General features: G+C 40.2%; 1 protein-coding gene, 1 long non-coding RNA gene and 1 other non-coding gene across 3 annotated transcripts; 1 reads left to right on the forward strand and 2 right to left on the reverse strand.

The window, feature by feature from the left end:
• The first annotated feature begins 8,861 nt into the window (after positions 1 to 8,861).
• LOC125173735 (uncharacterized) lies at positions 8,862 to 24,919 on the forward strand. The gene is made up of 4 exons (XR_007155134.1): positions 8,862 to 9,038; positions 11,369 to 11,618; positions 22,188 to 22,324; positions 24,477 to 24,919. It is a non-coding gene; the product is annotated as an uncharacterized LOC125173735 (long non-coding RNA).
• A 14,513-nt stretch (positions 24,920 to 39,432) lies between these two features.
• On the reverse strand, positions 39,433 to 39,534 carry LOC125174207 (U6 spliceosomal RNA). The gene has a single exon (XR_007155331.1). It is a non-coding gene; the product is annotated as a U6 spliceosomal RNA (small nuclear RNA).
• Positions 39,535 to 42,218: 2,684 nt separating this feature from the next.
• LOC125171915 (protein PET117 homolog, mitochondrial-like) lies at positions 42,219 to 42,464 on the reverse strand. The gene has a single exon (XM_047869163.1). It carries the CDS (start codon positions 42,462 to 42,464, stop codon positions 42,219 to 42,221), a length of 246 nt encoding a protein of 81 aa, XP_047725119.1.
• Between the last annotated feature and the right edge of the window lie 29,625 nt (positions 42,465 to 72,089).

Here is a 72,089-nt window from a genome sequence, read left to right on the forward strand (position 1 = left end):
CAATAAATTATAAATATATGAACCCAGAACAACTTTCTGTCATTAGTTAATTAGTATACACTGATCTTATTAGTATATGTAGACTCTGTAAAAATATTCCACACTCAGAGAAGATCTTCATATTTAAACTTATTGGGAATCATTGATATAAGATGCCTTTATTTTGAATTCACTTGTGATCTGTTAGTATTATGGTTACTCGCAGCTAGTTCTTGTAAGTGTTGCCCAAGTTTCTCTGCTCTCAGAACATGGATGCAGGCCATACATTGTCTATAAATCAATCAGTAAACGTGTATCATTATTTAAATATGAGGTGCTAAGGTGAGTCCAGTCTCATCACTGCCTCCAAGAAGCTTCAAGTCTGAGGTACCTGGGTGGCTCAGTCAGTTAAGCTTCAGCTCAGGTCATGATCTCATTTGATAAGCGATTTGAGATCATTAATGCAATTTATGAACCTACAGAAGAGGAATGTGAATGGGATCGGGCCCCGCGTGGGGGCCTGAGTTGGGCTTTATGCTGACAGCACGGGGCCTGCTTGGGATTCTCCCTCCCTCTCTCTCTCTCTGTCCCTGCACATCTCTCTCTCTCTCTCTCTCTCTCTCTCTCTCTCTCTCTCAAATACACTTTAAAAAAAAACCAAAAGCTTAAAATCCCGGGGGAGGACAAGGCATATACACATGATAAGCAGACCAATAATACCGCGCCAAAATAACTTTGAAGGGAATGTTTCCAGCCACGTTTCTTGATGAATTTAAAACTCATTTCTTTTGCATATTTAAGAATGCCAAAATGGTAAAAGTCTGATCCTAAGGGACAATACATGAGAGAGGGAGATGTTTATGACTAAGTCCTTTCTTCCACTGGTAAAACAATTCAAAGCTTATTCAAAGCTTATTTTGAGAAGCCCTCAATTCCTGAGCATGCAAGGCTGTTTTCTGCCACATAACATGTCCTTTACTCTCCTCTAGTGGACACCTCTCTGCCTCTTTTTCTCCTACTTCTATTTCAAGGTCTTCTCCGGCATCACGCATTTTTGCAAAACAGTGTTATTGGCCCTGGCCTGTTCTACCTTGTCCTCTCTCTCTGGAGACTGAACTTTAGGGACTGCACCAACCAAGCTTTCTGATCTCCTGGCTTCCAGCTGGTTTCAGGAGGTGGGAGCCTCTATAGGAGATGAGAGGTGGGTGCAAAGACAGGATCAGAATATTTCCTCCCCTGGTTCCCTCTCAGTTGGGTCCCTGCAGGTTGACTGAATCCTTTAACCAAAAGCTACAATGGCCTTCTCTAAGTTCTGGTAGTGCTCCCTCCTCTTGTCCCTTTTAGACTGACGGTGTTAATGGGTCCCCACTATTGGTAGCCTCACCAACCTTGTTGGTTTTCCATAACCCTTCCACACTGTTGTAAATTATTCCTTCATTAACCTCTCTGACTGAAATGCTCCTTCTTGAATCCTGTCTTGCCAGTTCTGCGCTGATCAACTGCTGCCTTTGTTTCTTTCTTATACTTGTGGCCTGTTCTGCTCAATCACTGCACCAGTCACACTTCACTGCCCACATTTGTTTCCAAGTTCATCTCCCCGGTGGTCTGGAAACTTCTGGAGAGTAGACTGTGCCTGTTCCCCAATGGTAGGGCCCATAGCAGGTGCTTACAGGCTGAATGAACAGCTGAGAATACTGCCCTCAACCTAAGTCAGTGTAACAGACATTCCTACTAGAGTCGTTAGAATGTCACAGTATTTTGCTCATCATGTGACCTCTAGTCAAGGGTTTGATGACTCATGTTTGCCAGGTTTAGAAAGTCAATTCTTGGGGTGCCTACGTGGCTCAGTTGGTTAAACATTTGACTTCGGCTCAGGTCGTGATCTCATGGTTTGAGAGTTTGAGCCACGAATTGGATTCTCTGCTGTAGTGTGGAACCTGCTTTGGATCCTCTGTCCCTCCCCCAACTACATTCTCTCTCTCTCTCTCTCTCTCCCAAAAATAAATAAACATTAAGAAAAAAGAAAGTCAATTTGTTATCTCACTTAGATTCTGGTTAATTGGTTCAGATTTGCCAACTGGAGAGATATGACATTTTATACTAAACCAATTCCATACTAGTAGTTGATGATAAAAACTCTAATTGCCAAAAGGAGAGCAGTTAATTTTCCCTCCGTTTTCTTATGAAAAATTTCAAACACAAAATCTTTGAAAAAACAGAACATCCGTATACTCACCACCTAAATTTAATAATTATTAACTTTTTTCATATTTGTATGTTTAATCATCTTTGCTGAATCATTTGAAAATAAGTTACAAACGTCACTCACACTTCACCCCTACATACTTCTGCATGCGTCTTCGAAAACTGTGCCTAATCTCCTAACCACACTACCAGTACCATACTAGCAATAACACCCTGATAGCATCTAATATGCATCGTGCAGTGTGCTTGCCAGCCGTACTCAGGGGGCAAGGGAAACTTCGGCTCTGGGAGCTGCTCTGGTTTAATCTCAGTCTTATCTGGCTTGCAGCATTTTTATAAATGTCGATATCTGTCAGCTTCTGCTGCAGCCATTGAGATCAACAAATTGAACTGTGCGCATATCTGAAAGTGGAGCAGTAAAGAGAGTTCTTTCTGGGTTTCTCTCGAAGCTTATTCTCAGGGATGAGGTCAGGACTGCCAGAGACAGCAGGAGGTAGGTTCTCAGCAAGAAGACGCTTTAGATGTCTCTTCTTTCATTTCATTTTTTTTCCCTAACTCTAAGCCAGGGATATCTTTCTTTCTTTGGGCTAGAATTTACTTCTATCTTTTTCTAAAAGAAAGGGGAAAGAAGCATCTAGTTGTGAAAGATGACCCTCACGTGGAACTTGTAAAATAATCCAAGCAACTCTAGGACCTTTGCTGGGAGGCTGACCCTCACTCGTTGACATCTGCATCCTTCATGGTCGTGCTGAAATATGTGCTTTATTTGTTGCAGCAGTCAAAAAGTTTTAGGTCCCTCATTCTTAATTTACAAAAAGAAGCAAGTGAAACCCCTGAACTAACAAAATTCAGTTGTTTTGATTTTTTTCCTTTACCTGTTGATCAGCTATTTAAAAAAAGAAGAAAAAGAAAAGAAAGAAAGGAGAAAAAGTTCTTTGTCTTTTGGTTGAAATAACAATATGGCAACAGAATGAGGTTTGAGGTATGAGGGTTGCTTGCTGAATATTGAATTAGTACAAAGGGTAGTGGATGAGCTTGAAGAACCTCCATTATGTTGGAGGCAAATGATGAGCTGATCACACCAGGAGGGTAGGTAAGTTTCCCACAGGTCGTTTCCTTTTCCCTTCTCCCTTTGCTGTCAAGGGCAGCAGCAGGAGAGAAAAGCCAGGGTATTTCTCCCCCTCTTTCTGCTTCCTGTGGGGCCTCCAGCTTTGGGTCTATCTGACAAAGACCCCGCCTCCTGGAAGGCCGTTCCCTCCATGGTACAGCGATGCCTGTTCCCTTTAAACAGTCCTGTTAACAAAATCTCCTCCTAATTTCCCTCCAACTTTCTGCCACTAATAACCTCCTCACCCTCTGTTTGTCTTCCACACTATGTAGCTATTTCTTATTTTATACATCTGTGTAAAGATACAGAGTAATTTCTGTTTCCTTCGCTGGACATTGACCAAAAGAGCAGACTCTTGAACAACATGGGTTTGAATGGCATGGGCGCACTGACGTATGGATCTTTTTGGATAAATACAGTACTGTGAGTGTATTTTCTCTGCCCTATGATTTTCTTTTCTTTTTCTTATTCTTTTGATTTTTAAAATTTTTTAGTGTGTATCTGAGAGAGAGAGAGGGAGAGAGACAGAGCGCAAGTAGGGAAGGGGCAGAGAGAGAGGGAGACCCGGAATCTGGAGCAGGCTCCAGGCTCCGAGCTGTCAGCACAGAGCCTGACGCAGGGCTTGAACCCACAAACTGCGAGATCATGAATGAGCCGAAGTCAGACACGCAACTGACTGAGCCACTCAGGTGCCTCTGATTTTCTTAATAACATTTTTTTCTCTAGCTTCCTTTATTGTAAGAATAAGTAAATAATACATGTAACATATAAAATGTGTGTCAATCAACTAATTATATTATTGGCAAGTCTTCCTTTCAACAGTGGGCTGTTAGTAGTTACGTTTTTGAGGAGTCAAGAGTTATACACAGATTGTTGACTTCACGGGGCTGGCACCCCTAATCCCCACATTGTTCAAGGGTCAGCTGTATATCTTCCCAGTATAGCCCCTTAAGAGCTGAAGTAAAAATGGTCAGGACAAATTCAAAATAAATACGATTTTTTTTCTCCAAGTTATTAAGTGCCCACCGTGTGTTAAGGAAGTGGGGCTAGGCACAGGGGAAACAAACACACGAACAACCAAATTCCTATATTAAGGAGCTCACAGTTTAGTGGAGGAAATAGACCACTAGATGATTTTAATAAATGATAACGAATGCTATAAGGACACAGAAAGTATCCACAATGTCTCCCAATTTGCTTCATTGTTTACTGGCTAACTTTGGTGGTGGGGCACAGGGAATGAACAGCAGTAAGAGTCATGAGAACCAGGCCCTAGGCTGGCTCTGTTCCCACTGATTGTGGGACACAGGTGGGTCATCACACCTCTCCAGGCCTCCGTCCCTCATTTGTAAGAGGTAATACGGGAGGTTTCTTTCTAATCGCAAACGTTCTTACCACGACCTTTCCAATCCCTCCTTTAACAATTGTGAGAGGCCACCGGAACTTACTTTAAGTTCTTTCCAAAGGGCATGACTGAGGCATGACTCACCCCCATTTAACCTAGGAGCCGCGTTTCTGCAATCTACTGCACGACACAGGACCACACACACACACACACACACTGTCACTGCTGTGTCATTGTAAGTCTTAGACACTCCAGGGGCCTGGGGCCTGTTGGGGGAATGCATGGTTAGCGACCAATACAACCCAACAGAGCAGACATCATCATCTGACAGTCGGCTCAGACGCTGGAGACAAGTAAGGGACCCTCCAGTTTGGGGTCTCTGCACACCCTGGAGGGATGCATCTAACTTGGACAAGGATGTGTCCCTCTGGCTGAGTTCTTTACTGACCCCTCCGTGATGCATTCCATTACCATTGAGTGATGGCTGCATTTCAATGGGAACAAAGCAGCTCCTTTCTGGGGGAGCCATAGAGGGAACTGATGATTTAAATATATTTTTTAGGGGCGCCTGGGTGGCTCAGTCATATGAGTGTCCGGCTTTGGCTCAGGTCATGATCTCATAGCTTGTGAGATTGAGCCCCCACGTCAGGCTCTGTGCTGATACCTCAGATCCTAGAGCCTGCTTCAGATTCTGTGTCTCTGTCTCTCTCTGCCCTTCCCCACTCGCACTCTGTGTCTCTCTCTCTCTTTCTCAAAAATAGATAAACATTAAACAAATAAAAAATATTTTTAAAAGTGCATTCTCATTATATGCTTTTTTTCATTACTGCACCATATGAATAGAAATCTTAATCAGTGAAATCTATTATGCTTGAATATTTAATTCCTGTCCATGTAAAATTTAAATAATCTCTTTCAAATAATTTGCTTATAGCCATTAGAATTTCTTTTTTTATTTAAAAAAAATTTAATGTTTATTTTTGAAAGAGAGAGAGAGAGAAAGAGCTGGGGAGGGGTAGAGAGAGAGGAAGACACAGAATCTGAAGCACGTTCCAGGCTCCGAGCTGTCAACACAGAGCCTGATGTGGGGCTCGAACTCACAAACCATGAGATTGTGACCTGAGCCGAAGTCAGACCCTTAACCTACTGAGCCACCCAGGGACCCTGCCATTAGACTTTCTGAAGGACCTCACAAAACAGCTCTTGCAGAAGCATGAGGACTCCTTTTGACGATAGCAAACTGGCCATAGGACAACATTTCTAGCCCTGTCCCAGCACAATGTTATTATAGGGATTCACAGCAAAGTAACAAAAGGAAAGAAAGTCTAGACTGGACAAAAATGCAGCAATCTGATGTATTCTCAGATGGGCTCTATAAGAAAGCAAATTTGCCATATTATTCTCAAGAGAGTTATGATTTAAAATGTACTACTTAAAACAGGCTTGCAAATACATGGAGAAAATTCTGCTTGGCCTCTATTAAGTGTTCAACAAAGTCAAGTTAAAATTCTAGTGGCAAATTGAATTTTAGAAATGATGGGTTTCAGCCCTGTGGATTGTAACAAGTCCAGCCCATTTGCAGGGTCTTCTGTTATAAAAGACAATGATATATACTTTAATTTTTTTTTTTAACGTTTATTTATTTTTGAGACAGAGAGAGACAGAGCATGAACGGGGGAGGGTCAGAGAGAGGGAGACACAGAATCTGAAACAGGCTCCAGGCTCTGAGCTGTCAACACAGAGCCCGAGGCGGGGCTCGAACTCACGGACCGCAAGATCGTGACCTGAGCCGAAGTCGGCCGCTCAACCGACGGAGCCACCCAGGTGCCCCGGAAGAGAATGATATATACTTTAAACGGCAGCCCAGAATCTCTTCCTTTCGGTGCAGAAAGCGGGTTTCACTTCACAGGAAGCTTTTGCTATTCTTTTTCCCCAGATCTCCTTAGGCGTGTGCTCAGATGGAAGGGCCTCCCTGTCCTCGCTCACCCCCTTTCCCACGGCCCTAGAATCTGTGTGTCCTTTACTTCCTGGCAGCAACCGGCTGCTGGGTTTCCTGAGAGCCTTTTGTGAAGGCAGGAAACACGGCCGAGAAGCCTTGGAGACGGAGGGCAGCTTTCCCAGGGCACAGCCTCTGCTCCACCCCACCTGGCCCTAGGCCAAGGGCACTGGGGCAGCCACGTGACCAAACCCGTCCTCCAGACAGAAGCATCTGCCTGCCCCCACCTGCCTACACCAGAACCCGGCGCTGGAGCCAGCTCTGTCCCCTGAAAACGAGCTGAGCAGTCAGGAAGGGCTAGCTGGATACAGAGCTTCTGTGGCATCCGCAAATAGACACTTGTGACATCTCAGGTACAAAATAGGCCAGGACTGCATGCTTCACACTGGCTTGTTTAAACTGGTGTTCTCAACCACGGGAGTTTTTCAAAACATCTTCAGCTTTTAATTGCTCTGTTGTATTCCTAGCCATGGTCTCAAATGAAATAACAAAGCGTAAATGTATCTGTTAAATATCAGTTTGGCTGGATATAACAAATCCTCTAATAATAATGACTTACGCATAATAAAAGTTTAATTTTTGCTCAAATAAAAAGAAGTTGACGTTAAGTCAGGCTTTTTTGTAGCTCATCTTTCTGCCTAGAATGTGCGACTAGACCAGTTTTCAAGCTTTTTATTTTCAGGACCCCTTTATGCCCTTATAAATTATTACTTAAAATTTTTTTTGATGTTTATTTATTTTTGTGAGAGAGAGAGAGCACGAGTGGACAGGGGCAGAAAGAGAGGGAAACACAGAATCTGAAGCATGCTCCAGGCTCTGAGCTGTCAGCACAGAGCCTGACGTGGCGCTCAAACCCACAAACCACAAGATCGTGACCTGACCCAAAGTCAGACATTTAACTGACTGAGCCACCCAGGCACCCTTATACCCTTAAAAATTATTAAGGCCCCCAAGGAACTTTTCCTTATGTGGGTTAGTTTATTAGAAATTAAAACTGAGGGGTGCCTGGTGGCTCATTTGGTTGAACATCCGACTCTTGGTTTCAGCTCAGGCTGTGATCTCATGGTTGTGACTTTGAGCCCACATCAGGCTCTGTGCTGACCACAAGGAGCCTGCTTGGGTTTCTCCCTCTCTCCCTCCCTCTCTGCCTCTCCCCTGCTCACTCTCTGTCTCTCTCTCAAAATAAAATAAATACAATTGAAAAAATTAAAAAACAATAAATTAAAACAGAATTATTGTGCACACTTATTTAATCCATTTTAAATGACAATAAACCCATTGCATGTAAACACTAATAACACAGATTTATGAAAAATAATTATATTTTCTAAAACAAATTTGGTGAGAAGAGTAATGTGTTTACATATTTATAAATCCCTATCTGAAAGAGGTTAGAGTGGAAGACAGCCAAAGCATAAGAGACTCTTAGAAACTGAGAACAAACTGAGGGCTGATGGGGGGTGGGAGGGAGGGGGGGGTGGGTGATGGGTATTGAGGAGGGCACCTTTTGGGATGAGCACTGGGTGTTGTATGGAAACCAATTTGACAATAAACTTCATATATTGAAAATAAAAATAAAAATAAAAAAATAAAATAAAATAACTTTATAAAAACACACACACACACACACACACAAAATCCCTATCTGACTCCCTTGAAGCAAATATCTGCTACTGTATGGAATCTATTGCAATGTATTGTTTTGGTTGAAGTTTCCGGAGAACATTCTAGGTTTTACATAAATATGTGATTGGCAAAGGAAACTGAAACTTGGGAATTTCTTGAATAAGGGTTTGGGGGATGCTGTGTGTCCTCATTCCACATTTTAAGAACTGCTGCCTTAAACCTCATAGCCTAAAAATAACTGCTGAAGTTCCAGCCATCATATCCACATTCAAGATATCATGATAGAGAAAAGGTTGAAGGAAGGATTAGTACTCTCCCTTTAAGAGGAATCCCTGGAAGGCTCACAGCATTCCTGCCCATAGCTCTTTGGCCAAAACTTTCACATAGCAACATTAAGTTCAAGAGAAAATGTTTTAGTAGGGCAACAATGTGCTTAGCTAAAAATGTCTAAAAAAAGGGGGAGAAAGGATACTGAGAAGCAATTAGTAGTCTCTGCCACAGGAAGCACGAGTTAAAAGCATTCCAATGACCCAAACACTTCATCTGCTGTTTCCATGGCTGCAGATCATCAAAACACCACAGATCCCTTAGGAGAAATTGTTTACTCTGCTAACTGATTGGTCTACGGTGTTCGAGTGCATTTTAAAGCGTCTACAGAGGAGCAGGGTGTGGGGGTCTCCTGCTGAGAAAAGCGAGCAAGCTTTGGGTTCTCTCAGAAGTACTGACAAGGACCATGTTGTGAGATGGTAATGACAACCTCAACCAGAGAGAGCATCGTGGTGAGATTTTATGGTAGCCGTACAGATAGTCCTCTGTTTGGGGAAGACTTCACGTAGCACTCGAAGAATAGCTGTCCAGGACAGAGTCTGTTGGGGGAAGAAAATCAAGTGTTTTGTCTCTAGCAAAGAATGACAACATAGGAGTGTGTGAGTTAATGAGGAAGAGTTAAGACACTAGGCTAAAATACTTTCCCTGAATGCTTACTTTGTGCCTGTCCGGATTCTAAGCAATTTACACGTATAATTGACTTAATGTAATCTTCATAGCAACTCTGGTAAGAAGGTGCCATTATTATCCTTGTTTTTTGGTAAGGAAATTGAGGCACAGAGAAGCTGAGCCACTTGCCTAAGATCCCACCACCGACGAAAGTGGATTTGGCTCCATATTCTATGTCCTGAAACCACTGAACAATACTCCACATACATACTGAGGAACTTGGTGCTGTGGCTGGTATTTAAGGAAGTTCATTCGATGGAATATAAATTCATCAGAATACAATTTAGTGATAGGCTACGTACTACCTGGAATGGGATGCTGTCATCTATTTTAAAAATATATTTCAAGGGGCGCCTGGGTGGCTCAGTCGGTTGAGCGTCCGACTTTGGTTCAGGTCATGATCTCGCAGTCCGTGAGTTCAAGCCCCACGTCGGGCTCTGTGCTGACAGCTCGGAGCCTGGAGCCTGCTTTGGATCCTGTGTCTCCCTCTCTCTCTCTGACCCTCCCCCGTTCATGCTCTGTCTCTCTCTGTCTCAAAAATAAATTAAAAAAAATAAAAAAAATAAATAAAATATATGTCAATACTCCCTGTGTTTAAAAGGAAATAGTAGGGATTGCTAACACACGTCCTTCAAATTTGTCAGAGTGGTATTTCTATAGAAGGACTATTAGTTCATCAAGGTAAGTCTCATGTACTCTCAACACTTTCATTCAATAATCCAAACCAAACACTGCATACCTGTGACTGCAGATGTCCCTTCCATCATTAACCCAACGGCAGGCATCTACAACTGGAGCCCCAGCTCCTAATAGGAAGTGGCACCTAAACAGGAAATAATCAGCCTTGTGGGACGTATGTTAATAACCCATACCTTTTCAGCAGAGAGTGCAAATTGGTAGCCCGCAGGTGAAATCTTGCTTATGACATGCTTTCTTTGGTTCATAGAGTGTAATTTAAAAGGTGTGCTATAGATTTTTTTTAGCCAAAATCCAAAACCAAGATTTCATGTAAGAATCCAGATGAGAGCCTCTGCTTCTTTTAGATAGGCCGTATTCTTTCCAGTTCAGCTTAGCCCCCTTCACTCCTGTCCTCCTATGTTTAACCTCTTCATGCATTTATGTTACCTGTCTGTCCCTGCGGGCATTTGAGTTCATAACTCTGTTTTTACAGATATTAAACTCCAAATCATGTTAAGTCCCATATTCCATTGTAGCAGAACCTGTTCTGAAATTACTTTACCTTCAATTTTCAGTTGAACTGATTATTTAGTCACAGCTTATGTACATGGTGGGTTCTGCAATCATCGGAGACATAGAAGTTATGTTCTAAATTGCCTGCTGGTAGGTAAATGATGAGCTGAAAATGCCAGGACAGGAAAAAAAATCACAAAATATCGGGATAAATGTCGGGGTTTAGTAATGCAGACCCTGGTGATATATAGGCAGAGGTTTACTAAAGTGGCTGGAATTCCTGTTCTGTCTCGATGATCATTTCTGTTACTTCTGTGAATGTCACAGATGCCGTTCACCAAATATTTCTGGCTCTCTTACTTTGGGCACATGGTAGGATTGCACTGCCTGCCCACTTGACATTGGGTGGGATCATGTGACTAGTTCTGTAGAATGAGTTGTGAGTGGAGGTGATATGTGTTGCTCTGGGCCAGATCATGTAATTATCAGAACAAGATCCTCTAGAGCAATCTTTCCTCTGACACGGTGACCAGTGCTTGAGATGGTGGCAGCTCCATTAGCCTGGGACTCTACAGCCGGTGGAGGTTTCTGCCAAGCTGTGATAAACATGTTGCATGAACAAGAAATAGAACTTTGTTATTATAACCCAGTTAGACTTTTGGGGTTGCTTTCTACTGCAGCATAACATATCCTGTCCTGTCACTAAATGTTTATTAGCAAGTTCTAAAAGTGTGAATTCGGTGACTTGGAGCATCAATTCTGAAGCACTGGAAATGCTTCTTTAGACCATTTGTCTCCAGACTCACTGACTCTAGATCCCTTTTCTGAAGCCTTTTGTCACCGATGAACACTTCTCCCACCTCCTTAGCCTTATCTTTTGTCACTGAGCTTGTCAGTAACAGTGTTTCTTCTTCTTGCTTAGGGAAAGATTTCCACCAAGCATCAAGAGACAGAGGGACCTCTGAAAGCAAATGTGCAGAATCTTCCCAGAACTACATTTTGCAGAAGGCTGACACTCATGGCCCACAGAGGATAATAATCATGGTCTCACAGCACCACAGAACCTTAGCACAATCCCTACCATCAGGACGTGTGTGTCTGGTGGTGGCCGAGCTAGGAAAGGTCCAGATCCAACTGCTCTTTAGAAGACTTGAACCTGACTCCAGTCTGAAGTATAATCCATTTCTTATGGGGTTCTTTCTGTGTGTGTGTGTGTGTGTGTGTGTGTGTGTGTGTGTGTTTAACATTGCATCTGTAATTGAATTTATCTTCTAAACTAGGGATGCATTTTCTGTTGCTACTGTCAACATTTAAAAAATCAATCTCTTTTAGGTTTATTTTTCAAAACACAGGAAATATCCCATAGTATCTACCCACTTGGAAGCATATGATCTCATTTGTCAGTAGAAATTACCTATCTGGATAGTAAAGGTTTTCATCAATCCTATTTTAGAGTTGTTTTTTTGGGGGGGTCTAAAACAAGGCATGTTTGGAATGGTCGCTAGTGGTTTCAATATATTGTTGGAAAAATTAGTGTCTAATTAGTTCTTTATTCTGAACTTTTTCATACATTTGAAAGTACAGTAAAACCTTGGTTTGTGAGCATGATTTGTTCCAGAAACATGCTTGTAATCCAAAGCACTTGTATATCAAAGCAAATTTAAGGACCATTGGCTCAGTTGTGATCATGTGACACCTGGCATCGCGAACTACTCGTATCACAAGACGATTCTCATTTATCAAGTTAAAATTTATTAGAAATGTTTACTTGTCTTGTGGAACACTCGCAGAACAAGTTACTTGCAATCCAGTATTTCAGGGGGTTCCTGGGTGGCTCAGACAGTTGAACATCCTACTTTGGCGAAGGTCATGATCGTGTGGTTTGTGGGTTCCAGCCCCGCATCAGGCTCTGTGCTGTTATCATGGAGCCTGCTTCAGATCCTCTGTCCCTTGCTCTCCCTGCCCCTCCCCCACTCATGCTCTTTCTCTCTCTCTCTCTCAAAAGTAAAAATAAAAAACATTAAAAAATAAATAAAAGTATTCCAGTAAATCTAGCAAGTGCTCTTAAGTAGGCAGGCAGGACTATCCACTTGTAGGTTTCACCATCCATTTACTTAATCAACTAGGAATTTATTTAGCAGCTACTAGATTATGACTGACCCCCTCCATGGAGGGGACTGTGCCTTGTTCACCTTTATCTCTACTGACTAGCCTTGTGCCTGCAATATAATGAGTACCCAATTACTATATAAAATGCCATGTTAATGCATCCAGAGAAATAAAGAGGTCTTCACATTTTACGAACTAATACTCTAGTGGATTAAAGTCAATGCACCATCAACTATGGCAGTTATGAAAAAAATCATTTGAATATTAGAAGTGTGATGGAGAAGGGATGGAGAAGGGATGAGGGACGGGTCCACAAATATTGCAGGAACTTGGAGTCCCTGGTTTTATTGAGTCTCCACTGACTAACAGTGTGACTGGAAAAGTTGTTCAACATTTCTGGGCAACTGTGTAACTGTTAAATAAAGGATTCATCAAGGTTTTCACAATTAGAGATTTTTAAAAATTATATTATTGCACTTGAAAGCATTCTTACAAATTTCAAACAATGCAGATAGAGCAACAGTTCTCCACTGCTGTATCTGCATCCCATAAATTTTGTTATGTTTGTTTTCATTGTTATTCATCTCAAAGTATTTTATGATCTCACTTGTGTGTGTGTGTGTGTTTTCTGTGACACATTTGTTACTGGGAATGTTTTGTTTCATTTCCACATATTTGTGAATTCCCAAAGTTTTTTTCTGTTATTGAGTTTTAATCTCCTTCTATTGTGATTGGGAAATACATACTTTGAAATATTTCAATCCTTTTAAATTTATTGACACTCCTATGACCTAACATACAGCTTGTCCAAGAGAATGTTCCATCTACACTTGAAAAGATTATGTATTCTGCCATTGTTGAGTGGAATTTCCTATAAGTGTCTGTTAAATCTAGAGCTATTTTTTTATAGAGCTATTCAAGTCTATTTCCTTATTAACCTTTGGCTAGTTGTTCTATTTATTATTGGAAGTGATATATTGAAGTTTCCCATTATTATTGTTGAATTGTCTATTTCTCCCTTCAATTCTGCCAGTCTTTGCTTCATGTATTTTGGGCACTCTGTTTTTCACCATGTATATATTTTTTATACTATATATGTGTATAATATATGTAATATTTATATATTATACAATATAATATATGTATAGTGTTTATAATATGTAATACTTATACAAGGTGCACATATATATGGTATTATATATTTATTCACATATCTATCATATATATTTTTTATCATATATATATTGTTACATAAATGCTATATTTTCTTGATGGGTTTACACTTTTATCATTATAAAATACCTTTCTTTTTCTTTAGCAATAACTTTTGTCTTCAAGTATATTTTATCTGATGTTAGTACAGCCATTCCAGCTCCATTTTGATGTGGAATAAATATCTTTTTCCATTATTTTACTTTCCATCTATTTGTGTCTTTGAATCTAAAGTATGTCTTTTGTAGATAGTATATAGTTGAAACATGTTTTCTTTAATGTATTCTGCCAATAATTTCCTTTTGATTGGAATACTTATTCCATTTACATTTACTGTAATTACTAAGATGGTTTTATTGACTGAATCATGTCCCTCCAAAATTCATATGTTGAAGCCTAGATCCCCCATATGACTATGCTTGGATAAAGAACCTTAAAGGAGATAATTAAGGTTAAATGATGTCATAAGGGTGGGGCCCTTATCCAGTAGCACTGGTGTCCTTATAAGAAGAGAAAAAGACATCAGAGATCTCTCAGTCTTTCACAGAGAAAGGGCCATGTGAAGACACAGCAAGAAGGTGGCCATCTACAAGCCGGGATAAAAGGCCTCACCAGAATCCAACCCTGCTGGCAATCTGATCTTGAACTTTTAGTTTCCAGAACTCAGAGAAAATAAATGTCTGTCGTTTAAACCATGTATACAATAGTATTTTCTTATGGTGACCTGAGAAAATTAATATAGGTAAGATTTATATCTACCATTTTGCTATTTGTTTTCTGTATATCTATGGTTTTTTTTGTTCCTCTCTTACTACATTACTGACTTCTTTTGTATTAAATGATATTTTTAAGTGTATTATTTTAATTCTCCTGTCATTTCTTTTAGTATATTTTTTTGGATTGTTTTCTTGGTGGTTGCCCTGGGGATTGTAATGAATATCTTAATTTTTAAAAATCTAGTTCAGATTAATACCAACTTAATTTTAGTAGTGTACAAAAACATTGTTTTATATAACTTCTTTGTGCTGTTATTGTTATAAAAATGGCATCTTTATACACTGTGTATCTATCAGCACAGATTTATAAGCATTGCTTTATGCAGTTGTCAGTTAAATTAGACAGGAGGGAAAAAAAGTGTTACAAATTAGAAAATACATTAATACCGTCTCAGTTTTTGTTTATTTGGGAATGTTTTAATTACTTCTTCAAAGGATAGTTTGGCAGGATGTAGATTTCTTGATTGACACCATTTTTCTTTTGGAATTTCAAATATATCATCGCATTACTTTCTAGCTTCCATGGTATCGGATGAAAATTGGTTATTGATCTTATGGAGGGTTTCTTGTATGTGATGAATTCCTACTCTCTTGTTGCTCTCATGATTTCTTCTTTGCCTTTGGCATTACAGAGTTTGAGTATGATGTGAATCCTTTGAGTTTATACAACTTGGAGTTTATCATAAATTCTTAAATATGTAGTTAATGTCTCTTATTAAATGTAAGCAGTTTTCAGGCATTATTATTCAAATATCTTTCTGCTACTTTCTCTCTTCTCCTTTTGGGACTCTTATCATGCATGTGGTAGTATGTTTGATGATTTCCCACATGTGTCTGAGACTCTGTTCTTTAAAAAATTTTTTCATCTTTCTACTGCTTTATTCCTTGGACTAGATAATCTCAATTAATGTATTATCAAGGTCACTGATTTTTTTTCTGCCTACCCAGGTCTGCTGTTGAACCCCTCTCATGACTCTTTTATTTCAGTTATTGTTGTTTTCAATTCCAGAATTCCTTTTTGGTTCCTTTTTCATATTTTTTTATTTCTATACTTATATTCTCTATTTGGTGAGATATCATTCTCACAATTCCCTTTAGGTCTTTAAACATGGCTTCGTTTAGGTTTTTTGGATATATTTAAAAGAGATGATGCAAAGTCTTTGGTAATTCTAAAGTCTATGCTTACTCAAGGACAGATTCTATTGTTTTTCCCTTTCCATGTATGGGCTACAATTTTTTTGTTTCTTTGTATGTTTCATATTTTTTGTTGAAAACTAGACAGCTTAAATAATATAATATGCCCATTCTGAAAATCAGATTCTCTTACCTCACTCCCCAGATTTGTTATTATTATTCTTTGTTGTTGTATTTGTTGTTTGTTTAGTGACATTTATGAACTAATTGTGTAGGGTCTGTATTCTTTGTCATGTGTGGTCACTGAAGTCTCTGCTTGGATAGCTTTGTAGTCACAAGTAATTAAACAGAGATTTCATTATCCAAAAGTGAGAGTTTAGGGCTTTAGGTCTTTTCTGATCATGTGAATAGTTCTGACATACTGATAGTCCTGTGCATAACTTGTATACATAATCACTGAAATTAAACAATTTGTATATTGTGGTTTATATATGCATATCTATTTTATTCTTACTAGAAAAGTGAGAACATTGTACAAAACTAATTCAGCTGTTTTTATGTCAGTTTTTGATACACACACATTCTATAAGTACTCTCTACCTTTAATTTACTGATGAGTAAGGAATGACTGTAAGGAAAAGGAATTATAGGTTGCCCTGTTTTCCTTTGCTGTACATCATCGTTTTCAGCTTAGGTGGTTGGTTAAGGCAGGGCAGTAACCTAAGTAAGAAAGGGCATGATCGAGCTCCTAAGTTACTGATTTTTCTTAGAATGCCATTACTTTCTTTCTGTATTTGAAGCAAGTTCTGACTTAAATGGAAAGCAGCACAGCCTCTCAGGGCAGTCAGTGCCCCCATTTACTCAGGGATGTAACATACTTACTTTGTATATGCTTTGAGTCTCACTGAGCTTCCATGCATCATGAATCCACCAAAATTCTTTCCTTGTGGGGTGCCATGAATGTTGTGTGCAAAAAGGGGCAATAAGACCATGAACATACATATTGCACATACCTCCTGGACTCATCACATGCCCCATTGTCCCATTGGACGTCACTTACAAAACACAAATTCGAGGATAAAGTTATTAAGGATTTCAAGATGGCTATAACAGAGCATAAACCCAAGCATGGGGTCCTGTGTGACTACATCGGCCTCATACCCACTGGGCTGGCCCTGTGGAGGAGACACCTCTAAATACCTACCTAGCTAGCCTTCCTTTCTTCTTTATGGAAAAGAAAAATAGGCTTTTTGGTTTTTGGGGTTTGTTGTTTTGTTTTGTTTTGCTTCACTTTTGGTGTCATTGTGCTCAGCTAAGGACCTGTATATCATGGCCTCCCTTGAAGCTAGAGCGATGGTGACAGAGTTCTGACAATGAGACAGAAGTAGAAGCCTACTTCGACTTATGGAAAAGTCCTTATCTCAAGACACATCCATTATTCCTTGTTTCTTCTTTTTGTTCTTGCTGAAAATAGGAACATGAGATTAGAGGATGGGCAGCCAGTTGCCCATGAGGCAACCAGCACAGTGGTAACAGCACGTGATAAGGAGGCTGGAATGGAAAGCTGAAGGGAACGTAGATCTCCCAAGGCTCTACTTGCTATGTGAGGAAATAAATCTCTGATTAAGCCACTATTTTTCAGGTGTCTGTTACTTGCTGCAACATGCAATAATAACTTATACCCGTTAATTTTAAATACCACATTTATCATGTACTAAATTCCTACAGATACATGATTCTTTTTCTATACTCTGTTTTAAAAATGTTTGTTTATTTACTTATTTTTGAGAGAGAGAGAGAGAGAGAGAGAGAGAGAACACATGCACAGTGTGGGAGGGGCACAGAGGGAGAGGGAAACACAGAATCTGAAGCAAGCTCCAGACTCTGAGCTGTCAGCACAGACCCCGATGCAGGGCCAAACCCACGAATCAAGCCAAGTCCAACACCCAACTGACTGAGCCACCCAGGAACCCCTCTTTCTATACTCTTAAGCTATCTCACTGATTTAAAAAATACATTTCTATGCTAAAAACCACACTCTAAATAGTTATAGACTTATAGTATGTTTTGCAATCTGTTAAAGTAATGCCTCTTTTCTTCGTTGTTGTTTTTTTAAAAAAGGTCATACTTAATTTTGTCCATATTTACATGTATTTTAAAATAAGCTTCTCAAATAAGTTTAAATAATGAAAAAATAAAACAAACTTATCAAGTTCTGTGAAAGCTCGGTGGAATTTTGATTGAAATCACATGGAATTTATGGATTTTCATTTGGGAATAATGAAATCTTTAAAATTTTCAGCATTTCCATCTAGGAACAAAGCATAATTCTCTATTTATTCAGCTCTTTCTTATATCCTTCAGTAGAGCTTTAGTTTTACTTACATAGGTCTTGCACATTCTCATTCGATTTATTGCTAGGTTTTATACCTTTGGTTCCTGTTGTGAATGGGATTTTCTCCACTGTATTTTCAAATTGGTTTTTGCCAATTTATAATAAAGTTATTGGGTTCTTAAATTAATCTTGATTTTACATTCAGCCAGCTGGTAAATTATTCCCCATAGGTAACTTCTAGATCCCATTTCAGCTCTAAACGTGCTGGAATTTAGGTGTTGGATGGAACTTCTTAATTGGAAGAAGTTGTATCTGGTCCAGGTCAATGAAAGACCTTCATGGAAGGAGTGAGATTTCATTTTCTCCATTATTTAAAGGTGTCTAATTCCTCTGGGGGGAATGTCTCCAAGTCTGTTTATATTTTGTGACAGGCTATTTAGGATTCCTGCAGGCTCCTCTATATTTCTTTATTGTTTAATCCTTATCTGCACAATTGTCTTCAAAGGTGATATGATATGATAGGCTGAGTGAGGACTGCAACACAAAATCCGAAAGCATCTCCAGCATTGCTCACAGTATTCTTAATGGTAGTCAAGATCCCCTTTCATTCCCAAATCCAAGGATCTGATACCTGAATTCAGATTCGCTTTACTAGGAAATATATTGAAAGGCCACAACCAAGTTTCTTACTCAACATTTTAGGTTTTTGGCTTACTAGATTAAAACCGAACTTACAATAGTTTTGGAAAGAATGGCTGTCAGCGAAAAAGATCTTCTCTCACTCCACAGCCCTCACTCATATCTCCAAGTTCTGAAGCAATGTGTCTTCTATTGATAGTGTTCAAAAATATTTAGCACTCAACATCCAATGCCTCGCTTTCGATCACGGGAATACACATGTGTTAAAGGGCCAGTGTTTAAACTTGGACGTGCCATGACAGCTGCATTGCATGTCATGAATGTATCTTCACATCTGGAACATCTTAGACCCTTGCAATGTAAATCCGCAGTGCGGGAGAAGCAGGGAAAGATAGGAAGCCTCATTTTCAGAATAGACAAACCTCTGAAATTTCTCCTAAAAACCTTTGAAAATATCTCTCAGGGTAGTGATCAGAGAGTCAAGAAGCTTGCATAAAAACCTGGCTCTACTACTTGCTATCTATGCCACTTCCATAATTCGTTCTCAACCTTCCCAAGGCTAGTTTTCCTCTCACAGGAATGTTGCAAGGGTAAAATGAGATGAGGCTGACACAAGAACTATGTAAACTATAAAGTGCCATGCAGAAGTGAGTTGTTAGTAATTTCAGAATGTTGAGCACCTCTCATCTTTGCCTGCTATAAGATGCTTAGGGATGTGTTGCCCAAAAGGGAGAAGAAGCCCCAAAGAGCCCCAATACATGAGAAAATCATATTTATGCTGAAAACCTTCACAAAATATATAATTAAAGTAAAACTCATGACTTCATAATAAAATATTAATGAAAATGCTCAAAAAAAAGTCATAAAATATAAATGCAAAGTAGTTAGCATTGTTTTGATGTTTGAAATCTAGAAAGCAAAAAACAGTGACAGCTTGATTGAATAAGATGCACAGAGAATTACTTCATTTTTACCAAGCTCCAATATCTTTCTCTAGGACTGGACAGCACACGTTGCTTTGGTCGGTTAGGTTTGGCTTCTTGACTGTGTGTAGGAGGTCCTGGCTTTCAGATTATTGTCATCATCATCATCGTCATCATTGCATTAACTTTCTATTTGCTGCTGTACCAAATTACAAGTTGCCAAAAACTTAGTGGGTAAAAACAACACAGATTTATTATTTTATAGTTATGGAGGTCAGAAGTCCAAAATGAGTCAGCAAGGCTGTGTTTCTCCTGGAGGTTCTAGGAAAGAATCTGTCCTTGCCTTTTCTAGCTTCTACAGGCTGTTAGCATTCCTTGGTCAATGACCCTGCATGTCTTTGACCTCTACTTCCATCATCACATCACCTTCTCTGACTCTGACCCTCCTGTTTCCCCTTTATATGGGTCCTTGTGATTACACTGGCTCACCTGGATAGTCCTGGATGCCTTCCCCCATCTCAAGTTCCTTAGTCATCTCAGTACAGTCTTTTTTGCCATGTAAGGTAATATCATTGCAGATTCCTGTGAAGGAAGACATCTTTCAGGAAGAGGCATTATTCAGTCCATCATAATTACCAATGATTAACACTTATTGAACATTTTTTGTGTATGCCAAGAACTGTTTTAAAAACTTCAAATAGGGGAGCCAGGGTGGCTTGGTTGGTTAAGTGTCTGACTCTTGATTTTGGCTCAGCTAATGATCTCACAGTTTGTGAGATCGAACCCTGTGTTGGGCTCTGTGCTGACAGTGTGGAACCTGCTTGAGATTCTCTCTTTCCCTCTCTCTCTTTGCCCCTCCCCCATTTGTACTCTCTCTCTCAAAATAAATAAATAAACATTAAAAAAAGAAAAACCTCCGGGCGCCTGGGTGGCTTGGTCGGTTAAGCGTCCAACTTCGGCTCAGGTCATGATCTCACGGTCCGTGAGTTCAAGCCCCGCGTCAGGCTCTGTGCTGACAGCTCAGAGCCTGGAGCCTGTTTCAGATTCTGTGTCTCCCTCTCTCTCTGCCCCTCCCCTGTTCATGCTCTGTTTCTCTCTGTCTCAAAAATAAATAAAGTTAAAAAAAATTAAAAAAAAAAAGAAAAACCTCAAATATACTAAATCATCAAAACCTTTAAGGTCATGCCATTGAGGCACAGAGAGCACTGACTTCACCAGCAAACACTTAAGATGTAAACAGGTGGCTTGCTAGACTTAGGGTAGGCAGAAGATCTTATAGTTTTTGATGAGGCAAAAGCTTTGTAACAATAATGGTAATATCTCAGAATGTTAAAATTGTGGTTTACAATTTCTAAAGCACATTCCCAGCAGTTTTCCATGAAACTTTCTCATAATCCTGTAGCTCAGAATAATTTTCTCCTCCACTAAATCCTCTTCTTTTTAGATTTATTTATGTAGCAAGGATTCATAGTGTAATTTCCACTGGAATTTGTGTACCTGTGTGTTTGTTCCGTTTCAACTGTGAGATCCTTAAATAAAGGTAGAAACAAGAACCGCCACCCAGTTAAAAAAAAAAAAAACTTAATATAGTGACTTGAATACTGAAAGTATTCAATAAATATGTGTTCACCTGAATGGTAGGCATGAGGCAGAGTATTATTTGGAGGTACTATGGAACTTACAGAACAGATGTGGTAGACTGTTCCTTTGATGACTCCCATGAACTGTGTCTTCCAAGATTCATGCCTCTGTGTAGTCCCCTCTCAGTTGACTCTGGATGGAGTCTATAACTACCTTAACCAATTGAATATTATGGAAGTGATACTGTGCCAGTTCTGGGACCAGCTCTTGCTTGGCCTGGAATTTTCTACTTTCTCCTGCTTAGAGCTCTCCCTCTTGGTATGTTCTTTTTGGAAACCAGCTACCAATCTGTGAGGCAGCCATGTGGAGAGGCCTAACTGGAAGAAGGCTAAGTCATTTACCAACAGCCCTGGCTGAGTTTCAATAGAGTCTCCAAGTGACAGCAACCATCACAGTTCACTTGGTGCCACCACAAGGAATTGCCCAAACAACATGCAGAATTGTGGGAGAATGAATTGTTTTTGAGCATCTAGGCTTTGAGATGGTTTGCTATATATCAATATATCATTGAAATACAGGAGAGTCAATTTCTGCAGCACAGAGACACCATGCTCTCTCTTCTTCCTGTTGAAGAACTGTCGGTGGGATCATAGATTCTGGGTCAAGGAGGCAGAGACTCTGAGACTCTACCTACAGACCATTGAGTGAGTCTCCTGCAGGTTGGAGCAGTCTCCTTCAGGTCAAAGACTACAAAATAAAGGCTGGATGTAGCCCTCAGAGTTTGGGGATGTGAATTGTTGGAGGAGGGATTGCTGGAACCTCATGTTCGTTTGAACTCCTCAGGACCTGAGTCTCAATGTCCTCTGTCTTTTTCTTTTGAGGACTTAGTGACTGATATATGCTTTCTTTTCCCCTTTTCTATTGATGTCACCTTCTCTTTCTGGGTAGATGGTTTTGTTTCTTGTTTTATAGCCTTTTGGCTTCTTTGTTGACTTCATCTCCTTGATCCAAGCCTTTTTTTTTTCCTTTCAGGTTTTAGTTCTCCATCATGAGCAAAACCAAGAAATACAGAATAAAATGGATTTGATCCCTGAAGCCAAGTGACCTCAACTGCCTAGAGAGTTGTTTCTGTGAGACTCCTGTGTCTGAGCTTGGAGGCTTTGCAAAAGGTCTGTGGTCTGGATTTGCAATAGGAACATGCAGTAGTCACAAGAAGGAGAATCAGAGTAATCATGGGGCTTGAAGAAATGTGGCTCAGGAGGGCCTTCAGAGTGGAGAAGGCACCCTTCCCATTTCATAATTCTTCCTGTCTCACACCTTCTCCCTGCCCTCTTTCTAAGGCCTTGTACAAGAAGACAAAGACGTTGACCTGTGGGCATTTGGTCCAGCATGAGCTTCTTGTGCTAGTGCTTGCTTGGGGAGGGGGTGAGATGAGTGAGGGTGAATGGGGGCCTGAGAGTTATGAGGCATGAGTGACAGGAATAGTCCTGGTGACAAGGGAGAGGGAGAATGCAGCCAGAAATCCTCTGCCCTCCTCCTGGTACTTTCATCTACCACCTGCCGGCATAAAATAAACCCCATTCTCTACTGATGCTGGGGTAACAGGAGGAATGGGGTGAGGTAATGTAAACAATCGTCTAAATCAGCTGTGGGGGCTACTGCAGGAAGGGAAAAAGGAGTCTGGGAAGATCATTGAAATTACTGTACCCTGAGAAAGAACCCAGTCCCTTCCCCTATAGCCTTGCTCAGAACCTATGATTATTGTGTTTTTGTAGAACAAGGGATAGTTGTTTATGTAAAGCATGTATAGACAGCTCGACAAGAGGTTGGTTAGATTTATTTACTTAGCAAGTCTTTATTAGTGCCTGTTATCTGCCAACTCCTGTTCTAAGCACTTTCCAAATATTAACTCACTGAATTCTTGTAACAGTTCTGTGACAGAGATACTCAGAATACAGTACTATTTTTATTTCCATTTTGCAGATGAGGAAACTGAGGCTCAGAGGGTTTAAGGGCCTTATCCAGGATAGAGTTGCCAGACTCAGCAAATAAAAATACAGGACACCCAGTTAATTTTGAACTTCAGAATAACAAATGATAATCTTGTCGTGTAAGTCTCTCCCATATATTACTCTCTCATATTTTTTGCTAAAAAACCAAATCTTGCATATGATATATGGGACATGCTTGCACTACAAAAATTACCTATTAGACATTCACATTCGATTTGGCATCCTGTATTTTACCTGGCAATCTGAACTCCAAGAATAGTAAGTAGCAAGCAGTGGTAGTAAGTAGTGGACTAGGACTTGAACCCAGAAGGTGTGTGGCTTGCTAGTCCAGGCTGGCAAGTACTTGACAAAGTAGGCTCTCCAATGAAGACTGGAGTGCTAATGTGCCAAGACAAGACACTAATCAAGCCATGTTTTCTCATTGTAGGCCATCTGAGAAAGAGTAAAGGACCTTTTCTCTTTATTCCTCTTAGAAAGGTGGCCCGGGTGGGATTTGTACCCAGTGGCTTACACTTCCCTCAATCTGGGAGAGAACTGAGAAGCTTTCATTCCTCCAAGTGCAGGCCCCTGATGCCCCAGGGCTGGATTTCCCAAAGTTGAGGGGACTGAATCCAAAGGCAGGAAGCTGGGCTGTTCCAGGCCCCAAGGGGGTGAGGGGCTTGCACCAGGGTAGGAGGCTCTTGAATAGGGTTGGCTGCATGTGTTTGTGGAGAGGCTGGATACATGGCCACACTTGGGAATCACAGCCAAGAGCCTGACATCCCAACGCTGGCACAGAGGAGGCAGGGCACGTGCCTCTGGGTGGATTGGTGAGGGCTCTCTGGATTCCTGGAGAGCCCAGGAAGCACTGCTGATACCCCACCCCAATTTTTCTGAAGTGTCGAAACCAGAGAATTTGAGAATGACTCCAAAAGGAGGAAAGGGGTGGCTCTCCCTTCCACATCATGTGGTGGAAAAAAACCCACCCAATATGGTTAAAATGAATACATTTTATGAGCAGTTATGGTGTTCCTGGTACCTGCATGAATTTCAAATCATTTGATGCTCTTATGCTTGCACTTGAAAACAGAGATCTATCTCAACCGAAAGTTCAGGCTCTTAGCCACCCCCTCATACTACTTCTCCCAATTCAATTAAAGTTGCATCAAATTTAACAGTCTAATTTCCTGATGCTGCAGGGTAATGTTCAAGAACAAGGTTTAGGAAGGTTTTCCTCCTTAGCCTTCACAGAGGAAAATCATACACAAACATTAAGTGCTGCTTGATTAAAGAAATTATATTTCAAATAGAGTTGTTATTTTTTTTTCAGGATTAAATACTCTCCTTTTTAAAATCCTGGGTTTAAAATTTTAAACCAAGGCACCCACTTTGGTAGAGCTTTAGATGACGAGCATGGGCTTCTCTCCTCAACACAAAGTCTCGTGTGATGTGACCCTAGTCTTGGCCACGCATCCCTGCATCCAGACTGCTCTGTACAGTCATGCCTGAGTCACCGCTTCTTGACAGCCAGAGCTCTGAGGACCTCGTGAAAGGCCCTGTGGGAACCAGAAATTCAGTACACTCAAAGGAGTTGAAGATGTTTACAACGTGAATCAGCAATTAATAGCACCTTTTCCCCCCCTAAAAAGTCACATCTTTCATACAAGCACTACTAATTATGCTGTTTAGTTTTGTTTTTCTAAGGCGAATGACAAGAAAAATGTATAACCAAGGGACTGGTTGACAGAAGTGAAGAAATATGAGACAACTAGAACAGAGAACAAAAAATAATGAGAAAAATGATTAAAAGAACGGAATTGTGTGGCTTGCTCTACTGGTAATGAGGCTGAACTAAATGAAGAAGTTGCATGTATTTATGGAACCTGCAGGAGAGAGGGAGGAAGTAACTTTCTCCCGATCTCTAACTGGATTATGTTTTCAAACTGGGTGGATAATATAAAAGCAGCATGAGAAATCTGTCCTGGAGGTGCCCCAGCTGTGGCCCTCTATGAGGAGCTAGCTACGTAGATCACTTCCCCTTAGATTCTATTCTGCCTGGACTTAACAGGAAATTCACGGCCATTCACACCCAGTTCCATCTTTCCACACTAACATACACAGTGTCTCCTCCACTCCACCCTCAGGCCTGCTGAACAAGAATCTCCCTTCCACCCTATATGAACTTCCTGTGGCTGTGTAACAACCCCAAACCAGGTGGCTTAAAAACAACAAAAATGGATTCGCTCGCTATTCTGGGGGCCAGAAGTCTGAAATCAGTATGTCGGCAGGATCAAACTGCCTCTAAAGAGTCTAAGGGAGAATCTTCTCTTGCTTCTTCTGGCTTCTGGTGTCTCCAGGTATTCCCTGACTTATAGCTGCAGAACTCCAATCTTTGTCTCTGTTCTCACATAGCCTTTTCTTCCCCCTCTGCCTTTCTCTTGCAGGGATGCTTGTCATAGGATTTGGGGCCCATCTGGATAATCCAGGATGATCTTATCTTGAGATCCTTGACTTAATTACATCTTCAAGGACCCTTTTTGAAGGAAAGTTCCACCCAGATGTTTTGGGTGGATACATCCTTTGGTAGGTGCAGAAGGCACCACTGCACCCTTTTCCCTAAATCCAAGGATTTCTTACTCCCTAGGTAAGAGACAAATCAATCAAAAAAGAATCCATTTATATACCAGCAAGGCATTCCTTGCCTCTTCAATTTTCTTATGAGCCCAAACTGTCTAAGATCATCATTCTCTTATAGACTTCTTCTCAAATCTCATAGTCTATTTGGCTTTAGGGTTCCATCTATTCAGCTCTATTTATTCCTTCTATAGTTTTTCTTTTATTTGTTTTACTATGCAGGTCGGTTTGGATCTCCAAACCAATGGTGGTACATGCTCTTTGCCTGAGTCAGTCCAGGATTAAGCCTGCTCATCCATCCCTGTGTCCTTTCTGGTTGGTACCTTCTCTGATGCTCAAGATCCTGGTTTTGATCATACCTCCAGCTGGAACACTTTCCTTTTTGGAGGGAGGACTTGAGAAACAATTGACATAAAGGATTCTGTTTAGTGAGTGATGAGTGGTGAGAAGGGAGAGGTCTTTGCCTCAACCTGCAACTTTGGAGGCTAAAACAGGAGTGGGGAGGTTCTGAAGAAGACAGCTGGCACACACAGGAGGCCACGGCATAGATTATGACCAGACTTCTGTTCCACTGACTAAGGGCCTCCGTTTCCCTATCTGAAATAGTCTAAGAGCAATTAGCTTCTGAAGTTTCAGTCTCTGATCCAATCATATTATTTGCTTTGGTGAAACATGGTCTCCACAAGTTTGTAGGCAAAACACTCCCCAGAATGATTTGGTGACAATTTAAGAAACTTTCTCCACACATACCCCTCTTCTACCCAAGGAACCAAGGGATTCTATCATTCAGGAGATGTGCAAACAGAACTATGGGCTTATCTTCACCTCTTTCTATTTCTCAACACTCAAAACATAGGGACATGTTTAAAGAACTCAGCATATTGTTCTTTATTTGGAGGGAATGTGCCTGACACAGTCCAACAAATCACCAAAGGGAGTATGAAATGGCACAGCCACTTTTGAAAACAGTGTAGTAGTTTCTTAAAAGGTTAAATATATGCTTCCCCTGTGATCCAGTGGTTTCCCTCTTAGAGAAATAAAATGATATGTTCATACTAAGAGTTATACAGGAGTATTGATAGCAGTGTTACTCAGAATAGCCCCAAACTGGACAAATCCCAAGTGTTCATCGATAAGAGAATGGAATTGTGATATAATCATGTAAAGAAATACTAATCACAACTTAAAAAAAAATTAATGGTTAAATCAATCAATACCCAAGTCCCGTAGATTCTACTTCCAAAATATATCTGCTTCCTTTCTCCCATTATCACCATGCTGGTCTAAGCTGCTACAATCATTCCTCCCTCTGACGATTGCAACAGTCTTCACCTGGCTTCTCCCCTTGCCCTCTTTCTTCCTCAAAACCATTCCCCCCACAGAGCCAGAGTGAACTCCCCAAAACCTGAATCTGATCTTAGCATCCATTTATTATGACCCTTCAGGGGCCACCTTCTCCCTTTGGGATAAAATCTAAACTCGCTGTAGTCTACGAAGCCCTTCAGAATCTGCCCCCGTCCTGATGCTCCTTCAGGGACTGTCCCCTTATTCACTGTGCTACAGCCATCTTCCCATCCCCCCTCCCTCCCGGCCTTGCCTCCAGTGTGTCAAACTCCTTGAGGCACTGGGGCCTGGCCGAGGTGGTTCTGGGTGCTGCATCTCACTCCCCATCTTCTCCTGATCAATGTACTCCTCCTGTCTCCTCCAGAAGACACGAAATTGAGGTAGGTCCACTCTCAGCCTGCTTTAGATTAGGACTGTTAGCTTTCTGCTGGCTCTCTGTGCTTTCCCTTCATGGCATCCTCAACAATGATCATGAAGCGGCATTTAGAATGGTATTTGCTCTTTTTTTCCCTTTTGTATTATTTTCCTATTGCTAGTGTACAAATCACCGCAAGTGTAATGGTTTAAAACAAAACAAATTTCTTATCTTACAGTTCTGGAGATTGGAAATCTGACCTGGGTTCCACTGGCCCCAAATCAAGGTGTCAGCAGAGTCATGCCTCTCTGGAGGCTTCAGGGCAGAATCTGTTTTCTTGCCTTTTACAGCTGCTGAAGGTCAACTACATTTCTTGGCTTATGGACCCTCCTTCTATCTGCTAGTGGTGTAGCATCTTCTCTCTGCTTCCACCTCTGGTTGGCTATCACATCTCTCTGATTCTGATCCTCTTGCCTCCCTCTTATAAGGACCCTGGAGATTACACTGGGCTTATCTAGATTATCCAGACTAATCTTTCTATCACAAAAAACCTTACCTTAATCACATCTGCAAAGTGCCTTTTACTGTGCAAGGTAACATATTTATAAATTCCAGGGATTAGGATGTGGACATTTTTGGGAGTGGGGGAAGGTATTCCTCAGCTTATCACATTTGTCTTGTCTCTAAATTTTAAGCTTCACTAAAGATAAGAACCATGTCTGTCTTGTCCACTACTGAACTCGGATTGTCTACCTGAAGTCTCGCACATTTCAGGTGCTAAATAATTCATTTTTGTGTAAAGTAAGCATATTGGAGCTACTTGAATGTAAATGGCTTAGATTTTATAATACTTATTTATCAATTTCATTTCCAAGTTTAAGACTGGAACATCTTTTGTTACTCTCTAGCCACTCAGGAAAGAAGCCCCATTGCACTTGGATTTCCTAATTTCAAGCCAAAATGGTTCTAAAAAACCACCTGGGGGGCACCCAGGTGGCTCAGCCAGTTAAATGTCCAATTCTTGATTTCGGTGCAGGTCATGATCTCACGGTTCAATGAGATCAAACTCCACATAGGGCTCTGAGCTTCCAGCATGAAGCCTGCTTGGGATTCTCTATCTCCCTCTCTTTCTGCCCTTCCCTCTCCTTCTCTCTCAAAATAAATAAATAAACCTAAAAAAAAATAAAACACCTGAACTTTGACTCCATTACTCACTATTTTTGTTCATAGAATTTTCCTGCATTAAATTCTTTTTGCCTAATCATCTAACAGGACCAAACTCCCTTGAACTCCTCCTACTCTAAAAGGGTTCTCACCTACCTTATGAACACAATTCACATGAATCAGCATGCATCCTCCAGCTCGACAGGCTTCTAAGAGATTTATGCTCCTGCAGTATTTCTCCAAGCCAGATTTCTTCAAACTCTGTTCCCAATCTCCATACACCATTTCACTGGCAACTTCACAAGTGGAAAATCTGATATCAGTATTCAGAGAACCAAATGATACCATAAAAAATGTAGAATAATTACAGCTCAATTATACTAGTATTGTTTTAGCCCCTATCTTTTTGAGAATCTCCCAGCTCAGGAGATGAAAAGAAGATATGGCACAAGGGTGTGTGTGTGTGTGTGTGTGTGTGTGTGTGTGTGTGTTTAAAGTGGGAACATACTATAAATGCACATTAAAACATTTCAAAATAGAAACCTTCTTAGATAAAGTGAAAGAAGTGAATTCTTCTAATCTACTAAAATAAATATAAAGAAAATTAAGTCAGCCAAACCAATTCCTTGATATCATGTGGTCAAGAAAGGAAAAATTGGTTATCTGAATCTTTAAATTTTTACCACTGTTTTAATCCTATGTAGACACAGTCTGAATGTGAAAGCATTACCCATCTGATAAATAAAATAATTCAGCAAAGAGATTTAGGACACTGCAAACTTAATTCTGCTCATGAACATCTTGTCTCACCTGGTATTTTAAACTCTTGTCTTGGCTTGCTTCACAGGGACCTTATGAAAGTCCCCTCCCCCCATAAATACAGTGGAGCAATCCAATCGTTAAGCCCATTGTCTCCACCTAGGCTTGCCTGGATATACAGCATGATGCCTGGACATATGAGGCTATGGAGCATTATTCATTTCTCACAGAGAGGCCAAGTGAGTGGGGATTAGCCTCAACAATGAGTACTGCTATTTGCTATTTAGCCAGGAGCAAGGTTCTCATCCAACACAATGCTTGTGCACGTTCAGCTCATTGCTTGTCTGTGCAGATCCCCACATGCAGAGAGGACTTTTACAACCCAGAGTGACAACCACGTGTCCTGCGGCTCTGTTCCCACCAGGGAAGGCCATAGGAAGGCCACTGCTCAGCTCTCTGCATTTTATGTTCTCCACTGCTGAGAGTGATGCAGTGATATGGCAAAGGACTTGTGTTTTCTTGGTCTATATACAGATAACTTATACTGGTTATTAAGGAATTTTCATTAATAAAGAAGGATTTTGACTTAACCTCATGTGGACACACAAAAGTATCCAGGCATTATGACAAGAACTTGGCTGAAAAAAAATCTCTTCGAGAAAAGAGAAATATGGCCAAGAGTCCTATACAACCAGTCTTCTATTGGGGGATATTCAGGCTCATGTTTCTGAACATAAGTAGGAAGTTTGAAGAATAGACAAATTTTACAAAGGGAAAGAGGATTTTCCATTACGGGTGTTACACATATTATAGCATTTCTGACTCCAGGTCTTGTAAAGCCATTGCTTGTCTTCAGTCTTTGTGTAGTTTGGGTCCCCTCTGTGGGTGGGGATGGAGGATGGTGAACTTTTTCGATTCACAGGAAGCTAGTGATACAAAATACAAATACAAAAAGTTTGCGTAAAATCCACCCACCATTTTGAGCCAAAATATTTATTGTAGCAACGGAGGCTGACAAAGTAATGGGCACTTTGGATTTAGCCCTTTGTGCACCTCCTTTATGCACAGTGGTGATGATCACCACTGTATGAGGAAGCCTCCATGTGGGACGTTCTCCCCAACAACCTCACTCTTGAGACTAGGACAAAAAGCAACCCTTCTATTCTATACCTGTTTTACTTTCCTATGACTGCTGTGATAATTACTACAAACTTAGTAGTTTAAAAAAAACACAAATGTATCACCTTATAGTTCTGAAATTCAGAAGTCCAAACTGGGTCTCACTGGACTAAAATTAAGGTTTTGGTAGAGTTCTATTCTTTCTGGAGATTCTAGGGGAACTTCTGTTCTCTTACCTTTTTCAACTTCTAGAAGTTGCCTTTAAGCCTTGACTCATGGCCCCTTCCAGAAATCCCATCACTCTGACTACTGCTTCCATTGTCATATTTCCTTGTCTGAGTCTCCAGTCTTCTGCTTTCTCTTATATTATAAGGACCCTGGTGATTATACTGGACCCACCCAGGGAACCCAGCGTCATCACTCCTTCTCAAGATCCTTAACTTAGTCAAATTTACAGAGTTCCCTTTTGCCACATAAGGTAATATATTCACAGTTGCAATGATTAAGACTTGGACATCTCCATAAGCCATTATTATGCGCAACACAATGTTCTTTTCCATTTTCCAACCAGAAGCTTTTGGCCATTTTTATACTTAATTCTTTCTTGACTCATCTCAACCAACCACCTGACCTTTTTTTTTTTTTTTTTTACACCAAAGTGCATTTGTAACTTCTTACTTATTTATAAGATTGCGAACTTCTTGGAAGAGGAGATACTGTATTTTACTTTATTGTATTCTTCACAGACCTTAGCAGTGTCTTGTATAAAACATGTGCTCAGAACATTTTGTATTTTTTTTTTAAAAGGAGAAGATATTTGCTATAGAGAACTAGATTTTGAAGCTCAGTGTGGAGGAGAAACTGGTGAGACTGAAAACATAATTTCACTTCAAACATGGCAGAGGGATTGGGTTCCAGGGTAATTCAATGTGGGAAAGGACAGGCTTTTCAACAGGTGTGGTGGAACAACTGGATATTCACAGGAAAATATAATCCTTGAACTTTACCTCGTACCATACACAAAAATTAACTTAAAGACTATAAACTTTTTAGAGAAAATGCAGGAGAAAATTTTCATAGCCTTGAGAGAAGCAAAATTTTGTATTATGACACAAAAAGAACTAATAAGGAAAGAAAAAAGTCAATAAAATGGACTTACTCAAAATTAAAAACTGCCCATCAAGAGACCTCATTGAGTAGTGGTGCAAAATTAGACTTAGATGGGATTTCTGCTTCCAGGCAGGTCTAAATAACAGGGACCAGATTTACCTTCCTTCCTGAAAAACTAAACAAAATACCACCTTGGTGCAAAGGTTATCAAGACTCTGGTCATTAAGCAATGAAAGACACTGAGCCCTAAGAGACAGAAAACAAATGCAGTGAGACCTACACTTGCCCTAGTTTGCTGCAGGGAGAGTTTCTGGTCAATGTGCAGAGAGGGGGATCCTAGGCAGAGTACAGTGGTCCCATGGGATAAGAGAGAAAAAGGAGTCTGTGTGGTTAGAGTCTGCAGGGCAGAGAATCAGAGATCCATAGAGAGTCCTGCTGGAGTCTTCAACTGAGTATTGATCAGTCCATGTTCGTAAGGACACTGTCTAGGTCCATGGAAAGAACTCTCTGAAAAGATTAGAGAGATGGTACCAAGAATTCACACAAAGCCAAGAATAATTCCTGTTCCTCCCAAGCAGAGTGGAAAACCTCATAATTCATGGGACATTGGGTAGAGTCCTCAAGTCCTAAGAAAATGTCACTTTAATATTGAGACAAAGGTAACCCCTGAATAAAGATTGCTCTAGTTGTACATAACAAAGCTTAAAAGCAAGTTCTGAAAGGGATGAAGTGTTTTGCAAGTAATTCAACTGCATCCCAGAGGTTCAAGAATGCTTACAGGAATACAAAAATACCCAGCATCCAAAAGGTAAAATTTACATCAGACATCCGTTCAGAAATGAACAGAATTAATATTCCCAATTAGCATTTGGAAGCAGGAAAGTATGACCCATAATGAGGGCAAAATCAATCAGTTGAAACCAATGTAAGAATTATACAGATGTTGGGGCGCCTGGGTGGCGCAGTCGGTTAAGCGTCCGACTTCAGCCAGGTCACGATCTCGCGGTCCGTGAGTTCGAGCCCCGCGTCGGGCTCTGGGCTGATGGCTCAGAGCCTGGAGCCTGTTTCCGATTCTGTGTCTCCCTCTCTCTCTGCCCCTCCCCCGTTCATGCTCTGTCTCTCTCTGTCCCAAAAATAAATAAACGTTGAAAAAAAAAAAAAATTAGAAAAAAAAAAAAAAAAAAAAAAAAAGAATTATACAGATGTTAAAATTAGTAGACAAGACATTAAAAGAGTTATTATAACAGTATTCCATAAGTTCAAGAGGCTGGAGGAAAGATTGCACATGAAGACTAGAGAAATAGAAGACATAAAAAAGATCCAAACTGAGCTTCTAAAGATGAAAACTATAATATTTGAGATAAAAAATACATCAGCTTAAACATTGGAGAAAAAAAGATTAATGAAATTGAAGACATAGGAATAGAAGCCATGTAAAGTGAAGTTTGCAAAGAATTTTTTAAAAGTTGAAAACTAAAATGAGCAGAGCATCAATGAGACAACTTTAAACATCAAATATACATGTAATTGGAGTCTCCAGAGCAAGGGAGGGATTATTTCTAATTCTAATCTATTTTGAATAAAGCTGCTATGAATATTCATGTATTATGTGGACATATACTTTTTTAGGGGTACAGGCTCAGGAGAGAAATTGCTGGGTCCTAGGGATCATATATCTTTAACTTTTTAAAGAAAGTGTTGAACAAATTTTCAAATGGTTTTCCCTTTTTACTTTCCAGCAACTGTTCCAGCAATGTATTAAAATTCTACCTTCTTCACATCCTTGCCAATGTTTTGTGTTATCACTCTTTTTATTTAAAGTTTATTTATTTATTTTGAGAGAGAGAGAGCATGGGAGGGGCAGAGAGAGAACCCAAGAAGGCTTTACACTGTTAACACATAGCCTGACGTGGGGCTCAAATCCATGAACCGTGAGATTATGACCTGAGCCGAAACCAAGAGTCAGATCCTTAACTGACTGAACCACCCAGGCACCTTAAAATCAAGGCACTCTTCTTAATCTTAGCCATATTAGTGGCTTTGTAGTCGTATCTCATTGTGGTTTTAGTTTGTAGTTTTCCTGATGCCTAATATTATTGACCATCTTTTCATAGGCTTCTTGGCCATACATATGTATTTATAAAATATCTCTTAAAATATTTTGCTTATTATTTCACTGGGTTATTTCTCTACTTATTGTGTCAGTATCAATTACTTTGCATTTTCTATAATTTTTTATACATGACATCATATAGTATTTCCTTTTTTTCCCTGGCTTCTTTCAATAGTGTACTTATTTTCAGATATAGCCACACAGTTTATGTAACACTTCTCTTTTTATTGCTGAGTACTAGTCCATTATATAAGTATGCACAAGTTATGTATTTATCCACATGATGATGAGCATTTGAGTAGTTTCCAGGTGTCAGCTATTAAAAATAAAGCCTTGGGGCACCTGGATGGCTCAGTGGGTTGAGCATCTGACTCTTGGTTTCCGCTCAGGTGATGATCTCACGGTTTCATGAGTCTGAGCCCTGTGTTGTTGGGCTCCATGCTGTGCGAAACCTGTCTTCCTCTCTTTCTCTGCCTCTCCCCCATTCACACTATCTCTGTCTCTCTCAAAATAAATAAACTTAAAAAAAATTAAACTTTAATAAATATTTGTATAATAATCTTTGCATATATATATGGTTTCATTTTTCTTTTGTCTAAAATCAAGAACTTCAGCATCCACCTTATGATGTAGAAAAAGAAGAGCAAATGAAATGGATAATAAGCAAACAGAAAGAAATAATAAAGATTAAAGATCAGGATAGAAATCAAGGAAATAGAAAACAGAAAAACAATGGATAGAAATTAATGAAAACAAAATCCATTATTAGAGAAGATAATCAAATAGATAAACTTCTGGCAGACTGATCAGGGAAAGGAGATACTGAAAGATCATGTATATTTACACACATACATACACACACACATACATATGTGTATATGTATATACACTATTATATATATACATACATGTATATACATATATATACTATTACATATATATGACATATAATTTCATCAAAATGAAGAATGTCTACTCTTCAAAAACTAGACAAAGGGAATGAAAAGAGAAGACTCAGGAGACTAGGAGAAAATATTTGCAAATTATATATCAGATAAAAGACTGTATCCAGAATGTATAAAGAAATCTCAAAACTTGATGATAACAATAATTTTTTTTTAATTTTTTTTTCACGTTTATTTACCTTTTTTTGAGACAGAGAGAGAGACAGAGCATGAACGGGGGAGGGTCAGAGAGAGAGGGAGACACAGAATCTGAAACAGGCTCCAGGCTCTGAGCTGTCAGCACAGAGCCCGACGCGGGGCTCGAACTCACGGACCGCGAGATCATGACCTGAGCCGAAGTAGGCCGCTTAACTGACTGAGCCACCCAGGCGCCCCTATGATAACAGTAATTTTTTAAAAAAGGTAAAACACAGGAAAAACTTGAACAGTTTCTTTACCAAAGAAAATATATGGATGGCAAATAAGAACATGAAAAGATGCTGAACATTATTACTCATGAGAAAGATGCAGATCAAAACCATAGCAAGACCTAATTATATGCCTCTTATTTATTTCTATTTTTAAGTTTATTTACTTTGAGAGGGGGAAGAGGGGTAGAGAGGGGGGGGAGAGAGAGAATACCAAGTAGGCTTTGTGCTGTCAGCATGGACCATGATATGGGACTCGAACCCACAACCCGTGAGATCATGACCTGAGCTGAAATCAAGAGCTGGACACTTAACTGACTGAGCCACCCAGGTGCCCCAAATTACATGCCTTTTAGACTATCCAAAGTTAAAAATATTTCAAGTATTGGTAAGGATGTGGGGGGACAGGTAGTCAAGTCATACACTGTTGGTAGGAATGTAATATGGTACAACCACTTTGGAAAACAGCTTGACGTTTACTCAAAAATCTAAACGTACATCTACTAAATGACCCAACCATCCTACTCATAAATATTGACCAAATACAACTTAAAATCTGTAGATCTGAATAACCCAACCAGTGGAGGGAACGTCAAGTTTGTGGTTTGGTTTCCTCCCCAAGAAAGTGTTATTCAGATGTCTAATGAAGACAAAATGGTATCATTACTATCTACCTCTATGTGAGTTTTCCTGTTGCTCTCTAGACAGCCATGTGCAGTCTTGAGGTTGGAATACTATTTCATGTCTTTCTGAAGTCATAATATTTTTTGAAGAGCATCCTTCACTCATTCAACATTTATTAAACACCTACTTTTATTCTTATCAGTACATTTTTTTACCTCCTTGCCTATGTAAAGACCTTAAATAAACCTGTAAACAAAGTAATTCTCATTAACTTGATCACTTCTATTTATTTATGTATTTATTTATTTATTCATTATTTTTAACGTTTGTTTATTTATTTATTTTGAGAGACAGACAGCTTGAGTTGGGAAGGGGCAGAGTGAGGGGGAGAGAGAAAATCCCAAGCAGGCTCTGCACTGTCAGCACAGACCCCAGTGCAGGACTCAAACCCACAAAACCATGAGATCACGACCTGAGCCAAGATCAAGAGTCAGCTGCTCAACCAACTGAGCCACTTAGGAGCCCCTAACTTGATCACTTTTAAACTCTCTTTTAATGTGCCATTATTTTGCATATTTATCAAGTATCTATTCCTGACCATCTAAAATCCCTTAAGGCTCAGCCACATTGGGCATATTTTTTTCCCCTGGCCTGGCTGAGTTCTTCCATTTTGACCTCTAGTTCATATTTCTAGTAAATTAAAAAAAAAAAAATTAATTACATGCATTTTCATTTTGGAGTCTCCAAGACAAAATTTCAGCCACCAGGCATCTGATACTTCAAACCTAGAAACAAATTTAGTGCTTGTTTCCTTTGTGCGGTCTCTGCTCTGGACATGCGCAGCAGCTGAGTTTACAGATCAGCAGATGTGATATGAGGAACACATTGGGTCAAACCTCTATCATGAGATCAGGGAAAATAAGTTTTCTCTCCAGTAAAAACAGAGCAACTCGTTTTCAAATCTCGCAGCTTCCAGCAAGCCCTGGTGTTTCCTTTTGGTCTGTGAAACAGTTCAGCCTCACACTCTCCTGCTGTTGTGACAGTCTGTCTCCACCCCGGCAGCACAAAGACCGAAGGAAAAAGGGATTCGGTAGCTGCTTTTCTTGCATTGGGGAGATATACATGATTTCACAGTAAGAGAAGATATCTGATCTTTGTACCCCCTTTGTTTCCTCTCTCCAAGTTTTACAGCCTTCTTTATCTGTAAATAAAAAAAAAAGTTGTACATACATTTTCAAAATGTGCTGCATAATACAACTTCATACATTTAGGAAGCTGACAGCTGCCCTCTGAGGTATAGCCTGACAGCCTAAAACCCAGAAATCAATCATTTGGATATAGTGAGGCCGTGCTATTGCTCCCAGTATGTATTGCGGCACCCAGGAACCACTCATCTGAGATACGCCATCGTAACTCTGATAGATTAAAGCACCACATCCTAGAAACAATTGTGTGTGGTGGGGGAAAATGCTCTCATAGATCTGCCGGGTACCAGCCCAGAATCCAGCAGGCAACCGGGCAGGGCTGTGCTGAATCAGAGCTTCCAGAAACCCGGGAAGCAGCAGGATGACAGTTCTGTTCTTCAACAGCCCATTATGAACTAATTAGCATACATGAATTGCAGATTTTAAGCATTAAAGTGATGTACAAATCATTAATTTTTTGTCAAATCCATGTCACCCTTGTGTATGCCTTCCTATTTTAATGTTGCATGACAGTGAAAAGAGGTACAATCCTCTGTATATAAAGAGAGAGATTTGGTGTAGCTGATATAATGAGACCTATTTAAACACTATGTATTTTTCGGCTTTGAATATATCTGCTTGGAAAAATGCTACACTTGTCCTATTAGGGTTAATTGTGAAAGGATGTTAATGTATTCAAAACCCCAGGGGTAGTTCTACATGTTGTTTGAATGAAACAGGGGATGTAAGACCAACTTCACATTTGAGCTTTCTTTTTAAAAGTCCTCTTTTTGATGAATAAAAAGAGCCATAAAATCTTTCTCACTGATTATGGAAGGTGTAACTATTTAGAATGAAAGCTGAGCTTTTCGGTGTGTGAGAGCTCCCATGCAGCAGATCTGTTCTCGTTAACTCAGTGCCAAACTTAATTTATAAAGATGTATAATGTAATGGAATGGAAAAGGGAAAATAACAGCAAATCTGGGTTTCATACTGGAAAAGGCTTCTAAGCATTAATTTGTGGTTTTCCGTATTGTTTCTGTGTATTTAATTACTAAAGATATTTGTGCTTAAACAAATGCTTGGTGTTTCATTTGAATTTCTCTTTTCTTATTACAGTGGAGTCACAATGCTTAATTTGTTAGTACTGCAATAGTTGCCATGGTAACAGACTCTAACGTTATATATAAATATGTATGTGGCATATATGTGTGTGTGTTATAAATATGTACTATAGATGATTATGACTTTATTCCGAGAGCACATTTCAGAAGACTTAGCTCTTAAGAAACACTCTAATTAAAAATGTAGATCTACTTTGTGAACCTAAAGATATATGGTCACAGACTTGGGTCTCCATTTTCACATGGGGAAGAAAGGAAGTTCTGAGGAAGGGGGAGATGTTTTCATGTTCTCTTCTTGTAGGTTTTCCTCTGCCTGCCAGCAGAATCCTCCTTGAGTCATACTCTATGGGCCTTCTCCTTCTCTCCACTCCCTTTTCCACCCACTTCTTTTAACCATACAAAATCTAGATAAAATGAAAACCAAGGCCAAACTCTAGGGGCAGAAGTTTTTTTTTCCGAAGAACATTCTATCAAGAAGACTAGGGATGCATTGAGAAGGGAGGAGGAGAGGGTGAGATGATGTGGTCCATTCGTATTAGTGAGAGAGAGGAATTTGTAATAAAGACAACTATCCACGTATATGCTGCTTGAATTAGGAGTCCCATGCACCTCTCAGGAAATATTTAGGGTAGAAAGTAGACTCTTCATTGTAGAGCTAAGGAAACTGCAGCTCACAGTGAGTGAGTAAAAATTGTCATGAAGATTACTTCTGCCAAAGCCTCCGTTCTTTGTACAATGTCACCTTATTATTGAGGCCTTCTTTAGTGCAAGGTACCAGAGCCATAAACCCACTCCTTCCAGACTAATTAGCATCCCCCATGCAGTCAAATCTAGGGCAATGACAACGATATGCTTTATGCTGGAGATGACTTTGGTAGTAAACCAAAAATAAACCCAATGGAAAGGGAGAATAGCATGGCCATCTCTCTCAGTAGGTATTATTTTCAACTCCATGCAACAACAACCATACAAAAACAGCAGCTTAGCTAAATGGTTTATTTTTCATAAACCATTACAAATCCAGAAATAGGCAAGCTTAGGTTGGTATGGAGTCAACATACTTAAATGGAGCATTTAGGCAGTTATTTATCTCTCCACTGTGCCATCCTTAGTGTGAGACCATTATCTTCATGCTCATAAGATGGCCACTGCCCCACTTGACATCACAACTGTATTTCAGGCTAAAGGAAGAGGAATGAATAAAGGGCAAATAATGAGGGGGCTGAGCTGGTCTCTCTCTCTCTCTCTCTCTCTCTCTCTTTCTCTCTCTCTTTTTGTGGAATAAAATCACAATTTCAATATTGGATGCCACATATTGTGCTTTGACTCATACGGTTTCCTTGGGATTAACCAATGGAGTGTCCTATGACCTCTAGGAACTGTGGAAAATATGGAATGCTTCAGAGATATGCATGTCATCCTTGTGCAAGGGCCACGCGAATCTCCTCTGTATCATTTTATTTCCAGTATGGGCTGCCAAAGCAAGTGCAAGCTTGTCTCTTCTCGGCGATAAACATAACTTTCCAGGAAGCCCTAACCAAAACAGTGTGCTTACGCTGGCCAGCCTGCTTCCATATGGCCACCCCATAGACGCAGAGAAGTCTGTGGCACTGAGTCATTTTAATCAAGCCTAATGTTTCCCTTAGTAAAAGGGGGTTCTGTTAGTAATGAATGGAGAATGGTTATTGGATAGGCAACTACCAATGGTCATCTTCTGTGATCGATATTTCCTTGTGACTTCATCAAGAATACGCACCAATGTAGGTGTGTATTTTGAATCAGGGAAAAACATTAAATGCACATTCTGGCACACAGCTGAACACCAGCTTCGACCTTACTCATTTTCTTGCTATTTCTTGAATCTTCAGCTTCCATTTCCAGGAATTCTCCATTTAATCCTTCCAAGTTGAGTACTTATTAGCTGCCTTATTGGTACTTAACCATACTACCCTAGTATGATGGTGGCAGAGTTCACGGTTTGAGCAGCTGAATTTTGCAGAATCTGTGTAGAAGAGCAGTCAAGGGCTAAGGATTCCCACAGAACTGAGTTAAATTCAAGCTTCACTTCCTATAATCTGTGGACTTTTATGTAAGTCCCTTAACTTCTCAAGGCCTTGGTTTCCTCATCTGATAAGTGAGGACAATAAAAACACCTTCTTCAGGAGGCCCTGGGTGACTCAGTCCATTAAGTGTCCGGGTTTAGATCGGGTCATGATATCACAGTTCATGGGTTCAAGCCCCACGTCAGGCTCTGTGCTGACAGCTCAGAGCCTGGAGCCTGCTTTAGATTCTGTGCCTCTCTCTCTCTCTGCCCCTCCCCTGCTCATGCTCTGTGTGTGTCTCTCTCTCAAAAATAAATAAACATTTAAAGAAATAATAAAAATGCCTTCTTCAGAGGGATTCTATGAAGAGGAAACAAGTCAATACACATAAAAGACCTAGTGGACTATCTGACCCATGGCAAATATTTGATCAATGTTAACTATTATTACTATTGCTGTTAATCAAGTTGTCCTGGATTCAAGTCATGAATCTGCCATTTTCTTGTGCACGTTACTAAAAACCTTTGATCCTCAGTTTCATCATGTGGAAAATGGTTGCTGGGTAATGTTAGAGATGGTAAGTATGAAAATTACCTGTTAAACTACTAAATAGTAAGAATGCTAAATACTACTAGTTGCCTGTCAATATCTATTCCCCATTCCTCTTCTTCCTTCCTGTTGGGATTTCATTTTGTTCAAGATGGTGATATGTCCTGTTAAAATTATTCCCTTTCCTAACTCCCTTGCAGCTAGAGGATGACAAAGTTCTGGCCATGTAATATAAATGGATTTCCCTGAAGAGAACTTTATATCTTGAATAAAAAGGCAAAACCTTATTTTGTAAAAGCTCTCTCCTTCCCTATTGATTGCATGCCTGGAGGTGCTGCAGCCGTATTGAAAATGGGGGGACCAGGACCACAAACTAATGATGGATGACAGAGCAGAAAGATAGACTTAAGGTCATTTATTGCATCATTAAGGCCTTGTACCAGCTTTAGATTGCCCAACTCCAGGTGTATTATATAAGGAGAAAAAAAAAACTTTGTGGTGTAAGACAATATTTCTTGGGTTTTATTTTATGTGCAGTCAAACAATCAAATGGGGACATAGCTTTTTGCCATGTGGAAATCATATTAATAATCATTACCACCACCACCATCATCATCATCATCTCTATCAATGACAGGGCCCCAGGATATCTAATCTGTGTTCTGTTTTTACGAGCAGAGCAAAGGGTTTGACCATGGTCCTAGGGAAGAAACTTAGTCTACAGGAAGCATTGATCAGTAGTTCCTCCAGGGAACTGAAGACCTTGGAGGGAACTGGAGAAATTCTTTTCTTTTCTTTTCTTTTTTTTTTTTTTGAGAGGTTGACAATAGCTTTTATTAGCACAAATGTGTCTATGCTTTATATAAATCTCTCATTAACCAACTAAACTAACCATAAAAATAATAATTATCTTTTTATTTAGGTCCATTTTACATTCATGTTTTTTTCACAGGTTATAAGAACAAACCTTCACATAGGAACTGACAAATCAAGGGAATTAAGAAGCTCCTTACTGGCCGGTATCCATTTTTGGCACTTGTCACAGAAGTAGGACAGCTGCTCCTCCATCCAAGACATATCTCCTTCATCACTGTTGAGGGAATCCCCACTCTGATCATGAGATAAGTCCACTGATACCTTGTCTTCTGATTCAACTATCAGGGCAGTCTCCCCCTCCACCTCTCCCTCTTCCAGCCCTTCTGAGGTAGATGTTCTCGTGGCTTTATCATCGTGACGGCTTTTCAAACTACTTAGGTGGATATTACTATCCATACCTTCCTCTCTTAGGCTCTCAAGCACTTTTCACGAACAATCCTAAACTCTGGATACCAGGCTTAAAGGGGCTTCTACCAAGATCACACAGACAGACACTCTTCAGAAGAGTGACCACTTCTTTACCGAGATAGAAGGGACTTCTAAAGCAATTGTTTAGAATATATGATCCAGTGTCATTGTCTTTGGTCAAGTTTGAAAGGGCAGTAACCACGAAAAGGTTGAATACCACACAAAGCTATTCTCCATCCACACTCACACACTCACACTTGACAATGTCCCATCAGTATTTGACATCCATTTCAAGTCATGTTTTTTGAGATCCTTTTGCCACTGTCATCTTCTCTGTTTCTGCTTCAAGTTGCTCAGTCAAAACAATCTGTTCTCCCAAGAGACTTATGTTTTCTTTTTTCCAATTTTGCCTCTCCATGTCTCTGATCACTCCACCGTGAAGCCTCTGTAGGTCCTGCCGCTGCTTCAGATGCACCCGGGCCACGGTGGCCGCCATCAGCACCACCGATAGGCCTAGCACCACCTTCGGGCTCCTAGACATCCCCGCACCGGCCACCGTGACCTCCCACTACCCGCCTGGGGCCCCAGGGCCACAGCTGAATGCTACTCAGAGGCTGCCAGAACTGGAGAAATCCTAACTGCTTCCGGGACTTGGGGCAAGGACCAGACAATTGTCAGATCAACCTATAGAATCCTGAGGAGACTGCTAACCCAGGAAAGCTCTGTGCATGCACTGAATCCCACTGAATTTCTCTGAGTCTATAGTCTGGAGATCTATGAGTTTATTACCCACTAATTGCCTACAGACTCTTGGGTGACATTACAAATATCTGGGATGGAGGTAAAGAGGAACCAATGTTAGGTGAAGGGTAATATTGCAAAAGTTATTTTGTGGATAATGGTAACCACCAATAATTAGAGATGAATGAGGAGTAACTACCTTCCACACAACCTCTTCACCAGTTTATGTTGAAAGTAATCTCTGACCAAAGTTGGCCACACATAAAGATGCATATTAAACAATTATTAAAATTTTTTTAATGTTTATTTATTTTTGAGACAGAGAGAGACAGAGCATAAATGGGGGAGGGTCAGAGAGAGGGAGACACAGAATCTGAAACAGGCTCCAGGCTCTGAGCTGTCAACACAGAGCCCAACGAGGGGCTCGAACTCACGGACCGCGAGATCATGACCTGAGCCGAAGTCGGCTGCTTAACCGACTGAGCCACCCAGGCGCCCCCTTAAACATTTATTAAGAAGCAGGCACAAAACGCTTATGTAACATATAAGCTGGTAGTTTGCTATAGTAGATATCAGACTACCGGTGGACTGAGGACTGAGTCAATGGCTAGACAAATTTTTTCTAGAAAACACCTCTGGAGGCTAGTTAGAAGACTAGTTGATTAGAAGACTGGTTGATGACTCCTAGGGAGTGAATTTTCGGTTAGGGCAAATGTCCACCCTTACAATGTAGCTTAATCTAATTGACATATACATATACTTCCTATAAAGTATAGTAGGGGGTTTAAATTATAGACCCCCTATTAAGGAGCCCATGTAGTTAATAAATAGCAAAATTAGAACTAGATCTTGTGTCCTCTGACCCCCAAACTTGAAAGTTTTATCACTATAGTATCTCAACATGGCAATAATCCTACCAACAGTCCAAACTTGTTGCCTTAAGAGGTAACCTTCTCAGGGATACTTGGGTGGCTCAGTCAGTTAAGTGTCTGGCTCTTGATTTCAGCTCAGATCATGATCTCACGGTCCTGAGATCAAGCCCTGTGTCAGGCTCTGCACTGAGTGTGGAGCCTGCTTGGGACTCTCTCTTTCCCTCTCTCTTTGCCCCTCCCCCACTCATTCTCTCTCTCTCTCTCTCTCTCTCTCTCTCTCTCTCAAAATTAATAAACACTAAAAAAGAGGTAATCTCTAAATCAACCAATTAATATCAAAAGATTCCCCACTTAAAGTGAAAATAAGAAATTTAGTTGCTGATATTAATCCTGGAACAACATGTAAATGGGTATGGCAGGATTACGAAACAGAGCATAAAATTATGAAAGTTTGGACTTATAATGAAGAGTCAAATGTAAAGTAACAAATAGCTCGTTATTAGAAAATTAAGAGAAGACATGATAAATGTTGAATGAGAACTTCAAAGCAAACCTCGTTTCCTAAAATCTCGCTTCGATTTTGACCCTGCAATGTTTGTATTTTGCATGGCCTACTCTGATTTTATAAGCCTTTATGTTCATCTTTTTGATCATTTCTTTTGCTGTTAGTAAGCATCCACTTCACGATTTTGAATCTATTTTTTATACAGGAAAATTATTTATGGAAAAACAAAGATTTTGCACGTGTGATCTCTGGTTTGTAGTGGTATTTCTTATACTTTCAAAGAAGCTAAGACAGATTCTGCTATGGAAATTCAGTGGTCATCCAAAGAAATAAAGAGCATCTACACTTATGATTCCTGGGCTACTTCAGAAGTCTAGGCTCACTGTTCCACTCACACAGAGAAGAAGCCTTCTGATTCCTACACTTGCTTTCTGGTTTTATGTAAATGTGTTTACTGTTCTTTGGCTGCTCTTCTGAAGGAAAACTGTTCTCAACTGTGCTCTTTTGTTTACTCAATTGTTGTAGAAGTGAAGACTGGAGATTGCCAATACAACAGATCGAGAAGATCTCATTTTATGGGAGAGTGTGGTTCAGTAAGAACGAACACTGATTGAAGCCAAAATTATGATGAAATTGTTAGATGTCTTGAGGGAGTGATGAGGGATGAGTAGAATTAATTTCCACCTAGATATATTGGTACTCCCCCCCCCCCAAAAACAATGGTACATTGATAATTCACACTTTATCTTTGAAACAACGATAGTTTTTTAACCTCCTTCTTAGAAATGACAACATAAAAGCTCTTATAAAAGGCTTAGTTAGACGCTAAATGTTAAGTCAGTTCTTAATGATAATCCACTGAAGTCTTTACTGCTTGATCTTCTGGGAATTAAAAACCACTGGGCCTTCCTTGAAACTCTCCACTGGGAATAACATATGGTTCCTATATTCTGTGTAATTAAACTTCCTGGAAAGGAGGAGGCTGGGAAAGTGTAGATCACAGAGTCTGATAGATTAGATTAAACAAAATAACAAAAACAAAAACAACTAATACATAAATGGGTTAAATAGTTAAGTGGTGATCCATCTGAGTATTAGCCCTTCCTCTATTAAACCTGGTATCAAAGGATGAATGCCATGATAAGAAGTTCAAAAGCACCCTCAGCTTGAAACAGCTTTGGAAAAACCAAGCTGGTTTAACTGATATAATTATTGTGGATTCATTGAAGTCTGAACAGCAAAGTATTTAAAGCACTGTCAGGAAACATTAAATCTCCCTCCTGAGACTAGGATTGAAAAAAGGTAGGACAGCTCATTTTTTACATGAAAGCAGGATTGGACCTGATTAGTATTTGAAATATTTCTTTCCCAATTTTGGGCAGCATTAGATTTTGGCTAGTGAAATATAAATGAACATCAATTGTACATGACAACTGCTGATCCAAACCACTTAAAATTCCCCGAATGTCCTTTTCTCTCTTAGACTGGCTGCCAGAGCCTCATCATCAAAGCCAGCAGAGCCGACTAAAGGCGGCTCTGTGGTGGGGGCCTTCCTAAGCTGTGAAGGGTTAGAAAGATAGCTGTTTGTTTTGTGCGGACATGAATCGCTATCAGGGCCATTACAACAGTTTAAGCTAGGTCACACAACTCCAAGTCAGTCTGAATTTTGCTCCGAGTCCAGGGAGCTCAGAGACTGGTTGCTTTTTGTTTCAGTGGAAATCAAATCCACTTGGTCACAACTTCCTCCTGCTTCCGGATGTGACCGAAGAGTTGAAGAGAAGCATGTAAGCACTATATACCATGTTAAAGCCACAATAATACAGATTTTGCCTGGTAAATATGTTTGCTCATGATGTGGAAACTGGAGGAAGATAAAGATATTAGCTATCCTTCGGTTGTCCTTGGAGGAAAATTTAATCATAGTTAGTCCTTGGCCATCATAATGGGTTCATGGAAGCAACTTTCCAGGCCAAAATAAATAGCTCATTATACAAAAATGAAGTCAAGAGATAAGGTTGATTTGGCTCTTTGGAATCGAGGTCCTTATCTTTCCATTAGTCTGGTTTAAAAATATGGTAACCGGGTTCACCAAAGACTCCAAGCTCTCTCCAACACTCTCCTCCCCCCATTCAGATTCCATTTCAAGATCTTATCTAAAAGATCTATTAGAGCAAAGAGCCCACTAATTAAGCAACTAACCCCAAGACTATGCTGTTAGCCTGGGGGGACTTGTTTTATTCCATTAATTTGAGAGCTGCTACTTTATCTCCAGTGGTAATTGTGTGTTCAGTCTCTCTCTACCCACTTCTGTGGGAGGAAATACCACAATTTACTCTAATTTGAACTCAATTTTATACCAGAGTTTAAGACCAGTTAGCCCCACATTTTTCTTTGTTAGTGATTCTTCAAGAAGCATCCTCTATTGTGTTTCAGAAGACTGCTCTGTCTTCATCTGTTACCCATGCAAATGTTCTGTGTTTAGCTAACACTGTAGCTGATAGAACCAAATGCTTAGCCGATTTTGGATTGATTCTGCTCTCCACAGCCCAGTTTGCTCTTTGCTATATGAATTGAGCACGAAAGGTCACAGTGAATCAATCCTGGCCTGGGTTTGCAAAAATGTGAATAGAAGGTAGTCAGTCATGGTAGCTCCCTTTTGTGAGAAGGTTATTAAAGTTCACTGGAAAACAATTTCCCCAATCTCACATTTATAATTGAATACTGCTGTTGTGAGGTTTCAATGAGATGAAGTATGTGAAAGTGCTTTGTAAACTCTGTAAAATAAAAAGTCTGAAAGAAGAGCTGCATAGCTGTTAACTGTGGTTCATGCTGAAGAATAGGATTATGGGGGAAATGTCACTGTCTCATTTATATATTTCTCTAATGTTCGAATCCCTAATGTTGAAAGCTATAAACGTGTATAACTTACAGAACCAGCGAACTCTATAAATCTCGTCTTTTTAGACGGTTTCCACAAAGAATGTAAAAAGTCCATCTTTTGCCATTAAAATTCACCGGGTCCTGGGTTTCAACTAACTTAAACAGGGGTAATCATCAACAGTTTTTTGAATATCACATATGTAGTCAAGAATAGGAAAAATGAGGCTAGAAGTTTCTCAAATCATAACATATCCTGTAGGTATAATTTGAAAATTGCTTTTTAGGAATTTTTAAATATTTTATTTTTCTTTGAGCTGTGGGTAAAAACAACACAACCATGAATATTCAGGGGAAGGTATTTATGAATGGAACATGAGGCCATTACAGGTCACCAAGTAAATTGTCCTGCGTGTGATTCCGTGTAAATAAGATGTGGACAAATACTGAAACTGAAACCTTACGCTCAAGGGAGCCTAAGGGGGTCCCTTTGTGAAGGAGGCAAATACCCCACCTTTCATCTCTTCTTTAAGAAGTCACCGCTCTGCTGTTCCATCTTCTTCAGTATTCTCATTCTGGGCTCCAGATACCCAGGCCTTCTTTGTACTTCAGAATTAGAAGATCCAGGTTCCAGATCTAGCTGTGCCATTTATTGCTAAGGCTGGGTGCATGATTTAAGCTTCTTGAGCCTCCTGTGTTGAATTGAGGTTGGTAAGGACCAAATGAGATTGGTACCAAAAGCAACCCAGATAGTGCATATCCACGAACAAATGTTAAGATGGAATTTTATTTATTTACTTTCCATACTACCTTGTCCTTGTCAACATTTATGCAACTGAAGTTCCACCGCCTCAGGACCTTGTTTTCAGTAGTTAATCTAATAAAGTAAACTCTCCTCAAGTGTTAGGAGGTGCTAATGAGTGAACTTAGTACCCTTCTCAGGTAATATATTTACATTTGGAAGGAACTAAAAGGAGCTTTTCCTATTTACGCATGGGAAGGGGAGGTGGTGAGAAATGTGTCTGCTGCTCAGTGCCTTCCCCATGTGCCAGACACTTTGATGGGAGCTCCATATTCATGGCTTTTAAAATCCACGCATCAAACCTATGAGGTGTGTATGCATACAAGATTTCATAACAAGCACTGGCTATGTGTAAGTGGATCAATTCATTAGGGAAAATTTAAGGTTATAATGTGATCACAGCAGGAACAGGCATCATGATTTGAAACTCGCATCTTAGGAAAAGAGCTGTTGCTTGCAGTTCAACTGCATTATTTAGTGCTCCGTTTATCTTAATGACGATGGGTAATCAGGATTATAAGGATGTGTATGCAACCCAAGGCTGATGATAGTTCTGGAGGGGATAAGAAAAGGAAAGGACTTTCTCTCTCTCTCTCTCTCTCTCAGTAAAAAATCAAAAAAGAAATAATACAGTGATACAATGAACCTCCCCACATAGCAGATCCAATATAGATTCAGTGTTTATTCAGATTTCCTTCACTTGTTTCGTCCAGCTCTTCCTTTCTATTCTGAAATATATTAAAGCAAATTAATGACTTTGCGTTATTTCAGCATGACAAACAGTGATGAAACATGATAATTTTTCTGTAAAGAAGAACTTTCCTTCATTGAACATGGCTGATTATTCTGAAATATAGTTCATATAGGAAAATTAGTCTCAATGCTTAATTTTTTCCCTTTAATTGCCAATTGTCAGGGTGAAGTATTACATACCGATCACCTCCAATGATGACTAAGGAGGTTTTGTTTGTGTGCGTTTGTGTGGTTTTTTTTTTGTTTTTTGTTTTGTTTTGCTTTGCTTTGATTGTCCCTTCTTTGTTTGAGTGCCATAATGGACTCACGAGTTTTTTGTATATTCAGTGTTGTAGAAGATGTTGTGAGTGCCCTTCTTATATTCTTCAACACTCACCATACCTGGAAATGAAGATGGCAAGCATCTGAGAGTTTTATCTCAGCTTACGCACGGGGCAGGTGGGAAGTGCCAGAGAACCGACATGCTAGGAGTACCTCTCAGTGGTATAGGAGGACAAGTCTGAGGTGTGTTCCACACTGTTTCCCAGGAGTCCCAGCAGAATTGAGCCCTCATTGCCCTCCAGGATAATCTGCTTATTAACATACCTTGCATTGTCTTTTAACTCTTTCCTGTCTTGCTTTCCCACTCTGTGATCCCTCCCCCCTAAAATCATCTCTCTTGAGGCATATGCACTCAAATCCTTGCATCTGCTTCTGGGGCCACGCAGCCTAAGAAAGTTGCTACCAAGAGTAGCCAGAGGGAACAGACATTCAGAATGGGATAGTGATGGGATAGGTATGATAACGCCATTACTGAAAAGTAGGGCAATGATTATCTTTAGCATGGCATATCATAGATTTCATTATATTCACCTAATCATTAGATTTCTCCTATAATGGTTTGAGAGGGAGAATGTGTGGATGGAACGAGATGTACTGCTTCTGCAATAGCTCTAATACTTGAAAGATATGGAGCATGGGAAATTATGAAGATTGGGAAATTAGTTGGCTGTTGTTAACATCCACAGGAAGAAAGACAACAAAAGAGGTCAACAACATATCAACTCAAGATGGCAGCTAAACTCATGGTGAGCATAACATAACCTATCAACTTGTTGAATCGCTATGCTGTGCACCTGAAACTAATGTAACTTTGTGTCAACTATATTTCAACAACAACAAAAATCTATCAACCCAGGGCGTAGTATGAAAACCAGGATGCCTCAGTACAGTGTTTAGAGATCCTCATCTCCTATTTTCAGAAGGCTATACTAATAAACCCAAGACTTAAATGTAAGAGTAGTGGAACTTCAAAGAGGCCGGATTCACAGCTCAAGTATCTCCTACACTAAAATCAAGTCCCTGATACCTAGGATGAGAATTTCTGAGTGGATGTGCTTGTGCACTGTCAACCCCCAGAATCCTCTGATCCCTGGACCAGCAGGGGTGACACTCTCCCCTTGGCTAGAAGAGCAATCTTCTAATTTTTCTGAAGATTGTACAAAATCCTTACTGAGATGGATGACCTCAAGTTGTATTTGCCTCCCTAAGATCTCTGCCCCTTCCCAATTTCCTTCATTGCTTCTATACCTGTTGTTCAACCCACTAGCCACTGTCCACATGCAACTATAAATCAATTAAAATGAAATAAAATCAATAATTCTTTTTTAGCTGCACTAGCCATATTTCAAATACTCAATAACTACATGTGGCTAGTGGCCACCATGTTGGACAGTGAAGATTATATATTTCTATCATCAGAGGAAGGTCTGTTGGACAGAACTTATCTAGAACAGGAATTGGCAAAGTGTTTTTTAAAGGGTTAGATAATAAATATTTTAGGATTTTGAGGCCATATGGCTCCTGTTTCTACTATTCAACCCTGCCACCATAGCATGAAAGCAGCCATAGACAATAGACAAATAAATGAGTGTGATTGAGTTCCTTAATTTTACAACAGTGTTAGATGTCCAGCCCATGGGTCCTAGTTTTTCAGCCCCTAGTCTATAATAAAACCTAGGGTCAGGTCTTAGTGTAGTACAAGTAGGAAGCACTGTCCATGCAATGGAAAGAAAAAGAATTGTTCACCAAAGGGCTTGTATATACTAACATGTTTCACAACATGTCTGAGAATGTAACTTGAGGTTGCTCACAGAGGATGAATATAAGTTTTGATAGGGAATAGTATATTGATATGAGTGCTGGCAAGACTTAGCATTCTGGCAAGGACTTCTGGAGCCAAGCCTACTATACTGCAGGAAATGCAACGTAACTCTCAAGCCTCCCATTTTCTGGAGGCCTCTAGTAAATGAAGTAGAGATGCCAGAACTGTCTTGGCAGAGTATGAAGGAAGGGGTCAAAAGAATCAGAGATGTGAACATGTTTGAATGGATTTATTGCATAATATAAAAAGAAAAAGACCCCAGGTGTCTGTGATTTTTCAGAGGGCCCAGAAGCTATTCCTTAACTAAAGCAATAAGGAAAGAGAGAACTAATGGCGATTATCATTTGTGGGCCAGGGGTGGAATGGAAGGTTGTTATAGACCAGGGCTACTTAGCATCAATGGGGATGATGAGCTTCTGGCATACTAGAGGCCAAGTGGCAGCATTTAACCATCAGAAGCAAGGTGAATGTAATTTCTATAATGGGGGTACAGATGGAATGACAATGAGGAGCCCATGACCCACAGGAATTTGTGAAGATGTCAAATAGACCATGGTATTCCTAGGGGCAGGAAAGTTGACCTGATGATGATGGTGTTGCTTGACATATACAACCAAAAAAATCAGTAGTGGGAGAGCAGAAAGCTGATGTCAAGCACTGTGTTGGAAAATCACAATTCCTTATACTGTTCTCAGAACCAGAGTCAGTTGAAGGGGAAGCTATTTCCTTTGGAGGAAATGTGCTGTGATGTCACAAGAAGTATGTGCAGTAGCTATTTTCCCAATCCATCTCCAAAGCACTTAGGGTCCTTTGTCAGATAATCATACAGTTGGTGAAAGCAGATCTTTCAAGGGCTGTTGGGTACTGGATCATAGGTGATACTGATAAAGGGAATCAAAATGGCTGTAGAGCTTATGGAAGCTATATGATAAATGGAGTCCTGTCCCATCAATATAATGGTTCTGTAGACCACCCTACAATGATTTTCTCAGCCCTAAATGCATCGTTAGAATGTGTTTACTTAGAACAGAACCCTCACATTTATTACTTGATCATAGACTTATAATTGGGGAAGTTAGTGGAAGTATGGTGGATAGAATAATGGCCCTTCAAAGATGTCCATGTCCTATTCTTGGAACCTATATGTTAGGTTACATGGAAAAGGGTAATTAGGTTGCAAATGGAACTAAGGCTGCTGATCAGAGGACCTTGAGCTGGGGAGATTATTCTGGATTATTTGGGAGGCACAGTGTAATCACAAGAGTCCTTATAAATGGAAGAGGTAGACAGAAGAGGAAGTCAGAGGCAGAGAGAAATTTGATGATGCTATGATGCTGGTTTGGAAAGTGGAAGAAGGGATTGCAAGCCAGTGTATGCAGGAAGCTTCTAGAAACTGGAAAAGTCAAGGAAACAGTCTTCTCTGGATGTTTTAGAATGAACATAGTTCTTTCAATATCTTGATTTTATCTCAGTGAGACCTGTTTTGGACTTTGGACTTTCAGAACTATAAGATAGTAAGGTTTTGTTGTTTTAAGCATTAAATTTGTGGTAATTCATTATAGCAGCAATAGAAAACAAATATAGGAAGCTGTTAAGTCTGCACCACTATTCTCCACCCCTGCAAGGAATTAAAATTAGAGCAATAACACATCCTGGATGAATGGCAGAGATGAGTGCCACTCTCAAAGACAAACAGCATGCTAAGGTGGTACATACTATTCTCTTTTAATTCCTTGTACAGTCCCTGAAAAAGCAGATGGATCGGGGCGCCTGGGTGGCGCAGTCGGTTAAGCGTCCGACTTCAGCCAGGTCACGATCTCACGGTCTGTGAGTTTGAGCCCCGCGTCGGGCTCTGGGCTGATGGCTCAGAGCCTGGAGCCTGGTTCCGATTCTGTGTCTCCCTCTCTCTCTGCCCCTCCCCCGTTCATGCTCTCTCTCTCTCTCTGTCCCAAAAATAAATAAAAAGTTGAAAAAAAAAATTTAAAAAGCAGATGGATCATGGCAGAGGATGGTGAACTACCATAAATTCAAACAAGTGGGAGCCCCAATTGCAGCTGCTATGCTGAATATGGCATCTTTACTTAAAAAGATAAAAATAGCCTCTGGCACCTGATATGCAGCTACCGATCTCGTGATTGTGTTCTTTTCAACCTCCATCAGGAAGGAGGATCAAAAGAAGTTCAAATTCACCTGGGGATGAGAGCAGTACAGAGTCATTTACAGTTATGCCCTAGGGGTATGATACCCTCCACGTCTTGATAGTCTTGATATTCCAAAGCACAGGACGTTGATCCAACATATTAATGATATCGTGTTAACCAGACCTGTTGAGCAGGAAATAGCAAGTACTCTGATTGCCTTAAAACAGATTTGCACAACAAGATGAGAGAGATATCTTATGAAGATTCAAAGACCTCTCACACTGGTGATGTTTCTAGGGGTCTAGTGTTTGAAGTGTACAAAGACACTCCCTCCAATATAAAAGATAAGTTATTGCACTTACGCCTCCTACCATGAAAAAAGAGATACATTTTAGAATTATTTCCTTGTTTTAATTTTTTCATATAGAAAAAATATAAATCTTAAATGTACAACTTGATCTTATATATATATGTATACATATGTATGTATACATATATATATATATATATATGTAGAGAGAGAGCGAGCTCAAGAGAGCGAGCATGAGAGAGAGCAAGCATGAGAGAGACAGAGAGGTATTTTTTTTTTAAATTTTTTTTAACGTTTATTTATTTTTGAGACATAGAGAGACAGAGCATGAACGGGGGAGGGTCAGAGAGAGAGGGGGACACAGAATCCGAAACAGGCTCCAGGCTCTGAGCTGTCAGCACAGAGCCCGACACGGGGCTCGAACTCACGGACCGCGAGATCATGACCTGAGCTGAAGTCGGACGCTTAACCGACTGAGCCACCCAGGCGCCCCTACAGAGAGGTATCTTAAGTACTCATGACTCAGATCAAGATATGGCCCAAATCAAGAATATTCCTATTGTCCCAGAATGTTTTCTTTTTCCATAATATATATATATAAATTTTAAATGTTTATTTATTTTTGAGAGAGAGAGGGAGAGACAGAGCACGAGGGGGGGAGGGGAGGAGCAGAGAGAGATGGAGATAGAGAATCTGAAGCAGACTCCAGGCTCTGAGTTGTCAGCACAGAACCCGACTCTGGGCTCAAACTCACAAGCTCTGAGATCATGACCTGAGCAGAAGTCAGACGCTTAACCAACTGAGCCACCCAGGAGCCCCTCTTTTGCCAGTTCCAGTCAATACTCCCCTCAGAGGTAATGATTATTTTGACTTCTATCACCATAGATTAACTTGGCCTCTTTGTGACTTCATTTAAATGGAATCATAGTGTATATACTTTCGTGTTTGGCTTATTCTGCTTAACAGGTTGCCTTTGAAATTTAACTGTGTTGCTTTATGTTTCAGTAATTGGTTCTTTTTTCTTGTGGCCTAGTACTTCATTGTATGGATACACCAAAACATGCTTATCTATTCTTTTGTTGATGAATGTTTACGTTGTTTCCACTTTGGGTATATTATGAATGAAGCTTTTATGAACATTAAGACTTCTCGGATAAGTCTTTTTGTGGATATGTACCCTCATTTATTTTGGGCATATAACTAAAAATAAAATTGTTAGTCACAAGGAGAGTATATTTTTAACTCTCTTAAAAACTGTCAAAATTTTTCCAACGTGGTTGTACCACTTTATATCTCCACTAACAACATATGAGAGTTCCAGTTGCTCTACATCCTTGTCCACACTTGGTTTTGGCAGTCTTTTAAAAATTTCAGCCATTCTTGTGTTTGTGGAATAGCATCACACTGTAGTTCTAATTTTCAGTTCCCTCCTGTTGATGATGTTGGCTATCTTTTCACAATATTACTGGCCACCCAGATATCTTCTTTTGCAAAGTGGCTCGTAAGTGTTTTGTCTACTGTTTTTGTTGGATATTTGTCTTTTTCTTATTGATTTATAGTTCTTTATATATTCTTGATATGAATCCTTTGTTAAATAAATGCACTGCAAGTATTTTCTTATAGCCTTGGGCTGCCATTTTTTACTTTCTTCAATACTTCTTTTGATTAGAAGTTTTTAGTTTTGATGTAGTCCAATTATTATTTTTTTTATACTTAGTGCTTTTTGAATTCTGTATAAGAAATCTTCCTTCACCCTAACTAAGGTCACAATGCTATTTTCATGTTTTCTTCTAGAAACTTTCAACCTTAAGCCCTCCCACTTAGGTCTATTATCCATCCCAAGTTAATGTATATGTGTAATGTGAGCTAGCAGCAAGGTTCACTTTGTCTGCATAGAGATAGAAAGTTAATACAGCATCACTTATCGAAAAGATCTTTCTTTTCTCATTGAAAGGCATCGGGATCATTACTAAAAATCAAATAATTGAATACATGTGGGTCCACTTCTGAACTTCCTATTCTGTTCCATTGATTTATTTATCTATTTATATCCAAACACTACATTCTCTTAATCGCATAGCTTGCTTTATAAGAAATCTTAAAATCTGACAATGTATAGACCCTTCAATCTTCAAGATTGTTGTGACCATTCTAAGTCCTTTGCATTTTTAGATAAATTTTAAAATCAGCTTGTCAGTGTACATAAGTAAATCTCACTAAGATTTTGATAACACTGGCTAGGACCTCAAATCCAATGTTGAATAATAGTGGTGATAGTGAAAATTATTGCATTGTTTCCAATTTTATCATATTTATTATGCAGAGTATTTTCCATTGCCCTAAACATCCTCTGTGTTCTATTTATTCCCCCTTCTCCCTGCAAACCTCTTCATTGATCTTTTTTATTGAATCCATGGTTTTTCTTTTTCCAAGATATTTAGTTGGAATTATATAGTATGTAGTCTTTTCCAGGTTGCTTCTTTCACTTAGTAATATGCATGTAATGTTTTTCCATGTGTTTTTATAGCTTGAGAGCTCATTTCTTTTTAGCACTGAATAATATTCCATTGTCTGGATATACCACAGTTTATGTATTTATTTACATACTGGGGACATCTTGATGGCATACAAGTTTGGGTAATAATGAATAAAGATGGTATAAACATCTAGAGGTTTTTATAGGTACATAAGTTTGCCACTAATTTGGGTAAATACCAAGAAACACCAATACCCACAATTTGGGTAAATACCAAGTTGCTAGATAGTATGGTAAGAGTATGTTAAGTTTTGTAAGAAACCACCAAAGCGTCTTCCAAAGTGACTGTGCCATTTTGCTTTCCCAGCAGTAATGAGTGAGAGTTCCTGTTGCTCCACATCCCCATCAGCATTTGGTGTTGTCGGTATTTTAGATTTTGGCCATTGTAATAGGTATGTAGTAGTATTTCGTTGTTCTAATTTTTGTGAGGAATGTATAGATTCATTTGTTTTTACATGTTCATGACCAGTTGCACCAGTATCATATGTTGAAAAGAAGTCTAGGCATTGGCTTGTAGATTGGGTTTCTTTGTAGGCAGCACTCTATCCCTTGTAATCTCCAGACCCAGTTTTTTGTTTGTTTGTATTGTTTTGCTTTTTAGCTTGGAGTTCCCCTACCTGCCAGCTGAAAACTTTATGCAGCTTTTGACCAAAGAGCTATCCTCTGTCACCTTAACAGTAATTAACCCTTTGAGTCCCAGCTGCTTAGAAATAAAGCAGCGCCAAGATCATTATGCCGAGGGTTCAGGACAGCTGGCACATACCTGGTAGAATGTGTTAGCATAAGGTAAAGGGAGAAAATACAGTGGCTTTATGATTTGTAGATTGAAAAATTGAACCTCCCCCCACCCCCCGCCATGTACCTCTGCCGCAAAGATGACGGGGGCTAAGAATAAATAACCAACATAGAAAACAATAAACAGTGGAGAAATATAGGATCGAAAAACACATTGCCAGTTCTAGGTTTTCCAAAAGTTACTTTGGGATAGTCCTTCTTGGGGGATGCTCAGAAGGGGCTCACATACTTCCAAGTAATGGTGTGAGCCTCAGGTCCCTCTTATAATGACATGTGAAGAGCTCCAGACTTCCAGTGAGTAGAGGCAGCAGAGCAGAGGGGTAGGCAGGGGGAGGTGAAGGTGTAGGTGGGGAATGGGCTCTGCATCTGGACTGCCTGTGTCTGAACACTGGTTCCACTGCCTACTGGGACACATCTGTAACTTCTTTGTGCCTGAGTTTTCCCATGTACTTATCGAGGACACAATAGTATATCAGGCTGTAGTATGGGTTACATGAAATAACTGGTATAAAGTTCCCAACACACAGAGTTCAGTAAATGTCAGGTGATGGTGATGTTATTATCATTTTCTTTCTTATGCCAACATTCCAAGCACTGAGTTGGCTCAAAAAAAAAAAAAATGTTGGGGATTTGGATGTACCTACTTTAGATCCCAGGATTGGATAGCTTATTCTGCCCCAGCTGTTATTTCTTCCCACCCCACGCAAGCCATTTCTGGCCTATTTCCTCTCAGATCCCTCTATTTTGCAGGGGGACTAACCTCTGAGGCTGGTGCCCCAGGCTCCCGTGTCTGTTAACTCCCATTTCAGTTAGTGAGAGTCACTGGAAAAAGATTGGAGGGTGGGAGGAAGCCAAGTCAGGGTATTCCCCCCTCCCCATCAACCTCAGGGGGTGTCTCTGGAAGTTTCTCAGTCTCTTCTTTGGCTCCAGTTCCTGTGGCACAAACCAAAATTGCTCCAAACTCCGCGGGGCTCTGTAAGTCTGCCTTCCCATTGCTCTTCTACTCTAACCTGCTAGTGTCTTCCTATTCTGGCTTATCTCTGGGTTGATTGTTAGTTTTGTTTTTTTGTTTTTTTTGTTTTTTTTTTTTTTAGCATTTATTCTTGATAGAGAGAGACAGAACGTGAGTGGGGGAGGGGCAGAGAAAGAGGGAGACACAGAATCCGAAACAGGCTCCAGGCTCCGAACTGACAGCACAGAGCCTGATGCGGGGCTCGAACGCACGGGCCGTGAGATCACGACCTGAGCTGAAGTCGGATGCCCAACCGACTGAGCCACCCAAGGGCCCCTGATTTTTAGTTTTTCCATTATCTGTGCAACCAATCACTTCAAGTAAATTCCCTCTTCTAAAAAACAGAGTGGTTTCTGTTTTCTCGGTTTGATTCTAACCAATAACCTCCACATTCCTGTCCCAGTCATCCTAGCGCTATCTGTGGCCTGTTTGAAGTAAAGGGACATCACCTGTAGTTGTGGCTTTAAGAAGTGGACACTGGATGACCCCACCTCCCTCCACCTCTGAAAATTCTCAAAAAGTTCTTAGGGGTGGGAAGTCCCTCCGCTACACACAAAGGCTGTTAGATAGCAGTATTCCCCAGCCCGAGCTGTGTGGGATGATTCCCCAACAGTCCCAAACACTGCTGCTCTCTATATGACAGCAAAGAAATGTTTTGGCAGAAGCCAGTCTGGGCATCAAAATGCTGAGGCCCATATGTTCCTGCTAACTTCCTGCCAACATGTTGTTGTTTGACTTAGGAAGAGTATAACTTTCTAATCCAGAACAAAAAGGGAACTCTAACCCATCGATACATTTTAAGCTGAAAAATAAGAGAACAAAAATGAGTTAAAAAAACATAACAGAAACGATCAACGGGAGTAATTGGACCTGAGGGATTAGGGAGGCAAAATCTAGGAAATGTGAAAAAGTCTAGAGGTTCCTACTGTCTGCCTCATTGTGGACTTTTAAAGTTTGGGGCTCTCCCATGCACAGTGAGGGACTAACTTCTAAAATGAAATTGGAAACAATGAAACCTTTTCATGTAACTGGATCTTTCCACTTCTATTCAGCCAATCCTTGCTCACCTGGTTTCCCTGATGTTTGGATTCTAGACTCCACCCCAGAGTAGATGCTTGCTTCTGCCCCTCTGGCTTTTGTGATTCCCCAACCCACCACCCACCCACCCCCACTTCCTCTCTTTCTCCATTTCAGGTTTACCGCTCTGCTTTCAATCTTGCTTGCTACCTTGATTAATGCCACCTCTTTAGCTTCAGTAACAAGTTCCCACCACTCCTCAAGAATTCTCCCAGCTTGGCAGGCCTGAGCCCTCGAATACCTTCCTGCCAAAGAAGGAAATCTGGCACTGATATAGAACAAGAAGGAGAACAGTGACCAAATCTAGTACAGAGAGATAAAACAACATAGACTCGAAAGTAAGCAAACTTTCCAATGTATTATTTTTTCATTCCTTGTCAAAAATCATAATTTGTATATTTTAAGTACATTTAAGAGTTAGCCATAATAGGGGCACCTGGGTGGCTTAGTTGGTTACTTAGCCCACTTCAGCTCAGGTCAGGATCTCGTGGTTCATGAGTTTGAGCCCCGTGACTGGCTCTGGGTTGATAGTTCAGAGCCTGGAGCCTGCTTCAGAGTCTGTGTCTCCCTCTCTCTCTCCCTCTGCCTCTCCCCCGCTCATGCTCTGTCTCTGTCTCTTTCTCTCTCTCTCAAAAATAAATAAACATTTAAAAAAAAGAGTTAGCCATAATAATAAAAAAAAAAAAGGAGAGTAAGAGAGAGAAATGCTGGAAAGGAATTGTGGCTACCTGGCCCAGTGATTCAGAGATCCCAAGGAAAACTTGTTTTATTTTTAAGCTTGTTTGTTTCTTTGTTTGTTTGTTTAGAGAGGAAGAGAAAGAGAGTGTGAGCAGGGCGGGGCAGAGAGAGAAGAGAGAGAGAGAGAATCCCAAACAGGCTCTGTGCTGTTAGCACAGAGCCCAACATGGGGCTCATCCCACAAACTGTGAGATCGTGACCTGAGCTGAAATCAAGAGTCTGATGCTTAACCAACTGAGCCACCCAGGTGCCCCAGGAAAACTGTTTTAAACAGGCTCCATGCTATTGGTGTCCTGCCCATAGCTGCAGGCCTACACCAGAAGTTACCTGCAGATAGTTCCCAGATATGCCAAGAGTGTCTTGCCTCTCTGTGTCTGTGGGAGTTTTGTCATTGGAGGAGCATGCTTATTTATGCACAAAGTGGAGAGAGTAACACCCCAGGAATGGACTTCAATCACTGAGAGAGGAGTTGATGGATAAACACTCGGGTTCTTTAAACCTTGAAGAGACAGTTACAAAGTATATTCTACAGAATGTCCTAAAAGTCCCCAGGCAACTCCCAGTTGCCCACTATGGTAACCTAGTCATTAACATATACCTTATTGCCTTTACTTTCTTCTGTCTCCGTTCCCCAGTCCCTTACCATGTTTCTTGGAATAACCTCTCAAGTCAACTATTTGCACTGAAATCCTTGTTCCAAGTACTTTTCAAGGGGGGAACCTAATCTGGAGACAATATCATCCCCTCTAGCCCATGGAACTGTTCTTCCTATCATAGCCTTTGGTAGCTCTCCAATCTACCCTTGAACTAAGGCTTTTGAAAACAACACTAATAAGGAAAGCCAAGACCCCAACAAAAAAACTAAAATTTCATGTTAAAGATGCAATCAACAGACTTCTTAAAGGGAACTTGCATGGTCAAAACTGCTTCCTGTGAGTATTTTATAAAGAATACAACCCCTGGACATGAATATGATATCCTTATATGTAAAACTAGGACAAATTAGAAATACTCCACTGAGTTTTTATAAATTTGTCTAGGAGAGACTATTCTACATCAAATATTATGCTAGAACTTTATATGTCTTGGTATTAAATCCTCACAATCACGTTATTAATAAAATTAAGGTTAAATAAAATGAAGCTCATTTTATAAGGAAAACAAAGAATTGATGGGAAAGTAACTTGCCCAAACTTTGAATTTCTTTTGTGGGTATCTTTGGAATTGATATTTTGGAGATAACATGCAACAGAGACAGAATACTTCAGCTCCAAATCCATATGCTCCACAATGCTTCCTAGCTTGCCCTTCGGTTAGGTTAGGGCTTTTTAATGGGGTTCTGACCAATAAAGGATGAGTTGAAATAATGTAAGCCACTTCTAGACCATTCCTTAAAGTTTTCCAGTGTGGTTATCCAGCCCTTTTATTTCCGTGATTCAAAGAGGTATTGGTACTTTGGAGGCCAGGTATCCAAGATGATACAGCTGTAAGATGGGAGAGGGCCATGTGCCATACATTAAACATTGTGTGAGCTGGAAATAATATTTATTTTTTAAGTCACTGAATCTTGGGAGCTCATCTGTTCTGGCACCTAGGGTGCTTTTTTTGCTTTTACATAGTCCTGGAACTCAAGGTACCAGTATGTGGCATTGGATTAGTGGATGGCCACTAGATGGTAAAGAAACTAATACTGGAGGCTGGAAAAATCTTGGCTCACATTATGCAAGGGGAAAACATTTGGAAAATCTGCTACCTAACAATAATTTGAGACAAGACATGCACTTACTGAGCTGGCACATCTAAGGAAAAAGTTTAGAAAACAGTGTGTTAATATTGTGTATTGCCTACTATCAACTGTGTTTGGAAATATATAAACAAGCAATGAGCTCAGGAAAGAGCTGACCTCTTTACAAACAGAAATCAGGACCAGACATTTGAGGCATTGTAGGGTTGTAAAAGCCATCTGCTAGCTTCCAAAAGGTACGAGGTGGAGTTTAACAAAAGGTTTTGAGTAACAAACACAGGATAAAAAGTGACTCTGAACACAAATCAGATTAAGGGCACATGACCTTCCCCTCCAAACTTGAAAGGTAGCCACCATTAAGTTGAAAGAGATATGAATAAAGTTAAAGAATAAGGAAATACAGTAGACTTGAGGATTGTGTCTAAAAGGTAACTTTTGTTGTATTTATTACCACACGGAGCTGATTAGAGTCAAAAAGATCAAAAGTCTACTGGATTTTGGAGGGAATAGTATTCCCCCAAAAAACCCAGTGAAACTGGAATAAGAAAAGCCTTGGATGGTTTGAACTGTATTACAACCTTTGGTTTCTAATCTTCCATGAGCACAAGTGTCAAGGCTACAGTCTGGAGGAGACATGATTCCTCACGCCCAACTCAGGTGTGGTCAAAGAAGATGATAAGCAAGAAAAGTCCCTCCCAGAGGACAGAACCAGGACGAATCAAGGAACCTCCTTCACCCAGGGTGGTGGTCTCCAAAATGTGGCCAGGAGAATCTCACAACTCCAGATGTGTGATTGCTTTGTATCTTTCTTTCTTCCTTTTTCTGAATAGGAGCATTTATTGTGATAATTCTATCTTCATTCCACCATTGTACAAGGGACAGGACAGATAATTAAACTTTTTTAAAGTTCACTGGTCTCTGGACCAGGAGAAACCACATCCAGACTCGATAGAGACACAACAGTGCATCACCCAGAGATTTTAGGCTTTAAGCTGAATGCAGTGGATTTAGGGTCGACTCTTGGGGGTTCTTGGGGAGTGGTAACTATTTCTATGTGTGAGAGGAAAGAACAAAGGGCTGTTTGGAGGCATAAATTAAACTGAAGCAGAACTACTGGCACTCAATGTACTATACATCAGTTCCTGTTCATTTTCTTTCCAGTTTTGTAGTGGGTTGAAGATATGGGACTGGGTTCTGGCCATCAGATGTAGGTAGAATCACTCCATGTGACTTTCCAGCTCTCTTCTCCTCTGCCATGGTGATCATGAAGACCTCACATTCCTGATGGTGTGTTTACAAGACGAAGGAGGACTGCCCCACACACATTAGACATTGTGTGAACTAGAAATAAACATTTATGAAATTATGCCACTGAGATTTTAGAGTTTATTGTAACTCTATCATAGCTTAATCTATCCTGACAAACATCCTCCCCTATGCCATCAGAGAATATTAGGAATATGGGGGGTTTTGAGATACTTTTTAAATCTAGGGAAAAGGACAGTTTAGAAACATTGCCCTAAGAAAATTTGGGATGAAGGCAGGCAGAGGTTTTTTCCTTTTAATTTCACAGTAGAAATTATAGGTAAGATGAAATAAAATTTTAGAATTCCATGAGATGAAATTTTATATAAACTTAAAATTAAATCCATTGATCTAAGTATTTCCAAACAAGTTTTGGAGAAAATCTCTTTTGAAAAAGGTTGCATTCTGCCATTACTAAAAGTTTTGGTTTGGCCACTATATTTGATCTTTCTTGTCTCTTCAATATAAGGTTTGTCCTGACATTAAAGTCTTCTTTCCTCTGAGCACAAATCCATAAGTTTTCCCAAGAAAAATCTTTGTGTTCTTTCATCTTCTGGGTCAGGAAAAAGACCTGCTCAAAAATATGTGTGTGTGTGTGTGTGTGTGTGTGTGTAGCATTATTTTGAGCAAAAATGAACAATGTAGGGTTCTTTAAAGTGCAGACATCTTCAAAATCTTTGACAATGCTGTAGACTGATGCTCCCACTTGGAATTCTGGACATTTTATTATTAAATTATGTAAAGTCAGTTTACCATAGCAGAATCTAAAACATCTGGGCATAACAGATATTATATTAGATATTGTATTAGTTACTTTAGCAATCTTTTTAGCATTTCTTGATTGACAACTAGAAGGAAGACTGGTCTTCAGAATGGTGCCAGAGTCCTTGCACTACAAAGACATCTGGGACAATGCTTGTGTATCCATTGCTGCAATCTGTATCACTCGCATATTTGGAATTTGGCATTTGCCAGACGAATAAAGCTTGAATGGAAACTGCAACTTTGTCTGTGTTAACCAGTTTGCTGATATAAACCTCAACATATTCAAAATGGACTCCAAGTCCATTACTTCATACTATGATCTTATAGTCAATGTCGCATGGACAAGGAACAGCTCTACTAACCTTTGGAATAATTAATGATTTTCTTCTTATGAGATTGAAGAGCAGGTCACAAACTATTTTCTCCAGCTCCAGCTGTTGGCGTTATACCTGCTTTCTAATTCCAGGAAGAACCAAAAAATGACAAAAAGGTCCTTGTTTTCCTCAAACTCAGATACTTGTTTTGTAATTCTTCCTGCTTTCTCTATCAGTACTCTTACCTCCACATGGATACTACCTCTTCTAGGAATTTACCCCATCTCACATTCTTACTCAGAAACAAGTTCCTAATGTAGACCCTATTGGCTGTCTACCAAACATCCTTTCTTCTTTTCAGAACCCGCATTTTTTGTTTTAGGTATCCACTCATCCGAAACACCAGGTTTCCCTTGTTATTAAGCTTGCTATCTTTATTTCTGATGCTGTCAGGCATTGATTTTCACCCTACACCTACATGATGTGCTTGGCTCTGGCTGTGAAGCAGCTGTTTTTCACAGCCTTTCCCTAGAACAACCATTGTCAGGCCTCCGGCACTTGCTGGTCCCTCTGCATGGAATGATTTCCTTCCACACAGTTCCATCACTTGCTTCCTCATCCTTCCAGGTCTTTGCTGAATTCTCACTTGCTCAATGACGCCTTCTCTGACCACTTTATTCAGTTTCTAGCTCCATCCATGGAATCCCTGATCCTCCATCTACAAAATCCCAGATGCACTGGAGCATCTGACAAACTACACATTCTTTTTTTCATTTCTTTCTTTATTGTCTGTTTCTCCCATTTAGATGCCAAGCCCCGTGGAGGCAACAGTTTTGTCTGGCTACTCACTGTGATATCCCCAGCAACTAGAATAGTGCCTGGCATATGGTAGTATGATTTGTGGAGTAAATGACTAAATCGAGCTGCTTTTTGTGATTTCATAATCACATGAGGAGATTCAAAGGGTGAACGCAACTTTGATGTGTGCTCTGAGAAGTGTGAAGGGCCCAGAGGGGCAAGTCCAGTGCCAGACCAAGCCATTTGGGGTCTGAAACAAAAGGGAAAACTAGTAATGCCAATCCTATATTTAACATTTTGATATTTGGTTTACCATGAATTCTATCCATAGCTTTTTAAAAGATCTTACAGTAGGATATTTTTAATGTCTACTGAATTTGTCATGCTTCCTTAAACTTTGCATCTGAGGCCAAGTGTCTCAATGGCCTCCCCCTAGTCCTGGCCATGGAAAGGGTATATACAGGACCCTGGAATTGATCACTGAATATATGCTAATTGACAAAGGGTCTGGAGGACCCACTGCATTTCTTTCCAAGATGCTCTCACCATACAGTGTGTGAAGAAGGGAGACTCCCAAAGTGTAATCTTTTGAGGGGAATTCTGAGCAAAATGCCAGAAGAGGAGATTTCCATACTAACAGTAGGGATTTGTGACAGAGCGTTAGTGGTGACATAACTACCATGCTGATGATATTTAAAGTGCCAATGTATCTAATGAGGGAATTAGAGTATCAAGTCAGAGCCTAAGGCAAAAATGACATTCCATCAAGTTCTCTTGATAGAGTTATGCTGGAGAGTGAAAACCCACAGTTCTGAGTAAGCCTATTGCATCTAGTTGTTCTGTAAAGATCAGAGCAAATGGTGCTTCCTCATGTTTGCACCAGATGAAGTAACTGGCTTACATTTGAAGGACATGGTGTGTAACAAACACACCTTGAAGATATCCTCAGGGCAGGGTAATGAAGTCATGCAGGAGCTGAGACTGACCCAGGGACTCAGAGACTCATAGGTCTCTTCTCATGCTGGATCCAGGGCCCATACCCATTTAGTGACAGTGCAAATTGAATCAATATTTTTTCTTTTCCTTGGTCTGTTGAAGACATACACTGAGGTGGATTAGCCCAAATTGAATTAAGGTAAAATTCTGCTATCTTGAGTACTTACTATGTGCAAACATTGCACTAATATCATTTAGTTTCCCAAACAGCTGTCTGAGGTAGGCATTCTTATTATGCTCCTTTTATAGATGAGAACACTGAGGATCAGAAAGGTCCACTTTTCCTAAGGTCACATGACTATTAAACCTTGGAATTGAGAATCCAAAGAGGAATTCAAAGTCCTTTCTCTTCACAACTCTGTAATATTGTCAACCTTTGCCTTCAGGTCTCTTCAGTCTAAGATATCAGAAGGTCTTGACCTTGGTCTCATTTACTGCCATTCCATCTTATTTGACTTTTTTCTACATAGTACAACACCTGACTTGGAATATGCATGACTGAAACTCTTCTCTTTGCTGTGTCATTGGCTTCATTTACAGTTTTAGGAAAGTCCCTTGGTTTCTCAAAGACTGAATTAAGTCAATTGTAAAATAAAGGTCTTATATCTGATTATCTTTCATGTCACCTGTTTAGCTCAAACCTTCTGTGATTGCACCCACATTAGATTATAAATAATCTAATAATTATTATATTAGTATAATCAAATAATTGAGTTAGCTTCCACAAAACACCTAATTGAAAAAGACTTATGGCAATGTTTTATTTGTTTGTTTGTTTATATATATATTTATGTTTTTATTTTATTTTTGAGAGAGAGACAGAGAGAGACAGAGCATGAGCAGAGGAGGGGCAGAGAGAGAGAGAGAGAGAGAGAGAGAGACAGAACTCAAAGCAGGCTCCAGGCTCTGAGCTGCCAGCACAGAACCCAACGCGGGGCTTGAACCCACCAACTGGAAGACCATGACCTGAGCTGAAGCCTGAAGCTCAACCAACTGAGCCATCCGGCTGCCCCTACTTATATTTAAATTCAAGTTAGTTAACATATAGTATAGTGTTGGTTTTAGGAGTAGAACCCAGTGATTCATCACTTCTATTGGACACCCAGGGCTCATCCCAACAAGTGCCCTCCTTAATGCCCATCACCCATTTAGCCCATCCCCCTACCTATCTCTCCTCCAGTAACCCCTAGTTTGTTCTCTGTATTTAAGAGTCTCTTATGGTTTGCCTCTTCTCTGTTTTTATCTTATTTTTCCTTTCCTTCCCTTATGTTCATCTGTTGTGTTTCATAAGCTCCACATATGAGTGAAATCATATGATATTTCTCTGATTGACTTATTTTGCTTAGCATAATACTCTAGTTCCATCCACATTGTTGCAAATGGCAAGATTTAATTCTTTTTGATCTCATGGCAATGTGCTCCGAAAGCTTGGAGCAAAACATATAAACAAGTCATTACAGTAGAGTGCAATAGGAGACAGTAATGGAAGTATTTATAAGGTATTGAAGTAGTTTGGAGAAGGGAGGGATTAACCCTCTCCTGGCATAGAGAAAGCCCAGAGAAGGTCTTTCAGAGTAGAATGCTGAAGAGATTTGAAGTTGAATAGGACTTTTCTAAACCAAGGGAGTGCGAGCTAGGACAGAGTAGGGAGGGATAGGTGTGGAGGTTATTCCAAGCAGAGGGAATCACATGTACGTGCAGGTATACAGTTGGGGAAGGAGAAACTGGCAGTTTTGTATTTCTGGATTATAGAACATGAAGCTGGATGGAATGGAAGATGAGAGTGAAGGCAAAAATAGGGTGCTGATCCTATGTGTTTGGTATAAGAGTTTGGATTTTTATCTCTTCGTCTATTCAATGAGGGGGCTGCTATTGAACTAGTTGAATATAGGAGAATGACGATGTTAAGGTTGCTTTTCCCGGTTTCCCTGGGACTGTGTCCCCGAGGATAATGCAGACCACACTCAGAATGGTCCCTTTCCCATGAGCATCAACAGAGGGTAATGGTCTAGATACCTCAACTGTCTCATACCTCAGAGGGAGTCCTGCTCCCCTCTGGTATTGTCTGGAAAGCTGTGGTTGGCAGAAGACTCAAGCTTCGTGGCACAGGACCTGACTCTTTGTTCCATTTCCACTTGTCTCAGAGAACCCATTGGGTCCTAATGAAAAGAACTTTAGTTCTGGAGAAAGTTTGGCTGATTCTGTCCTCTCTTGGGGGCATATCCTGATATGCATGATCTAGTGTGTTCCAAGAAACAAATCAACTCAATCTAATTTAATGAATAAAAATAAACATTTAAAATACATCATTTAAAGATGCATTGGTGGCTCAGGGAACCTAAGGACACTCAGCCATCAGGAAGGTCTCTGCCTGGAATCTGGAGTCTTTAGACACATGGACACTACTCTCTCTGTTAATCTCATTTTTATCTTTTTCTTCATGTCTTCTATAATCCTTTTCTTTCTCTACAAATGAACTTTCTTGGCTATCCAGTGCAGGTGGAACGCTTTAGTTCCCGACTATCTATCTTGTCGATCCAGCCATAATGAAAGACTGCATATGTGCCAATTCCAAATTCCCCCAAGAGAGGATCTGATTAGGCTGCTCAAGTATTACTGCTGGTCCCACAGTCATCTCCCGGGCAGGTGTCACCCTCCTAACATGGCTCACAGAGCTCCACACTTGTGACTTCAAGAATCAGATGTGGAGTGTGGGAGGACACTCTTAAAGTAAGGAAAATTAGTTGAGAACTGGGCAGATACCCTGAAAGTGTATTCTACAAATATAAACACAATCACACACACACACACACACACACACACACACAGAGCATCCAAATGTTCACAGTATTTAAGAACTACTTAAACAAAATTCTAATTACTTATACTTCCATAGTGAGAACAAAACATTAAGTAAAATCTCATTATTATGGACTTTTTATTTCCCTCAGAGAAGGAGTTGAATTCCATAACCCATAAGGTTTCTTGTAGTGTCCAAACTCTTTGATTAAAGCCATGAGGACTGTCAGGCGCAGGGAATGTGAATTTCCATCTCTCTTGCACTTTCCAGCAGAAACTTAACTAAGCTCAGTAGACATTTTGCCCCAGCTACACTTACAGAAGATCTTACTTGAATTAATACTTAGCTGCTCATCCACTAGTTACCCTAGATCCAGATAATATTAAATTATTTGCAAAAATCAAACGCACCCTGAAATGACAAAAATTTTTCTCCATTGACAACATTCAATATAAAATGCTGTAGGCTTTAGCACCAAGCCCCCACTGTGGTGCTCAGACAAAACAAAAGCCACTATTAAAAACTAAAAGCCAAAATGACAAAACTTCAGTCTCTTGAGGTAACTAACTGCTTTGAAAGTCTCAATATGTAAAAGTCTGGGCTACCTACAAGTTTTGGAATGTGTGTTAAGAAAATGAAAAAGTCAGGGCACCTGGGTGGCTCAGTCAGCTGAGTGTCCAACTTCAGCTCAGGTCATGATCTTGGGGTTCCTGAATTTGAGCCCCACATGGGGGCTCACTGTTATCAGTGCAGAGCCCACTTCAGATCCCCTGTCACCCCCCCCACCTCTCTGCCCCTTCCCCATTCTCTCTCTCTCATCCTCAAAAATAAGCACTTTAAAAAATTATTAAAAAATGAAAAAGTCTCTATCATTACCTTATTATTTGTATACTTGTAATATTTAGGCATTGACAGTTCCTTATGTCAGGAACTGTTATAGGGTTCAAACATTTGCCGATTCCACTCTTCCTATGCTCTTACATAATCTCATTCTTCAGTTACACTCTTGCTTTCCCAGGCTAAAAGAAGACAAGGGGTTAATACATACAAAGATCCCAAGGTGTATGTGAATTCCCATGAAAACTGAAAAGAAAGGGAATAGACAATGTGTATTAATGCCATGTCAACCTCGTGCATAATTTAGGGCTCTCTGTAGGCTGATTTAGTTTAGATCAGTGATCCTTTATATGGCTACATTCACATATCCTTCTCTTATAAATCTGCTTATTAATTTTTTGCCAGAAAGTATTCTGGAGATGATGCTGAAGTCAGAGGTCTTCACATCCATGATAATGGTAGATGTGTTGTCGAAAATTCTTCTGATTTCTTTCAGTCTAACGAGCCATTTCTTCCCATCGCGTATTTAGAAGCCCTCAAGCACAGTGGCAAAGCAGTATTTTTAAATGGACAAAACAAAATCTTCATCCTGTATTTATTTCCATTAGTAAGAAAAAATATGCAAATCTTCTGTCGGAGTGCAGCTGAGGGATACATAGGCAGTTGATGAAAAGACATTCATTTGAAATACAATTTCTCTGCAGTTGTTGGATTCCCCTCCCCATCCTCTATCCCAACTGTCTGGACTAGGTGGGGGAGAGGTTACTGAGCTATGAATGTATTTCCCATACTGGATCGGAGGCAGCAGTGGAGCTAATGTACTGTGTATTCAAATGAGACTCTTTAAAGCAGAGCTGAATTGAAGGCAGATGCAAATCGCAGTGGCAGGAGCACTTTCTGCTGCCCTTTGCCCTCTCTGTCTGTGTCCTTAAGCACACAGTCAAGGACTCCCAGCCGAGATGCTTAGCCTTCTGAGAAAGTAAACAATCTTGTCCTCCCCCTCTTAATATAGACGCGGTCATGATGTGCCCTGCCTGCTGAAAATGTGATGGCAAGAGTGTTCTCATCAGACAGGGGCTGTGGTTGGGGGATGGTTCCTGCAGGACTGACCAGACAGAGAAAAGGAAAGAAAGCAAACTCTCTGCTGGGGAACAGAGAAGCACTGGAAAGAAAGGAAAGAAAGGAGGTAAGAAGAGAGATCTGCAATGTGTTAGAGATCAAGAAAAAAAATAAAAGTGGAAAAGAAAGAAGACTCCTTCAAATATGAATAAAATGCTGTATGGTATCCATAACTACCCATAATTGGTTTCTCTACACCTTACAGTCAGTCCACTGCAGGACCGAAAGGCAGGGCGAACACCCCAGTGATAAGGACCCTTTCCCACTTGGGATGCGCTGAGAGACATAGCAAAGAAGATAATTTGCCCTTCCCTCCTCCTCCCCAGGAAATGTGGTGTATTGTTATTTAGATGAAATATCGGGCTTAAATGTGGTTCCCAAAGGGAAAATGCTGTGTCCCCTGAGCTCACTGCCCACTAAGGCCTTCATTCCTGAAAGAATTCCTGCCTAGCAAGGCTTTCCCATTGTGTGTGATATTCCCATTTGATAAGGAAGAAACAAGCTTGTGCACACTTACCGGCAGCTACACACAATTAATCCCCTTGAAGCCAAATGAAAGTTTCTGATTCCAAATGCTCCCCTGGTCTCTTGTCTTTCTGCCTCCTCCTCATCTTCTGCCCGTCCCCCACCACCCCTCATACAGGTCAAAGATTCACTGGCAAAGCGATGCATGGCATTGGGAGAAAATTATCCAGATCGTTTGACTGGAAACGGAGCCCTACACAGCCATTTCCGGGGGATGGCAGGAACTGTGTCTGTATACTCTGTTAGTGGCTGAACTAATGTAAGAATAAAAGAGCATGTGATCTTCTTAAAAAAATCGCTGAATAAAATTCAGTGGGCTAATTTAAATATATGAGCTAATTATCTGTTGTTAGTGAATTAAAAATATGGAAAATTTCACAAGGCATATTGATTTAAAAAAAATAAATAACTATGTCCACTAACTAAATGTCAACAACGGCAGGGGCCCATCCTATTCTTTTTAGTTTCCACAATTCTATTCATTATTCATAAGAAAGCTTCCTATTTCATAATTCTGAAATGAGAAACATCCTCCTCTGAGTGGACACGAAAAGCAAAAGTTTGGAAGGGTGGACCCCTCGTGGCTTCAGCTGATGTGCTCAGTTTGTTGTAATGCTGAGCGAACGTCATACACACACAAGGTAATGTGGGCTCCCTGGACACATGTATAGAATCAGCATACACCGACATGAAAACCACATAGCCACGATGGGATCTGGTCCACAGCAAGCAAAATCCCAGGTTCTTATCCAGTGATGACTTCTGGTCGTGTTATCAGGCCTACCTCGGAAAGGGAGAGGCACAAAGTTGGCCCTACCTTCTTTATTTTGCCATTGCTGGTGATTGCTGATGGTAGTCCCTTCGGTGGGCAGAACTGGACTTCACTGAAAAAGATGTCACTTCCTGTGACTGGTGGCGAGTTAGAGGGTGTATTTTTTTATGTCTGTAAAGGAGATTGTCTACCCTCCTCCATGCCTTGTAGCATCTATGTCACCTCCATTATTTTATCCTCCATTATTCTGGTATCCAATGGGAAACCACAATAGCAAAATATCCAACAACTGCATCAGAGAGACCCTCAGAAATCAAAACAATGTGTATTTCTAGTACAGGTGGAAGACAAGAGGAAAGACGGTATGTTTTAAAAGACAAATCTCCGATGGCCAAGTGAAGGCAGCAGATGAACAACATCGCCTTTGGAACACCAGTTGCGGCTAATTTCCGGTGTCAGTATTGGGCAAGACTCATCGCCGGCCTGCTCAGCCAAAGAGAAGTGATGCCTGTCAGGTAGTACCAGGCCTTTGTTTTTAAAACCCAAGAGTAAAAGTGGTGAGAGAAAGGTGGATTTTCACACGCAGCATGTAGGGGTGAAAGAGATTTGCTGGCTGCCTTTACCCAAACAAGGCTTTCTGCTGAGCTAGAAGATGTACCAGGTTCCCATGGGGCTTACATACATGGGAGAGAAACAGCACTGGGTTCAAGAACATGGGTCTGAATGATTTTGATATGCTGTGTGTGTCTCTAGACAATATAGTTTTGCCCATTTTTCAATTAATCACCTCTTCCCAGAATCTTTCTTGGGTGAACACAGAATGCAACAAGATATTTTGTAGGGCTGCTAGGAGATCAGAGGTCAGGTATAGAAATAATGTTGAAAAATA

Source organism: Prionailurus viverrinus, chromosome C1 (genome assembly GCF_022837055.1).
Source record: "Prionailurus viverrinus isolate Anna chromosome C1, UM_Priviv_1.0, whole genome shotgun sequence".
In the NCBI taxonomy this organism is placed as follows: Eukaryota; Metazoa; Chordata; class Mammalia; order Carnivora; family Felidae; genus Prionailurus; species Prionailurus viverrinus.

Excerpts from the sequence above, each read along its gene's own strand:
- LOC125171915 (XM_047869163.1), bottom strand. The coding sequence starts at position 42,464 with ATGTCTAGGAGCCCGAAGGTGGTGCTAGGCCTATCGGTGGTGCTGATG.